Below are 72089 nucleotides of genomic sequence, written 5' to 3' on the forward strand. Positions count from 1 at the left end.
AAGTTGTCATGGTGAGGAAACGTTTAGTTTAATTTCGAACCTAAGATTAAGATATAATTTAACTATATACTTTTTATAAGGACACTGCTTTATAGTCAGTGCCATACTCATAAGATATTGGTATTAAAGGTTGGAAATATTGAGTAAGGTTTGAAAATAACTACTGAATTTTGAGACACTCTGCAAACAGATCAATATTTCCTTTTCTTGTATCAACCTTTAAGCCTAAGCATTATAATAACAAATCTGGTAGTACTTCTATTGTAACACTATTACCGGCAAGATTGCTTGACAATTACCAATTTCATATGATATAGGATCAAGCCAGAGATCGTTCGCTTGAGAATGTGTGTGAACCTGGCAGAACCCATTTTTGGAAATTGAAAATAAAACATGTAGATCGTTTGTTCATCGTTTGTTCACGATTGTTCACAAAAAATTTTCGTTTGTTCACGATTTATAAACAATTTATACGAAAAACAAAATGGGCGGTGCCAACTTCACGCAGCAGAACCCATTTTCAGAAATCGAAAATAAACCATGCAGATCGTTTGTTCATCGTTTGTTCACGATTGTTCACATAAAAGTTTCGTTTGTTCACGAATTATAAACAATTTATACGAAAAACAAAATGGGCGGTGCCAACTTCACGTACCTGAAAATTATTGGAAATCGAAAATAAACCATTCAGATCGTTTGTTCATCGTTTGTTCACGATTGTTCACATAAAATTTTCGTTTGTTCACGATTTATAAACAATTTATACGAAAAACAAAATGGGCGGTGCCAACTTCACGCAGCAGAACCCATTTTCACAAATCGAAAATAAACCATGCAGACCGTTTGTTCATCGTTTGTTCACGATTGTTCACATAAAATTCTCGTTTGTTCACGATTTATAAACAATTTATACGAAAAACAAAATGAGCGGTGCCAACTTCACGCAGCAGAACCCATTTTCACAAATCGAAAATAAACCATGCAGATCGTTTGTTCATCGTTTGTTCACGATTGTTCACAAGAAATTTTCGTTTGTTCACGATTTATAAACAATTTATACGAAAAACAAAATGGGCGGTGCCAACTTCACGTACCTGAAAATTATTGGAAATCGAAAATAAACCATTCAGATCTTTTGTTCATCGTTTGTTCACGATTGTTCACATAAAATTTTCGTTTGTTCACGATTTATAAACAATTTATACGAAAAACAAAATGGGCGGTGCCAACTTCACGTACCTGAAAATTATTGGAAATCGAAAATAAACCATGCAGATCTTTTGTTCATCGTTTGTTCACGATTGTTCACATAAAATTTTCGTTTGTTCACGATTTATAAACAATTTATACGAAAAACAAAATGGGCGGTGCCAACTTCACGCAGCAGAACCCATTTTCAGAAATCGAAAATAAACCATGCAGATCGTTTGTTCATCGTTTGTTCACGATTGTTCACATAAAATTCTCGTTTGTTCACGATTTATAAACAATTTATACGAAAAACAAAATGAGCGGTGCCAACTTCACGCAGCAGAACCCATTTTCAGAAATCGAAAATAAACCATGCAGATCGTTTGTTCATCGTTTGTTCACGATTGTTCACAAAAATTTTCGTTTGTTCACGATTTATAAACAATTTATACGAAAAACAAAATGGGCGGTGCCAACTTCACGCAGCAGAACCCATTTTCAGAAATCGAAAATAAACCATGCAGATCGTTTGTTCATCGTTTGTTCACGATTGTTCACAAGAAATTTTCGTTTGTTCACGATTTATAAACAATTTATACGAAAAGCAAAATGGGCGGTGCCAACTTCACGTACCTGAAAATTATTGGAAATCGAAAATAAACCATGCAGATCGTTTGTTCATCGTTTGTTCACGATTGTTCACAAGAAATTTTCGTTTGTTCACGATTTATAAACAATTTATACGAAAAACAAAGTGGGCGGTGCCAACTTCACGCAGCAGAACCCATTTTCAGAAATCAAAAATAAACCATGCAGATCGTTTGTTCATCGTTTGTTCACGATTGTTCACATAAAATTTTCGTTTGTTCACGATTTATAAACAATTTATACGAAAAACAAAATGGGCGGTGCCAACTTCACTTACCTGAAAATTATTAGAAATCGAAAATAAACCATGCAGATCTTTTGTTCATCGTTTGTTCACGATTGTTCACATAAAATTTTCGTTTGTTCACGATTTATAAACAATTTATACGAAAAACAAAATGGGCGGTGCCAACTTCACGCAGCAGAACCCATTTTCACAAATCGAAAATAAACCATGCAGATCGTTTGTTCATCGTTTGTTCACGATTGTTCACATAAAAGTTTCGTTTGTTCACGATTTATAAACAATTTATACGAAAAACAAAATGGGCGGTGCCAACTTCACGTACCTGAAAATTATTGGAAATCGAAAATAAACCATGCAGATCGTTTGTTCATCGTTTGTTCACGATTGTTCACAAGAAATTTTCGTTTGTTCACGATTTATAAACAATTTATACGAAAAACAAAATGGGCGGTGCCAACTTCACGCAGCAGAACCCATTTTCACAAATCGAAAATAAACCATGCAGATCGTTTGTTCCTAGTTTGTTCACGATTGTTCACATAAAATTTTCGTTTGTTCACGATTTATAAACAATTTATACGAAAAACAAAATGGGCGGTGCCAACTTCACGGAGCAGAACCCATTTTCAGAAATCGAAAATAAACCATGCAAATCGTTTGTTCATCGTTTGTTCACGATTGTTCACATAAAATTTTCGTTTGTTCACGATTTATAAACAATTTATACGAAAAACAAAATGGGCGGTGCCAACTTCACGCAGCAGAACCCATTTTCACAAATCGAAAATAAACCATGCAGATCGTTTGTTCATCGTTTGTTCACGATTGTTCACATAAAATTTTCGTTTGTTCACGATTTATAAACAATTTATACGAAAAACAAAATGGGCCGTGCCAACTTCACGCAGCAGAACCCATTTTCAGAAATCGAAAATAAACCATGCAGATCGTTTGTTCATCGTTTGTTCACGATTGTTCACAAAAAATTTTCGTTTGTTCACGATTTATAAACAATTTATACGAAAAACAAAATGGGCGGTGCCAACTTCACGCAGCAGAACCCATTTTCAGAAATCGAAAATAAACCATGCAGATCGTTTGTTCATCGTTTGTTCACGATTGTTCACATAAAATTTTCGTTTGTTCACGATTTATAAACAATTTATACGAAAAACAAAATGGGCGGTGCCAACTTCACGTACCTGAAAATTATTGGAAATCGAAAATAAACCATGCAGATCGTTTGTTCATCGTTTGTTCACGATTGTTCACAAGAAATTTTCGTTTGTTCACGATTTATAAACAATTTATACGAAAAACAAAATGGGCGGTGCCAACTTCACGCAGCAGAACCCATTTTCACAAATCGAAAATAAACCATGCAGATCGTTTGTTCATCGTTTGTTCACGATTGTTCACAAAAATTTTCGTTTGTTCATGATTTATAAACAATTTATACGAAAAACAAAATGGGCGGTGCCAACTTCACGCAGCAGAACCCATTTTCACAAATCGAAAATAAACCATGCAGATCGTTTGTTCATCGTTTGTTCACGATTGTTCACATAAAATTTTCGTTTGTTCACGATTTATAAACAATTTATACGAAAAGCAAAATGGGCGGTGCCAACTTCACGTACCTGAAAATTATTGGAAATCGAAAATAAACCATGCAGATCGTTTGTTCATCGTTTGTTCATCGTTTGTTCACGATTGTTCACATAAAATTTTCGTTTGTTCACGATTTATAAACAATTTATACGAAAAACAAAGTGGGCGGTGCCAACTTCACGCAGCAGAACCCATTTTCAGAAATCAAAAATAAACCATGCACATCGTTTGTTCATCGTTTGTTCACGATTGTTCACATAAAATTTTCGTTTGTTCACGATTTATAAACAATTTATACGAAAAACAAAATGGGCGGTGCCAACTTCACGTACCTGAAAATTATTGGAAATCGAAAATAAACCATGCAGATCGTTTGTTCATCGTTTGTTCACGATTGTTCACATAAAATTTTCGTTTGTTCACGATTTATAAACAATTTATACGAAAAACAAAATGGGCGGTGAAAACTTCACGCAGCAGAACCCAGTTTCAAAAATCGAAAATAAATCATGCAGATCGTTTGTTCATCGTTTGTTCACGATTGTTCACATAAAATTTTCGTTTGTTCACGATTTATAAACAATTTATACGAAAAACAAAATGGGCGGTGCCAACTTCACGTACCTGAAAATTATTGGAAATCGAAAATAAACCATGCAGATCGTTTGTTCATCGTTTGTTCACGATTGTTCACATAAAATTTTCGTTTCTTCTCGATTTATAAACAATTTATACGAAAAGCAAAATGGGCGGTGCCAACTTCACGCAGCAGAACCCATTTTCAGAAATCGAAAATAAACCATGCAAATCGTTTGTTCATCGTTTGTTCACGACTGTTCAGATAAAATTTTCGTTTGTTCAAGATTTATAAACATTTTATACCAAAAAGAGAATGGATAGTAGCATCTTCTCATACCTAGAAATATAGTGGATGTTGCAAATAAAGTCTCCAGGAGAATTTGACATTATTTTTATATATAAACCTTGACAAACGATGTTATATTTCGGTTTTGACGGGAAGTTTGGTGTAGCCACATATGTAGCAGAAGACATCAGGCTTAGTTACGCATCTGTATTTAGTTGAAGAAACCATAGTCCTATTGTAGACAGGAAAAAGTGTGTGTTAAGAACGTATACAGACGAATCATTTTTAAGAAGCAAAAATGAAACAACTTTCTTAGTTCTTGTGAATCCATATATTTTATTGCATCATTTAGTCCTGTTAAAATTTATTTGAGTGAATAAAAACAACAATCACCATGTGGCAAATATGAGATGCATTTGGTAAGCTAAAAGAACGTGCCTGAAGTTGGCCTCCCCACTTCTCTCAAACTACGCCAAATGTCGCACAACGTTAGTGTATCGTTAATGCACGTTAGTGCAAGAACTATCATTAGTGCTATCGCACTTTACGAGTTATTGCAGTTTTTTAATATTTAAGGTTGAATACCCATCATTATTATACTAAAACGCACTAAGCACTAACGTTATTGTTACCATATTTTGGGATATATTTAAGATTTGGAGTGAGGGATATGAAATATCACATTCCATACAAATTAACGTAGAAACATGGAGTTAACGGCAATCGTCAGTGTATCATTAGTGCATTTAAACGCACTAAGCGCTAACGTTTTTGTTACCATATTTTGGGATTTATTCAAGATTTGGAGGAGGGATATGAAATATCACATTCCATACAAATATACGTAGGAACTTGGGGTTAACAGCAACCGTTAGTTCATCGTTAGTACACGTACTAAGCACTAACGTTAGTGTTATCACATTTTGGGATTTATTCAAGATTTTTGATGGGGGTACAACTTCAGAAATATCAAATTCCATACAAACTGTTAGTGTTTTCTACAAGTACTAACGATGTAGGGGAAAGTGGGGAAATACCACGCACTTAAGGTACATTTTCCAATATCTCACTACAAATTAAACAAATTAACATAAGGAAAATGTATGTTGTAACTTAATCATTCTAAGTTTCATATTCGGTCGTTGGTAGTGCTCCTTGATTTTCATAGGTTTTGTAAAAATAAATTTTGTGGAAAACGAGAAACGCGTGGTATTCCCCACCACATCGGGTAATCACACGCATTTCATCGGGTATTGGCACGCACTAATTACTAGCGCAAATTCCTTAACGTGAATCATCAGAATCACTTTCCAAAAACTTCAGTCTTTTGTTGACTGTACGTTTAGGTCAACTTCTAGTTTGTTTCCTTAGGTTGTCTTCACATTTTCCACCAAGATCGAATTTTTGAGTTTTCTTTTCAACTTTGCTTTCTGGTGCTTTCTTCGCTTAGAGCTCTTTCTAAATTCAGCTTCTTCCAATATTCGTTTGTTTGGAGCAGAAGTTAAGATTTCTGAACGCTTTTTGTTATTTCGAGGAGTTGACTTGACAGACCTGGAGATAGGAGAAACCTGTGAGACTTTCACAGCCGCATTTTGTAAAGAAGACGGTTGGATAAGCAATGGTAACTGCTGGGATGATGTTCCGGGTAGTTAATGTTCTTGATTTAACCCTACTTTCGTCGAAGATGGTTGTTCATTTTGACGTAGACCTATAATAGTTTGAGCATCGGAAAGCGATTGGGAATTCATTTCTTCAGAAGTCTCTCTTTCACCTTCAAGTTCTACGGCCTGGAATTGCTGAGCAACTTCCGCCGTTTATTGCTCCTATGGCGTTTGGTAGCTGTTCTAATGTCCATTTGCACTTCTCTGTTTGCCTAATATAGTGTCATGGCATCTGCAACATACATAAAAAAGGAAAAGAAACGCAGCATAAACTTTTTTGATAACTGCTTCGTGAAGGGGCAATACCACGCACAATGGACGACATGCGTGCAATTACCCCATTCCAAGCCGAGAAAGAAAAAATGAACCTTCAGAAGTTTCACGTCGTTTCATATAAACAGATTTAGCATGAACTTACTACTAACACACTACGCTAAAACACTGTATACAAAATATAAAAATCAACTAAGTATTTCAATACATACCTCTAAATCTGCAAACGAAGTAAATTAGAAGAAATTACAGCAAAACAACATTTCGCCATGCCATGAACCACACCTAGCAGCAACTGGCGCCTCGATCATGCAATATGTCTTTCATAGTCTAAACTAGATAGTAGCACTAATCTGAATGAGTTTCGAAGCATTACAAGTGAGAAAATAGGGTGCGTGGTATTCCCTCGTTGAGTGGTATTCCCCCACTTTCCCCTATAATAGCACTAATTTTTTTATACTAATGAATAGCATTAATATTTTCGTGAATGCTTGAAGTGGGGATCGGGTTCACGCTGACCACCAAAGATATTTTCCTTGTAGCACCTACACTAATACATGCGCTACATACAATAATACGCATACAAAAAACGAAGTAGTTCGCTTAATTGTTAAGATACAGAAATAATATTGGTATCTTTAGAAAGGTGAGACTCCACTCTATAACGTTTATTTCGAGGTGTGTTTCCGTATATCTGATAGTTTCATAATAATGTACTTTAAAACAAATAAAATGAAACGGAGAAAATTAATTTTTAAGATAATAACAGGCATATTTAAAAATTGCAACACGTAAGAATGATATTAGCTCAAATCACTTATACAATGCCTTATCTTTAATTTTTCACCAGAACGAAGTTTGTATCTCAGTTCCATGATGAGATATTACCGCATAAGCATAACTAGTCGTAGTTGCGTGGCCACCATATTGATGACGTAATTTCAGGCGGTTGCCCACGGGGACTTTTTAGGACTTTCGTGTGGAGTATCAGGGGGGTCCATAGAATGTGTTGAAATGAAAATTTGCTTACTAATATTTTTTTCCGTCTCCAACCCTAATTTTCCTATACTATAAAGGATTTTGTACCTCAAGAATTTCTGTGGCCCACTGTACACAGAACCTATCTACATAAGACTGATTTTCTTTAAAATTTAACTCAATTTGTCTAAGATTTCCTGAGCAAAATATTTATTATTCATGACTGAAAATCACAATAATTATTTTATTAATAGCTATATCTCAGTTCATGTTCGGTAAGGATCGGTAAAAAATTTACTGTAAATTATTAATTAAATATATGTAAACTATGTTATTTTTAAATGACCGAAGTGAGATAATCTTACGATGATGTTTTAAAAGCTGACCATTTGGAGGCCTAGGAAATTATTTAGGGGGCCTGGGTCCGATGGGTCTCAAATGGCTATACCCCTGTACGTCCGTCATAATACAGTTCCATGTCAGCCAGGGCCTTATACAGAGTCGTTTTGACGTGTGATTAGCGTCATACTAAACTCTGACTACTGCATGAAACATATGTTCCTCGAACTCTTTAGTATGGGACTAACCATGTGTAAAAAGGACTCCGCATAAGGCTACCAATGTCTAACTCAGTTTTCCTTTATCTTTATAATTACTTAAAAAAATTGTTCTCTTATAACTCACTGTTAATATCAAATCATTAGCCTTCCGTTCAACCCGGCTAACTCTCTGAATTTTTCTCCACACTTACGCTGTAAAAGAAATTTTAATTTATAGTAGACTAACTCAGTTTATACATAAACACTGCTATATGAAAGGAAGTGGGGTATTTTAGTTTAGAACCATTCTGAAATACTAAAGCATCTCTTTCCTTAACATTCGTATCTTTACTTATCCTAATATCTTTAAAGTTTACAACAACATATAAATTTGAAAATAGGTTATTTAAAAAATAGTGTACTTACACTTCCTCCTCCATTTTTACTTCGGTTACCCTCTTTATTAAGCCGTTCCTAACTCAGATATTTTAATCTAAGCTGCGGATCGGTAAGTTGTATTCTTCAGTCCTTCTTTGTAGTTAGAGAGCCTACGAGACGAAATAAGCTTTCTTCGGCTAAGACAGAATTCTTCGAGGCAGGCCCGAAACCAGTTATAGAGGTTTGGAGGTGCCAGGAATATGTTGGGAGGGGGGGGGAAGTCATTAAAAATTCTCTTACAAATGTCTAAACTGTGTTTTTGTGTTAGTAATAGTATTTTGTGTTGAGGTCTGGAGGGGCCACGAAAAGTTTAGGTCCGGGCCAGGCTCCTCCTAGCCCTCCCTCTAGTTGCGGGCCTGCTTCGAGGACAAACAGCTATACCTATACCCCGTACGTAAAGTTTGCTGAGTGAATTTCGATCATAGAAAATTTCTCTACAAACAAAAGAACTTTATGTTAACAATCGTGAACAAACGATAAACAAGCGATCTACATGGTTTATTTTGAATTTCCGAAAATGCGTTCTTCCTGGCTCACGCTCATACCGTTTTTTTCTTTCTTTTTTTTATCCCTTTCAGCCTCGAGGCTATATGAGACTTGCATCTACAGCTTAATGTATCGAGGAGCATATACAGCTCCCGCCGGCAATCGAACCGGGGTCTCCCACGCCAAAGTCGCATATACTAACCGAATAGCCACGAGGAGCTCCAGAGAAAGGCGAATGTTTATTGTATTGAATTGTCAATAATACTCAAATGTAATCTTGTTCACTTTCTTTTACTGCGGAGATCCCTTGTGGCTAAGCGGTAAGCGTACGTGCCTTTTGCATGGGAGACCCGTTTTCGATTTCCGTCGGTAGCTCATGTAGTTCGGATCCCACGTAAAGCCACAGGTCCAAATCTCACGTAGCCTCGCTGCTGAAAAGGATGCTGAACTCAAATCAAATTAAAATAATTTTTAGGGGATACTCATATATTTTCATTATTGCTATTATTATTTCGAATATAACTTCCAGTAGACCCGCATAGCGTAGCCACTAATGCTCTCGTCTTCGATGCGTGCGGTCCCGGGTTCGATTCCTGGTGAGGCACTCGGTAGAAAAAGCTTTTCCAGGCCAGCAATCCACAATGAGGGTTTCCTGGGTTTTCCTCATTCACACCAGGCAAACGCCGGGGTAGTCCTAACTTTCAGATTCCTTTCTTCCTTCCCTTTCTCCGGATAGTGTGCTCGTCGAGGGACGTCATCCTTCTTACGTAATGAGCTAAATGGCCAATGAAGCCGAAAGCCCAGAAATCTAAATCCTACATCCCTAAATATAACTTCCCTTTTCCATTTCGAAATTCAATGAGAAGTTAGTTATCTTACAGTGCAATTAGAATTCTAACCGAATTCTTGCACAAAGAACGTAAGAATCTGCACTGGGTAATATTTTCCTTCTCTTTTTGTGTTACATTGTTTTTTATATGTATTGTCATCGGTGATTTCAAATTTGAAATCCGTTTTCCTGTAATGCTACAGTTTTCATGCAATTTCAAACTTGTAATCTTTCCGGAGAAACTTTGGCATGTTGCGTAAATGTTTTTATCTCTGTGTCAGTAATTTATCAATTTGTACTGTAATCTGAAGTAATCCTGTCATTGCTTTCAACAGCCAAAACCAACAACTACTACTAGTAGTACTATAATAATAATAATAATAATAATAATAATAATAATAATAATAATAATAATAATAATAATAATAATAATACCAACAATTGTTAAAGTAATTTATTGACGTTAACTAGGAAGAATAATCTTTTAAGACGTGCCTGAAGTTGGCCTCCTCACTTCTCCCAAATTACACCAAACGTCGCACATCGTTAGTGCACTAAGAACTAACGTTAGTGCTATCGATTTTACGAGTTATTGAAGATTTTGGTGCGAGGCCTAACTTCATATTAAATTCTTCTCCCACCCATCGTTATGAAGACAGATTTTCACCAAACTTATGACACCGTTAGTGCATCATTAGTGCACTAAAACGCACTAAGAACTAACGTTAATGTTACCATATTTTGGGATTTATTTGAGACTTTTGGTGGGGGTCAACTTCAGAAATATTAAATTCCATACAAATTGATGTAGAAACATGGGGTTAATGGCAACTGTTAGACCATCGTTAATACACTTAAACGCACTAAACACTGTTAGTGTTACCACATTTTGGATTTTTTGCAAGATTTTTGGTGAGGCACAACTTCAGAATTATCAATTCCATGCAAACTGTTAGTGTTTTCTAGAATGCACTAACGAATTGCACTAAATTTTTCGTTATCGCTTGAAGTGGGACAAGTTCAAGCTGACCACCAAAAATATTTTACTTGTAGCACCTACACTAATGAAGCACTAACGTTAGGGGTTGGTGCACAAAGAAGCACTAACGATTGCACCAGAAGAGATCATTATTGCCTTGAATTTTGCGAAAATTTGATGCAGTGAAAAATTCTCCATAAATTTCTTATGTGAGTTTCGTGACATGTAATTCGTCATAACTACACTAATAGTGAAGCCTTAACGAACTTTAGTGTTTTCTAGGAGCACTATTTCCTTTAGTACTTAAAGTTGGAGCTAAGTTCACACTGGCCCCCAAAGGTTTTCTAACTGTAGCACTTATACCAATCAAGTACTAGCGTTAGGTGTTGGCGCAACAAGAAGCACTAAGGATGCACTAACGAATGACACTATTTTTTTCGTTAGTGCTTGAAGTAGCTGGGGCAGCGTAAACTTGGCCTCCTAAAAGGTTTCTATTTGTAGCACGTACACTAATCAAGAACTAACTTTAGTCGTTGATGCACTAAGAAGCACTAACGATTCACTAACGATTGACATTAAATTTATCGTTAGTGCATCATGTGGGGGGCCAAGTTCGTGGACGTCATTAGTGCTTCATTAGTGTAGGTGCTACCAGTAAAAATCTTTTGTGGGAACAAGTTCACGCTGGCCCAGCCACTTAAAGAACTAACGAAAAAATTAGTGCCATTCGTTAATGCATCGTTAGTGCTCCTAGATATCACTAGCAGTTTTGATAGTGCTTCATTATTAATGCAGTTATGGCCAATTACATATCATGAAACTCACAAAAGAAATTTATGGGATATTTTTCATTGCGTCAAATTTCCGCCAAATTCAAAAGCACTAATGACCTCTTCTAGTGCAATCGTTAGTGCATCGTTAGTACTTCCTTGTGCACCAACTCCTAACGTTAGTGCTTCATTATTGTAGGTGCTACAAGGAAAATATCTTTGGTGGACAGCGTGAACCCGATCCCCACTTCAAGCATTCACGAAAATATTAATGCTATTCATTAGTATAAAAAATTAGTGCTGTTATACATCGTTAGTACTTGTAGAAAACACTAACAGTTTGTATGGAATTTGATATTTCTGAAGTTGTACCCCCATCAAAAATCTTGAATAAATCCCAAAATGTGATAACACTAACGTTAGTGCTTAGTGCGTGTACTAACGATGAACTAACGGTTGCTGCTAACCCCAAGTTCCTGCGTATATTTGTATTGAATGTGATATTTCATATCCCTCCTCCAAATCTTGAATAAATCCCAAAATATGGTAACAAAAACGTTAGTGCTTAGTGCGTTTAAGTGCACTAATGATACACTAACGATTGCCGTTAACTCCATGTTTCTACGTTAATTTGTATGGAATGTGATATTTCATATCCCTCACTCCAAATCTTAAATATATCCCAAAATATGGTAACAATAACGTTAGTGCTTAGTGCGTTTTAGTATAATAATGATGCACTAACGATGTGATAGGTTTGGTGCAGATCTGTCTGCATATTGATGGGTATTCAACCTTAAATATTAAAAAACTGCAATAACTCGTAAAGTGCGATAGCACTAATGATAGTTCTTGCACTAACGTGCATTAACGATACACTAACGTTGTGCGACATTTGGCGTAGTTTGAGAGAAGTGGGGAGGCCAACTTCAGGCACGTTCTTTTAGCTTACCAAATGCATCTCATATTTGCCACATGGTGATCGTTGTTTTTATTTACACAAATAAATTTTAACAGCACTAAATGATGCAATAAAATATATGGATTCACAAGAACTAAGAAAGTTGTTTCATTTTTGCTTCTTAAAGATGATTCGTCTGTATACGTTCTTAACACACTCTTTCTCCTGTCCTCCAATTGGACCATGGTTTCTTCAACTAAATACAGATGCGTAACTAAGCCTGATGTCTTCTGCTACATATGTGGCTACACCAAACTTCCCGTCAAAACCGAAATATAACATCGTTTCTCAAGGTTTATATATAAATATAATTATAAATTCTCCTGGAGACTTTATTTGCAACATCCACTATATTTCTAGGTACGTGAAGATGCTACTATCCATTCTCTTTTTGGTATAAATTGTTTATAAATCGTGAACAAACGAAAATTTTATGTGAACAATCGTGAACAAACGATGAACAAACGATTTGCATGGTTTATTTTCGATTTATGAAAATGGGTTCTGCTGCGTGAAGTTGGCACCGCCCATTTTGTTTTTCGTATAAATTGTTTATAAATCGTGAACAAACGAAAATTTTATGTGAACAATCGTGAACAAACTAGGAACAAACGATCTGCATGGTTTATTTTCGATTTGTGAAAATGGGTTCTGCTGCGTGAAGTTGGCACCGCCCATTTTGTTTTTCGTATAAATTGTTTATAAATCGTGAACAAACGAAAATTTCTTGTGAACAATCATGAACAAACGAAAATTTCTTGTGAACAATCGTGAAAAAACGATGAACAAACGATCTGCATGGTTTATTTTCGATTTCCAATAATTTTCAGGTACGTGAAGTTGGCACCGCCTATTTTGTTTTTCGTATAAATTGTTTATAAATCGTGAACAAACGAAAATTTTATGTGAACAATCGTGAACAAACGATGAACAAACGATCTGCATGGTTTATTTTCGATTTCTGAAAATGGGTTCTGCTGCGTGAAGTTGGCACCGCCCATTTTGTTTTTCGTATAAATTGTTTATAAATCGTGAACAAACGAAAATTTTATGTGAACAATCGTGAACAAACGATGAACAAATGATCTGCATGGTTTATTTTCGATTTGTGAAAATGGGTTCTGCTGCGTGAAGTTGGCACCGCCCATTTTGTTTTTCGTATAAATTGGTTATAAATCGTGAACAAACGAAAATTTTATGTGAACAATCGTGAACAAACGATGAACAAACGATTTGCATGGTTTATTTTCGATTTCTGAAAATGGGTTCTGCTCCGTGAAGTTGGCACCGCCCATTTTGTTTTTCGTATAAATTGTTTATAAATCGTGAACAAACGAAAATTTTATGTGAACAATCGTGAACAAACTAGGAACAAACGATCTGCATGGTTTATTTTCGATTTCCAATAATTTTCAGGTACGTGAAGTTGGCACCGCCCATTTTGTTTTTCGTATAAATTGTTTATAAATCGTGAATAAACGAAAATTTCTTGTGAACAATCGTGAACAAACGATGAACAAACGATCTGCATGGTTTATTTTCGATTTCCAATAATTTTCAGGTACGTGAAGTTGGCACCGCCCATTTTGTTTTTCGTATAAATTGTTTATAAATCGTGAACAAACGAAAATTTTATGTGAACAATCGTGAACAAACGATGAACAAACGATCTGCATGGTTTATTTTCGATTTCTGAAAATGGGTTCTGCTGCGTGAAGTTGGCACCGCCCATTTTGTTTTTCGTATAAATTGTTTATAAATCGTGAACAAACGAAAATTTTTTGTGAACAATCGTGAACAAACGATGAACAAACGATCTGCATGGTTTATTTTCGATTTGTGAAAATGGGTTCTGCTGCGTGAAGTTGGCACCGCCCATTTTGTTTTTCGTATAAATTGTTTATAAATCGTGAACAAACGAAAATTTTATGTGAACAATCGTGAACAAACGATGAACAAACGATCTGCATGGTTTATTTTCGATTTGTGAAAGTGGGTTCTGCTGCGTGAAGTTGGCACCGCCCATTTTGTTTTTCGTATAAATTGTTTATAAATCGTGAACAAACGAAAATTTTATGTGAACAATCGTGAACAAGCGATGAACAAACGATCTGCATGGTTTATTTTCGATTTGTGAAAATGGGTTCTGCTGCGTGAAGTTGGCACCGCCCATTTTGTTTTTCGTATAAATTGTTTATAAATCGTGAACAAACGAAAATTTTATGTGAACAATCGTGAACAAACGATGAACAAACGATTTGCATGGTTTATTTTCGATTTCTGAAAATGGGTTCTGCTCCGTGAAGTTGGCACCGCCCATTTCGTTTTTCGTATAAATTGTTTATAAATCGTGAACAAACGAAAATTTTATGTGAACAATCGTGAACAAACTAGGAACAAACGATCTGCATGGTTTATTTTCGATTTGTGAAAATGGGTTCTGCTGCGTGAAGTTGGCACCGCCCATTTTGTTTTTCGTATAAATTGTTTATAAATCGTGAACAAACGAAAATTTCTTGTGAACAATCGTGAACAAACGATGAACAAACGATCTGCATGGTTTATTTTCGATTTCCAATAATTTTCAGGTACGTGAAGTTGGCACCGCCCATTTTGTTTTTCGTATAAATTGTTTATAAATCGTGAACAAAGGAAAATTTTATGTGAACAATCGTGAACAAACGATGAACAAACGATCTGCATGGTTTATTTTCGATTTCTGAAAATGGGTTCTGCTGCGTGAAGTTGGCACCACCCATTTTGTTTTTCGTATAAATTGTTTATAAATCGTGAACAAACGAAAATTTTATGTGAACAATCGTGAACAAACGATGAACAAACGATCTGCATGGTTTATTTTCGATTTGTGAAAATGGGTTCTGCTGCGTGAAGTTGGCACCGCCCATTTTGTTTTTCGTATAAATTGTTTATAAATCGTGAACAAACGAATATTTTATGTGAACAATCGTGAACAAACGATGAACAAACGATCTGCATGGTTTATTTTCGATTTGTGAAACTGGGTTCTGCTGCGTGAAGTTGGCACCGCCCATTTTGTTTTTCGTATAAATTGTTTATAAATCGTGAACAAACGAAAATTTTATATGAACAATCGTGAACAAACGATGAACAAACGATCTGCATGATTTATTTTTGATTTGTGAAAATGGGTTCTGCTGCGTAAAGTTGGCACCGCCCATTTTGTTTTTCGTATAAATTGTTTATAAATCGTGAACAAACGAAAATTTCTTGTGAACAATCGTGAACAAACGATGAACAAACGATCTGCATGGTTTATTTTCGATTTCCAATAATTTTCAGGTACGTGAAGTTGGCACCGCCCATTTTGTTTTTCGTATAAATTGTTTATAAATCGTGAACAAACGAAAATTTCTTTTGATCAATCGTGAACAAACGATGAACAGACGATCTGCATGGTTTATTTTCGATTTCCAATAATTTTCAGGTACGTGAAGTTGGCACCGCCCATTTTGTTTTTCGTATAAATTGTTTATAAATCGTGAACAAACGAAAATTTTATGTGAACAATCGTGAACAAACTAGGAACAAACGATCTGCATGGTTTATTTTCGATTTGTGAAAATGGGTTCTGCTGCGTGAAGTTGGCACCGCCCATTTTGTTTTTCGTATAAATTGTTTATAAATCGTGAACAAACGAAAATTTCTTGTGAACAATCGTGAACAAACGATGAACAAACGATCTGCATGGTTTATTTTCGATTTCCAATAATTTTCAGGTACGTGAAGTTGGCACCGCCCATTTTGTTTTTCGTATAAATTGTTTATAAATCGTGAACAAACGATGAACAAACGATCTGCATGGTTTATTTTCGATTTCTGAAAATGAGTTCTGCTGCGTGAAGTTGGCACCGCCCATTTTGTTTTTCGTATAAATTGTTTATAAATCGTGAACAAACGAAAATTTCTTGTGAACAATCGTGAGCAAACGATGAACAAACGATCTGCATGGTTTATTTTCGATTTCCAATAATTTTCAGGTACGTGAAGTTGGCACCGCCCATTTTGTTTTTCGTATAAATTGTTTATAAATCGTGAACAAACGAAAATTTTATGTGAACAATCGTGAACAAACGATGAACAAACGATCTGCATGGTTTATTTTCGATTTCTGAAAATGGGTTCTGCTGCGTGAAGTTGGCACCGCCCATTTTGTTTTTCGTATAAATTGTTTATAAATCGTGAACAAACGAAAATTTTATGTGAACAATCGTGAACAAACGATGAACAAACGATCTGCATGGTTTATTTTCGATTTCTGAAAATGGGTTCTGCTGCGTGAAGTTGGCACCGCCTTTTTTGTTTTTCGTATAAATTGTTTATAAAACGTGAACAAACGAAAATTTTATGTGAACAATCGTGAACAAACGATGAACAAACGATCTCCATGTTTTATTTTCAATTTCCAAAAATGGTTTCTGCCAGGTTCACACACATCGCTTGAGAAGTGGGAACACTATCACTGAGCTGCCTTACTTCGTAACAGCATTTCTTGACACATAACATATATATCATATAAAAATAATTGTAACCAAAGAAATGCTAGCAACATTTCGTCGGTGAAGGGGCGAAGTGGCGTAACTTGAAAAATTACGTTTTTGAGTTATGACTACCACTGATATATGACTAACCACCTCTGTTATCTGTCAAAATTTCGTGGCTGAATTCCCACTGGTTCCGGAGATAAAGCATCTAGCTCTTGGCGTATCTTGAAATTTTCGATATAAAAAAAATCTGGGAAGAGGCGTAAGTAAGATAAGCCCGTTCGCCATTTTTTTGTTTCTTCAGTAGCTGCTAAAAAATAAAACCGCGTACGGGCGTAAGCTTATATTCATAAGTCTTTGTCGGCAATGCCGTTACAGAAAGAGAGAGAGAGAAAAAAAACATATTTTTCAAGCTTTGTTGACAATTCGCCAAGGTTTCTTTTGTTTAAATATGCAGAAACAATTCAATCAAAGTAACAATAGAATATTTACGTAGTGGTTTCCTTCAGTTTTCTGTACTGATGTATGATCGTATTCCAGTTTTCTTAACTTAGAATATAGAATAATAGCATTGTGCAGCTGGCTTTTGTTGGAGGAAGTTGTTACCAAGATGGATGTGCTAATAGAGTGGGATACTGGAGGACTGAATGTTGTAGCAGATAAGGAATTGGTGTGTGTTTCAGGGAAGGAAATTACTGTTGGTTGTCGTGTGAAAATGTATTGGTTACCGGATAGAAAGTGGTATTGTGGAATAGTGAAAGACACAGAGTGTTTCGACGTGTCAATGAGGAAAAATGTAACTGCAACAAGTGGTGACACTGAAAGTGAGAATTCTGAAGATGATGTTCCCCTTATACAATTAATACAAGGAAAGAAAGTAAACGAAAATTTAAGTTTAAATCCCACTGATATTCTATATTGTGATGGGGACAACTCTGACCTTGATCCAACATATAAAGCGGAGTGTGAAGTACGAGGTTGTGAAAAGGAAGTGTTCAGTGCATGTCCGTTGTGCAGTATGTTGTTGTGCTGCAGACATTTCGACAAACCATTGAATTGTGAAAATCAGCATGAACTCTTTGAACATTCGTGTAATGTGAAGACACAAGTGAGAGAGAAATGCGGAGGTGATATAAATGTGGATCCACAGCCAGAAAGTTACGAAATTGAAGGATCTCCGAGAGAAGAGGAGCATTTATTGAGTGAAGAAAAAGGTTGTCGGAAGAGAAAGAGAAGTATTGCCAAGGATTTACGAAGCAAGGGTGAATCGTATGTTAGCCCATACACAAAGAAGTTAGTTCCGGGAAGAAATGTGAAAGCAAGATGTGATGGAAAATGTGAAAAGTTTGGTAAAGAATGCTTTAAAATCACAGATGCGGAAAGACAAAAAAATTTTCAGGATTTTTATGCGAGTGGTGACCTTCAACTTCAGCGAGAATTTATCAACAGATATGTAAAGAATTCTGACGTTAAACACAAAACTACGCAAAATGAAGAATCTCGAAGATCAAAAACAAATTATTACTTTTTACCAAAGATGGAAGAAGAAGTGTCCGTGTGTAAAACCATGTTTTTAAACACAATTTCAGTATCAGAGAAAACTGTGCGAACTGCTCTAGCTAAAAGAAGAGACTCAGGTATCATTGAGAAAGAAAAGAGAGGAGGAAGATGTCAGAGCCAACTAGAAAGGGATAAACTAATAGAGAAAATGATAACAGAGCACATAAAGAGATTTCCAAAAGTCGAATCTCACTACTGCAGGAAAGATACGAAAAGACAGTATCTGCATTCAGATTTGACAAAAAGTAAAATGTATAGAATGTTCATTCAGGATCATAAAGATGAAATCACTCCTTTGCCAACTTACCAGACATACAGAAAAATCTTCAAAAGCATGAACCTTTCTTTTCATTGACCGAAAAAGGATACATGTGGTCTGTGTAGCAACTTTCTGGAAGGAGATGAACAGAAGAAAAGTGAATAGCTGACAAATATCAAAAACATATCGCCGAGAAGGATGCAGTAAGAAGGAAGAAAATGGAAGCTAAATATTCACCGGACTTCCAATGCAAGACTGTTGCTGCAGTGTTTGATTTGCAACAAGTCATTTATCTTCCAATTGCAAATGAAAGCAAACTATTTTATAAAAGACGACTATCAACATACAATTTGACTGTGTATGATCTGAAGACAAGGGAATGTCAATGTTTTGTTTGGCACGAAGGAGGAAGCCATAGAGGTGCATGCGAAATCTCCACTTGCCTACACAATTTTCTTCGTGAATTTGATGAAAAACAAGTTGAAGAAATTTACTTGTTTGCTGATGGTTGTACAGGGCAGAACAAAAACTCAATAGTTGCAGCCATGATGCTCTACACTGTTACTACGACGCAGCATATCAGAGTAATAACTCTAAATTTCTTTGAATCGTACCACGGACAGAATGAAGGAGACTGTTCATTCAACCATTTCGACGGCACTAAAAACAGCTGGAAATGTCTTCATTCCAGCACAGCTACTACCAGTTTTTAGACTTGCACGATCTGCTAAACTATATACTGTGCATTCTCTTGGATACAATGATTTCTTGGATTTCCGAGATGTCGCTTCTAATCTGAGGATCCTATCTATAAGGAAGAATGATAATGGTGAAGGAATTGACTGGACAGACATACGAGAACTAATGGTGAACAAGGATCAACCAGACAAGATTTATTTCAAAGACAGCCATTTAAATATGGTTTATCGAAGCATCTCGCTACCAAGGAACGTTATATTCACCATATATTCACCATCCGAAGTGTCTTCACTCATATCCCCCCAAGATTCCACCACAGAAGTATGCGGATTTAATGTCTTTGTGTGAAGGAGATACGCCTCTAGTGAGAGACCCCGAGTTTGCGTCTTTCTACAAAAATCTTCCACATTGAAAGTTTTTTTTTTTAAAAAAAAAAAACACTTTAAAATTTGCTATTGTAACAGACTTTACAGTAATATAGTTTTTATCAGTTTTCATGTTACAATTGTACTAGTGTTACTATATCTTGAATTTCGTTATCCATTATTCATTTCTGTAGTTTATTCATTTATTTCAAATACTATGTTTAGCAGCCCTGGTAATAGATATGATTGTATGAATCGCCAATAAATAAATGTGTGAATATAATACAATTATTATAATAGTTATTACAATAACAATTATAATAAAAAGTTATAATAATAGTAAAAATATATTATTATATTATAATAATTATTAAATGCTTCTTATTAACGGAGAAATTTTAGAAAAAGTATCTCTACATACCAGACCAATCTTATTTTTCACATTTATTTGTGGGGCGTAACTTTAATTTTGATCTTTAAAATGAAAAGGCGAAAGGGCGTAAGTGATTCCAGTACATTCCAGCAGAGTTTTCCAGTAGAAATTAAAACATTTTTAGCACTAACTTTTTCCTTAGATGTAACAATAATCATACTCTTATTGTATAAAATTTGAAATTTATATAATAAAAATCAAATGAACACGAAGGTATTATGTTTAACAAAAAACTTTAAATCGTTCTCCTGAAAAATCGTAAAAATCAAAATACGCTACTTCGCCCCTTCACCGACGATTTAAGCAATTATAAACAAGAATTAAGAAATATAACACGTATTTTATGTAAAAGATATATGAATGTGGTATTTACTAACTTACAAAGAACGTACAGTGTTACTGTTGAGAAGAAATCATTTGACGGCATAGAAAATAAATGAATGATTTTTTGTCGGTTAATGAAATTAAGATAAGATTTGCTCTTCTTCTGGGAAAAAAGCAACTCACACTTTTTCTCAGTATTTTTGAAAGCGCACACAAAATAAGAAGATTAAAGATGAGACAAAGACAAGAGAAGATTAAAGATGACATAGAAAATGCTTTGTGTTCAAAGTTCGTAAATTATTAACTTCCTGTTGTTTATGGAGTTCATTGAACGTCAAGAGTTTTGTTGTTTATGTATTTTGATATAAAGAACATCGGAAGATTTCGCTGCGTCATCTAACATCTGTTTTCTATTACTTTAAAAATATGATAGTAAATAGCTATATGTTTATTCTAAAAATCTGGGATAATTTATGTTTATTAAGATCGATAACCTGCTCAACTACATTTTTGCACAAAAACACAACAACAGATTTTAATAAAACTTCTCACCCCAAACTCAAATGTATTATCAGATTTTGTCCATCATCCAGGTCTTGTCGTGACATCCACGTGATCCTATAAACATAATTTATTTAAATATACGTATTTATGTTCAACTGTATGTATTTGTAATCCCCAGATGATTGGACAATGGAGATGATGTATACCTCATCATATTTGAAATTTATTAAGTGATGTAAATATCTTGCCATTTTATTATATCAGGTAAATTGCAAAGAAATTTATAGTAAATTTCCTAAAAGAACCTTTTGCGGTAATTTTCAATTCCTTGTGTTGGCACTTCTACAGTTATACCCAGAAAAGTGGTTCATCAAAATATATCTCTTAATTCTATTCAATAAAGTTTTCCAGTTTCACTTCAATCGTGTTTTAACACCCAGAAAAAAAATACAATTTGTATTTCATTTGCATACATTCAGAGAAGATAGAGATCAAATTTTGAAACAGGCAAATAGAACATTTATAGTTTTCGCTGACATGCACTACTCTGCCATAAGCAAATAAGCACTCACAGGGCCACACAATTTCATAGAAGCATTGGACGGATGCTAAGGGTCAACAAAGTGACATAAGTGGTGGTCTGAGCATGCAGTATAACAAGTAGCATCATAGCGCGCAGACATGGCTATGAGACGTCGAAGTAATTTACCTGACGTCGCATAGATGGTAATTGAGAGCAGAAGAGAAGAAAGTACACCACCCAGTACTGTGTTAAGTGCAACATTTGTAACAATGAACAGAGTTGCAAACAGTTTAAAAAGAGACATGAAAATGTGAATAGACTCAAGATCGGATTGACGGGAACTAACACTACGTCTAAAAATTTTTCTTCACTCTCAATTGTTTTCGATTTTTTAAATGCTCTCCACATTCCCTGCCATTGCTTTTTTTCTAGCTAGTTTCGTCAATCGCTACTACTCCTGTCGCTACAGTTAATATATCTTCTTCCCTTGTCTTTTTCTCTCAGACATTTTCTTTCTCAGAAGTTGAGGTGGGGTTAAGAAATTTACTCTGGTTCCCCATAATTAATACCAGACCGTAATTTGCTCTACCTGGTCCTAATTATTTTATACGTTTTTAATATTATAGTTATGAAATACATACACATGTATATTCTAAGTATACTCGTGTATGTATACATACACAATTGCATAAATATAACATAATAATAGAATAACCTTTTCTTATTCCACGTATATATATATATATATATATATATATATATATATATATATATATAGTAGTAACTCTTGCCGGGCTATCAGCCAGGTGAAAGTATTGACATCCGACGATTCGAATGCTGACGTCGCATTCATTTTCAGGGATTTTCGTTTAACATGTAGATTTGAGATATGTAATCATTTGACACAGTGTCACTGGTAGAAGTATAACTTCATTTGGGTTGCCAACAATGTTCATCTGTTGGTACCTGTTGATATGTTAAACGATTTTACCTTACTGGTGCTTGCTTCGGAGAAACATTCAACGTTTTTTATCTATTGGTTCAGAGGTTACACAGTTGTCTTCAAGTTAAAAAAACAAATTCATCCTGGACGTAAAGTATGTCAATAGAAACAACAGTACATTAACACGTAAATTATAACTGAAACATAGACACCACTATTTCTTGATCCTATATAGAAATTTTTCTGTGTAAATGACATATTCTGCATGTGCGAGTTAATTGTAAGTTATTTTTATGACGTTATTGTATATGCCTGGCTTTGCTGAGTAAAATTAACGAAAATATTTTAGTGAAATACGACGAGCACCAGCAGAGAGAATCGAAAATACCAGAAAAGAGACTTTTGTTAAAACGAGGAATTAATCACACTCCGTTTTTTATATGAGAGGGGACGACAAAAGGTCTATTTGCTTGAAAACTGTATTCAATTCCAAATTGAATTAAGTATATTCTTGGCATAATTGAATGATCGTAGGAAACACAAATTCTTAGTATAAAGTAAACATTTCAATTTTAGAAGAAACGTGATCTTTTAAGGATCTAGTGCGCAAACAATCATAGGTAATAGACACAAATTGATGATATATTTGAATTGTATGTGAGAAGGTATATTAGAATCATTTATTTTGTCTCGTGTGAGAAACGGACTTTTTCACTAGTATAATTAGAAAGTTGTTTTAAGTTCTTGCAAAGCTTATTTGATCTGCTTTACATTCCTTCTTGGGCTGCTGAAGAACACACTTTCATATGATTTCTACGCAACTGTTACAAACTTACATTTCCGCCAAAGTTAAACTCTCTTACATTCTTTCATTCACGTCTCAGATAGCCTCGGTGATGAAAATGAATGTTAGAGCGATCGAACACCCATAGAGGAACATGACTTTGAGGGAAAGTATTTTCTAGGTAGTGTGTACCAGCTCAAGAGAAGAAAAACACCAAATATTTTAGTATTAATAATGTTCATATAGTATAGTGATTGTAACATGGCCATAGATGCATGTACATATTACCAAGAAACCACTGATAGAAGTGACAATATGTATGTAAGTAAGTAAATATTGATCTCAGTTACGTATATCTTTGCAATTATAATAAGTTAGTGTAGTGATACATGGTAACTAATAACAATAAACTATTCTAAACAGAGAACTTGGCAAACATCTATTTGGTTAGCGAGCCTTAAAATTAATGATATAAGGTTATAATATAATGTCTTGTTGAAAACCGTAGTAGTTTCACAATGTCAATATTGATTGATTGGCGTGGGGCCTCATCACAATTATATTTGATGCCTTCATCAGTGATGCTAGATCTCTGGTAAATCATAAGTCTTGTAATATTTACACAACTCAAACCAGGCAGGCGCGTGTATACACCATGATTGGACATTAAGTACAAGATCAAACTGACCCAAGAGGTAATGTGGGAAGCGGACTATTGAAACAAGCAGGCCGCTACTCTGTCAGTATCTTCACTCAGCTTTTAGTGGTTGTGACGATGAGTGCTCAATAACAACTGATATGTATACTATTACTGTATCAGTTCGAAGTCGAACATAACGCTGTGGCAGTAACCCAAAACATTTGTCATGCGAAAGGAGAAAATGCAATAAACCACATCGCAAAAACTCATTGGTTCCAGAAATTTCGTGCAGATTGTAAAACTGTTGGAGATTAGCGAAGATGCACCCACCTCAGGGTGACGGATTCTGAGGTCATACGGTATGCCATTGAGGAAAATCCATCTATCAGTTCATGATAATTCTCAAATTAACTCGACATGTCCCAGTCCATTGTAGTGCGTCACCTTCACGAACTTGGGAAAACCATAATACCGCATTTTGCCACATAAGTTGATCCCAGCTAAGATCGAGAGAAGCGTGAATGTGTGCAACACATTTCACATGCGGTTTTTTCCCGAAATCTGGATGTATAAAAACAATGGTTAAATAAGGGCAACTTCCAGAACCGCCCGTTAAACAGGTCCATTTCAAGCTTTAAGTCGTACTTCATGTGCGGTGGAACTACGAAGTAGTAACTCGCTTCGAGTTCTTTGCTAACAATTGTGGCATCAGTGCCAATATTATTCCAAACAGTTGGGGGAAGATGTACACTGTACTATGCTAAAAATTCTGTAATATTGAATCGAATGCGCATCCTGCTGCAACATAATACCTTAACACTAGGCTCGAAAAGCATAATACAAAATTCAGGAGCTTCATGGCGTCCAACTGGTGCTACACCCGACATAAAGTGTTGACCTTTTCACTTTGGATTACTATCTGTTTCGGTCCTTGTTGCCCTCATTGAAATCATAATGCTTCATCGACCAGCAGGAAGTGGAAACAACAGTGACTAACTTTCTTACCTCCAAGGACAAGACATGGTACCGACGTAGAATTGTAGACCTTTCTAGAAGGTGGCTGCAGACAGTCCAGCACGAGGGATTATACTTTGAACGTTAACCTGGTTTCATTGTACTCTGATAAATACAGGTATGTTGTGTAATAGAACATTGCAAGAATTATGACTCAACCTTGTAGATACAAAAATTAGATCCTGGGAAAGTAGTTTCTAGGTGCTTTTAGTTTCAAATTTACTATTATGGACCATAATTCACTCAACACATAATAGCCCTAATCGACGACTTACTTGTAGCATTAACATTGTTCGGTAGACTGGGTACCTAGATTTCAAGATTTAAATGCAGTCTAACATGCACTGACGTATGCTTACCTTAGTCTTACTGATAACTAGAATGCCAGAGATGTATGGGAACTAAAATGCTCCTACCGAGGAATGGAGATAGATATCTACGGACTTCACTATAATCATATATTAATTATTAATGACCAGTGTTGGGTGAACCTATTGTAATTCGGTGTTATCAGATCCCTTATGAAGTGCAGCTTTCATATTTAACAGTCTGGCACCACAAATTTACATTTTGTGATATAGGTATGCTTATTCCTGTAGTTAAGTATGCATGCTTTGGTGACGTGAATGTGTTTCGTGTATTTTGTTGTGTTTACTGCGTGTATGATACAATATTTAGAACAAAATACCCTACTTTTGATTTATCTTTCTCCAGATCAATTTACGGAAAGAAAATCATTCTAAGTTTGCGTAATACGATAGGAACATTTTCGAAAATTTTCTTGCATTGAATTACTATGAACTCCTGAAATTCTGTTGTTTTACAACTCATTTCCTCAGGTTATTGCTCATAAAGGTCTTGAAAACACAGCGAATATTTGTAAATTTAAGCTAATGAAGAAAATAACTTCCTTAATACCAGCAAAATATTTTTGAAAATACTCCTTGAGGAAAAAGAAGAAAAAATTAATAATCAGCCAGTAGAAAACATTAACTTAAACTAGCTTTAAGTTTACAAGGACTTTTTCCTTTATTTGTTTATTTTAGTACTGGACAACGCAATTTTAAAAGATATTGTAATAAGAAACTCGAAAAAAAGTACGTTCAACAGAAAATACTTTCCTTAAAAGTTTCATCTCATCTCTTCTCCTTAATAAATCTCTATGTTAGGAGGAAGTAACGAATGAAGAACAAAGTATGATATTCAGACCCATTTTGATAACATATTTGTGTTCTCTTTATTTCATTTTTAAAACGAAAACTGAAGTTTATATTTTCTTTTGATGATTTAAGCGAAACTCTGCCTTAATTACGCGTTAATGAGAATGAAAAATCCTTACCAGGTATGCTATTTTCAAAAGCCAAGAAATAAAGGAAAAAATGAAAACTAGGATACATGGTTAATTAAAAGATATATAGCTGCCGTCTGTAACCACAGTTTCTTGCCACCGCTTAGCCAAGAATTACATTCCTTTTCGAAATAATTCTGGAGAAGACGATGGAGAAACGTCCTCAACTGCATGTTCCACGACCCTCCCAAGAAATTATCAAGATACCCGACGAGATGGTAGTCCAGTTGAAGATATATCGAAAGAATACAGAGGGTTAGGAACGACCTTTGTGTAACATATCGGATAAAATGTCGTGCAACAGGATACCGTATTTGTTGATTATTACTGGATACTTGCGGACAAATTTGCGGTGCATGTCATGGAGTTCAGCGCTGTAACAACTTGCATTAATGGCTTCACCTTGTCTGAGAAGACATCATGTATCGTATTCCCAGCAGAGCACCATACCAATAACAATATCTTATGTGGTTGGAGAATTGATTTAGGAAACCATCCTGGACATTGATCATGATTTCATTTGAAGTGACAATCCGATGAAGGAAACTTTCCCTGTTATTTCTGACTGTGATTCTGGTTTGTCAGTATGAACCCATGTGGCACCAATGACTCCAACGATTCGGCGGTGATATCCAACAATAACGGTACATGTATGCCTAACTTGAGTGCAATGTGAAGAAACACTTTCCGAGGGGCTGCTTCCCGGTGCTCTTGAGATACTCCTCCGAACATAATGTTTGTTGGTGTCCAAAGAGCTCATTTGCAATGCCGTGTTACCGGAATGACATTTGACAAACCAATACTGAATTGTGCAATCACTCGTAATTCCTGATCCAAATGTACTCTTAATATTTTTCAGGACTTGCTGTAAAAAATGTCCCAGTTTAAATTCATAAAGAAAGAAAAAATAGTCGCAATTGTGCGTTTTCCACAATTTACTTTCATACGACTTTGTTCAACAACGCACTACCTTTTGATTATTATCTGGGTATCTCAACCTGTTTGCTGGACATGTACTAAGTTTGTGCTGTAGATGTGTGACCTCAGCCCATCCCCATATTGCGCTTCTCGGATTAGTTTCCTATTAAGCTTGAACTAGGCATTTTATTCGAAACTATCTCTTACAATACCCTAAACCACTACACACATTTACATTATTAATAACTTCCTTTGTGAGTCCCTCTACTATGCCAAATATGTTAAGAGTCGAACTATATCTCACTATGCTATGAAGGAATGCAAATTCTTCATTTTGGCATTCATACGTAGGAAGAACGTGCTTTAGTTTCTTTCTTTGATGACGGGACCTTAATTTTAATTTCATAAAAGAACTTTATAGTTTGTTGTATAACAATGTATGAATAAATAAAATGTCATTAACTGTTCTGCGTACAGTATTTTTAATAAGGGCATTTTGCAGTTAGATAGAAACTTGGAATATGATTCAAATTTTGAATTCGTGTGCGTGGGTTTTCTCGGAGTTCTCCCGTTTCCTCCCACTTTCTTCATTCCACCATTTCATTCATTTCTCATAATCACCGTCTCCTTTAGCCTAATCGGCATAATCGTAGGACGTAAAACTCAAAGATTTCATTTCATTTTCAAATTTTGAATAAAAATGTATTTGTCTGTCAGAAATTTATTTTTAATTTGTTGAGGTAACTGGCATTGTTTGTAAGAGTGGAGATTCCACATCATTGTTGTATATTATAATTTTGTCCTGCCAGTGGTGAATCTTGAGGGAAGTTACAGAGGCAAAAATTCAAATTTTGTAGCTATAAACCTAAAGGAATAAAGCTTTAAACAGCTTCATAAAGCTATCCCAATACGTAATCTTCCTTTTCTTACCTTGTAGAGAAGACATTTAAATTTTTACTAATGTGATTACTTTCAAGAGCCGCCATTGGTCCCTGACATACACAGAATGTATAATTTTCAACCTTCGAACTGGTTCAAAATATTTTCTCATCCTATTAATGAATCCTACTGACTTATTGATTTATTTGATCGGTGTGGTGATTGAATTTCAGATACCAGTCATAAATAAAACCGAGATTTTAAACTGTTTAAGATCTAAAGTCCTTTCCTTCCATTTCAACACATATTTCTTTAAAAAAATCAGTCAATATTTAAAAGAGTTTAATTCATTCTGATTTCTGGAGTGTGTACGGATTCGGCTATTATTTAGAGTTGAAACAACATTCAGAAACATACACATTATTCGGCGTAAGCTCTAAACTGCGATAAACAAAGCCACGTGAAACTAAATCTCGCTGATTTGCTGTTGTCCTACCGACGCATATACTCCTCCGCAAAATAGTTCATGTGATTGCATTATTACTTTTACTATGAAGCTTCATATAAAACTGATTTATATTATTATAAATGACAAAAATATAATACGGATTATCTAATAATACTGCAATCGAGTGTGGCTAATGAAACAATAGAAATAAACACTAAGCATGCGCAGTAATTCTGGCGCCAACTCAACTGTGGACGCGTGTTCTGCTTTTAAAGTCTGAAAGATGACTGGCATGAATCTCGGTTCCGCGAGTGTGTGAAACACCAACAAGGCAAACCTTTACTCACTAAGCAACAATTATTTACGAGCAAAATTCATTTTTTTTTTAATCTTTCGAGTTTCTTTTCTTTCTTTTCTGCTGCTGCTGTAAGTATCTGGACAACACGAGACAGTATTGTCAAAATGCACATGTATAGTTTGCTCCTCCCCGTGGGGAGTGGGAGTGATACATCACTAGCCAATCGTATTTGTGACAAGCGGAAGGATACAAATATTTTGTTTATCGGAGTTTAGAGCTTACGCCGAATAATGTTTAGTTTACGTATAACAGGTTGTTTTATTAATAAATGATAATCTTACCCACATAAACTCAACAAACAGTAAAAATCATTGTTGTTGAAATAGTGACTGACGTTGTTTTAACGAATACAGATTTATTTATAAAGTAAATGTAATTCATGTTCAAATTAGGTTTAATGAAGGCAATCGATTTGCAACTTTTGATGTTAATGTAAAGTTCGTTTATTTGGCATTGCTTTTGTAAATTATTTAAATGCTCCTGCAGTAGAATGCAGCCTGTTAGTAAAGTTATCTTCTTCTATAACTTGAGATCATCTACATGAATTTGCTTGTGAGAAATAATTACATCTGGAAGATGATTAATGAACATATTAAATACACGTATTAAATAAATAACATTAAATAAAATTGAACCACAGGAAAAGAAAAGAGCAAGCATTGCCAAATTTGGTATACTGATATTTATGGTGAATTTACACTGTGCAACAAATTTAAACTTTTTTCTGTTCTTGAAATGAAATTATGTGATTATAACTAAATGACAGGTGCTGAATTCATTGGCGGAAACCAAAATGTTCCATCACGTCACATTTTTGTTGGGCAGACCGCAACATATACGAAATTTATATATTTACGTATATTTACTATCTAATGTAGGCTGGGAAGGGGTATTATACTAACATTAAATTTTGTTGACTTACTCTTCAAAATACTTTCTTTGGTCGCTTACGCTTGTAGACATCTTCTGGAATCTCTCTGACGATTGATCAGCAATATTCAGCAAGATACTTACAGTCCACTTTCCACTGTAACGCTTTTCAAATATGACAATATCCTGATGAAACCGTTCTCCGAATTCATCACTTATTACGCCGAAGTTTTGAGGGGAAAAGTCAACATGTGAGTGCAAAAAGTGTAATTTTAATGATATGTTGCAGCCCATAAGTAGAAAACTCCGCATCGTGTCACTAATAATAGCTTCATAATTTTTAGCTTTTACATTCCCAAGAAATCCTGAACATATCGGTTTAAATGACATTCAAACCAATTTAAGAGAGTTTAGTTTCAAAGTCTTCATCCTACATGACTGTTTTAATATGTGGACCAACAAATACTCATCCTTAAGTTCGGAGATTTCTGCTTAAGGTGCGTAAAAGCAATACTCTCTCTGTCTAGTGCTTTAACAAGAATTGTCATCAAATCAAGTTTGAGATGTAATGGTGACAAAAATACATCTTGAAGGTTCACAATTGGTTTACGAGATATGTTCCTGGTGCCAGGAATGAAATCTTGTTTTTGACACCAGTATTTAAGGACGTAGTGATTTATTTTGTCACAGCTGTCCCACTCACATAAAAAGACAATAACTTTCAAGTCCCTCCACACACGCCATTTGAATTTTTTATATTCAATGAAGTCCAATATTGCACATATAACTTCATAGTCATTTGTATGAGCCGCGTATACTACAGAAACAAATGGATTTGCATTTCTAATGTGGAGAAATACTACCTTCAGACTTAATTTTGAGCTGTCAATAAGTGCCACTCGGTAGGATTATGTTCATGTCCCAAAGACTGAAATAAGTCAACATCTTTGCAATAAACAATGTCTCCGTTTTCAACAAACTAGTCCTCAAAATGACTTTGTCTTTTTATAAACAAACTGATTTTAATATCTTGAGTTAAGAGATTCCAACCTTGAAGCCCGGGAGCCCAACACTTCCGCTTTTCCTTTAGGAAGATTTAAGTCTCGTATAAGATGGTTAAGCTCTTCTTGTGTGATCAAATAAGGTGACGTTGACTGGGATGCGGATGCGTGAAAGTCTACACTTTCCCCGTTGCTTGGAATGTCTGAGGTATCATCTTCTGAATCAATAGTATAATGTTCTGGACCTTTAGGTACTGGAAGTTCTTCAGTATGGGGAACTGGTCGAATAGCAGACTTTAAATTAGGGAACGAATCTGATGTTTAGAGGAAAAGTCCTTTATACAATGTATCTGTCAAGCAAAAGTAAGTCAGTACATGATCTACGTGTTCGCACCAAATCATAGGAACACCAAATTTTATAGAACTACGTTTTTCTTGTAGCCAGTTTCTCAAATTCCTGGAACACGTAGTGCAACATATGTGCGGGGCCCAAGACTTACCTTAGTTTCCAACCCTATAGCTAAAGTACAGTCAGGGCCGGATTTAGCATTTTGGCGCCCCTAGGCCCAATAATTTTTTTCCGCCCCCTAGTCTGGTTAAAGTTACTTTCCTAAAAACCTTTATTAATTATATTATATCAGGCCTATATGTTAATTGCTTAAACACCACTCCACGATGCAATTTTATCATTGCAAGTTTTTTGAGGAATTTACTTGGTTCTGGGCTTAACAAAATACCGTTAATGTATTAACAAAAGATTGGTGAATAACTTTGGTTTGGTTCAATTTAGCCATTTGGGCAAATAAATAAAAAAAAAACTCTGTAATACATTATAAAATAGTTTTAATCTTAGAAACACAGCTTACATGAAGTATTTTGATAACGTGACACAAAAACTGTTTTTTAAAGTAAAACTAGATATTTTGTATGTACAAATATTAATAGTATTTGTTGCAATGAACTTCAAAATCAGAATGCTTTATTAGCCTGATTTTTTAAAATCAATTCAAAAAATATGTTAAGTTATGACTATTTATTTTTATTGCTAGATATTTAATTTTTTTCTCTCGGCCGTGCGCCCCCTGGAAGCTTGCGCCCATAGGCCCGGGCCTACCGGGCCTATTGGGAAATCCGGTCCTGAGTACAGTTCATAAGCCTTTTTAACTAAAGGTGTACAATTATTCAACATTTTCTTGAAACCCAGATGCACAGCACACACTGCCACAAAAATACACAATTCGGTAAATCCGATCACTCCATAAGACACACTACTCAACAAATAATACAATTGAACAAAAAAAAAAAAAAAAAAAAAAAATGTTACTCAAATACTAGAACATAATGGCAGCAGATGTATTCAACACAAATCTAAACTCGTTTATTATTAGCTATTAATGGGTTACTACCTCAAATGAAGATAAAAAGTGAGGAGAAATATGAGAAACTAGTGCTTCCTAATATAACACAGCAAAAAACTCGTATGCCGTAGGAAAAAATTGGGGCATGAGAGGAACCCCTCTTTAAACAGCGTATTTTTTCTGTAAAGAAGAAAAATTGTAGCTTGGATGATTTTTAAATGAGAGTATATTTTAAGATATACTTCATATGCAACAATTTTTACCTTAAGCACAGTTTTGCCCTCCCTGCTGGTCAGTAGAAGTATCTGCATCCGTATTCCATTTTCAATTAGTGTTTCTACCTTTTTCAATTAGTTTTAGTACATACACTAAGTACTCTAAGTACTTACACTTTTGGTACATACTGTCGTTGAAGTAATGAATATTGTAATTACTCTAAGTACTCTCATTGAAGTAATAAATTGAAGTACAAAGGTTCAATTGTAATTGAACTTGAATTATTACGACTTTTGTTTACCGGTACTTTAGGTACAATTACTGACATGTAATTATGCTGTACCGGACTGTAGTCTCATTACTCCATTGTTGCCTTTTTGCGTATGTAACATTGAAACGACTTAGTTTTTGTTTTTATACTCATTACCTGTAACTAGCATTACTATGTGTACTTACTGTATTGCCCTTTGAACATATGTAACCTCCAAAGTACTTACACTTTGATTACTTGTATTTAACTTACCTTTTTACGTATGTAGTTTCATTGCCGAACTGTAATTGAAGATCAGAAGTACCCGTAATGTACCTTTTATTTAAACTAAACTTGTGGTAGTATGCTAATTACTAACCTTTTGCCATTAATATTAACATACGGATGAAGGACACTTACTCACCCTCCATACTCACCCTTCCAGGACAGCAGGAAGCATTCTTTTTTCTTTGAAGACCATTAACTTTCAAGGTCAAACCTGGTCGGTTTAACTGCTTCGTACTCTCTTATATTCATATACGGAGTTGATTTGCATGTAAGAAATATAATTAGTGATCTTTTGTAATTGTTTGGTAGGGATTATCATATTTCTACTTTTACATAAGTTCAGAATAATTTTGTTGCGTGTAATGACATCATTTAAGTACATAGAGTATGTATAAAGAATTAGTAATAAATTAATTTAATATTTAATTGTATTACATGGATGTGATACAGCATAGTAATTCTTTTTACTTGGTTGGAAGAGAGGGAAAAAAACGTGAATGAATTCTTTAGCGATTAGCACGCGGAAAGACGGAACGGAAAAAAAGGATGAAAAAATCATTTTTTTTTCTTTGGCCCAACTGAATAAGGTCGCCGAGGGTTTATGTTAATTTATTTTTTGTTTCGTATTGTCTGAGAGGAAACTTACATCTTTGAATTGTCTGCAAAATGTAATTTATATGAATTCATGTCATTGTACCACCATAGTCGCTTAGTTATATCTATTAAGAAAACGATTATACAGGTACAATAGCAGGGACAGCTGATTGGGTTTTTGTAACAGGTAGCAAGGGTTTTATTCACTTTTTGTTTTTCACTCTTTCTTTTTTTTTTTTCTCTTCCTCTCTGTATGTGTATGTGTGTGTGTGTTTGACCTTCAGAACTCTCACACAAAGAATTTTTATATTTTTTTTACCCGTTAGGAAATATATGTTGTATATTAGCTGGAGTAGTTGGGGTATTCTGATTAAAATCTATTTCATTATTTAACTGTACATAAACGCACAAATAGTTAATAAGACATATTATGAAGAATGAAAACACACTTATTTCTTACTGATTCTGTATTATTGTTTGACGTAAAGATATGTACGTGTTTGTATTTCGAAAGTGGAATGAAATATTTGAAGTTTTACGTTTAACGAATATACCGGCTAAACTAAAGGAGATGGCGATGATGAGAAATGAATAAAATAGTGGAATGGAGAAAGTGAGAGGAAACAGGAGAACCCCGAGAAAACCCACGAGCACGGTGTTTGTCCACCACAAAGTCCACACGACGCGAGCTGAGATTGAACCAAGTACCCCTGCACCAGAGACGAACTTTACCACTGAGTATTGCAGATCTTGTTTGTATTTGAGTTTACTTTTTTACGATTATATTTTCGGATAAATTAGAGGAGTTAATAAAGTACACATTTATAATTTGGTGGAACGAGAATGAAGGAGGACATGGGAGAACTATTGGCACAATATTTTGTACTAGAAATACACTCGAAATAAACGAAAGCATTTCGTTTCAGAAGTGACTTAGTTTATGGACAGTACTATTTACTGCTTACGAAGTTTTGGTACCAAACATTTTATAAGGAAAGAATCGTATTGTAGGTAAATAATGTTGCAAGCGTAACATGGCACAGTTAGCGGATAAAATTCTGAATATGGAATTAGATTTTTATGTATCTGTATACATAATACAGTAAGTTCAAGGAAATGGATCGAAAATAATAAATTGTGTTATATTATTGAAGTTGAATTGAATTTTAGTTTAGCGTCCGTTTTAACAGCGAGGCTATATGAGACGTAGATCTACTGATTAACGTGGAATTTGAACCACATGAGCCCACCGGGAATCGAATCCGGGTTTTTGTATGCTTACCGCTTAGCCACGGAATAGCTTATTATTGAAGTTGATTGCTTGACTGAAGGATTTTGCTTTTAACACTGAAAACCCACAATTATTTTCCACTGAGAGTTCAATAGCGACTATATGTATATATAAAAAAAATAGTTTAGTAAAGCAGATATATGTAATGCACGTTAGGACAACTTTGGTATCATCTAATCAGTGTAGGTAGCGACATTAATAGTGTGTTTGTTTCTATTAGGATTAGCTTTGTATACAAATTGAAATATTCAATTTACAATAAGGGATACCACTTGGAACACTATAGTTTAGTGAAATTGTTTTACAGCGTCAGGTAGAAGGCAAACAACAGCACAAGTGGCGACAACTATTAGCATGACTAAATTATAGGATATAGTGTGAATGAGAGACCGGGATGCCTTGTGTATGTAATAATAAAAATAATACTTATGGTTAATTTTTACACCTAGAAAATTATGCAATTAACATTTCATAACTGTTTTGAGGGTTGCATATGATATTCACAGACAGCCTGATACGTTTTTAGTTGACAAGTGTGCTTAAGTATTGAATGTGTTAAACTATTTTTTTTCGTGCTTTTGAATTAAGAATAGAATATGTTAGATAAACTAGAAATATTTTCACCCATTGCTATGCTGTTGGATTGAAATACTGAATTTAATTATTTCAGGAAATTGTTGAGTTACTGTTTTTACTGGTTCTTTGAATGACTAAAATTTAAGATTAAGGCTACATGAGAAGGGTACTGTTGTTTAAAGTGGAATTTGAGCTATTACTGTGATTTATAACCGAGGAACGTAGTCCATTTAGAAATAGGAAGAGGTGGACTTAATTCCAAGCAAATGAGAAGTAGCTTGTTTTAAGATAGTACTGGATAAAGCATACCCTTTAACTGGCCTACACACTGTCTACATGATGTAACTAGCTCTATTAAGAGTTAGGATGGGTTGCATTTTAAATATAACGAAAGCTTTACGCAGTATACTTAACATTTATGCTACGTAAAAATAACGTATTTTTAAATAATGTTTCATAAGTTTTTTTTTTGTAAGTTTGTGATTTTTGTTAAAAATATGCATCAGGAACTGTGCTGCAATTTATTTTGTATTTATATAATTATTACTATAATTATATTTGCTATACTTCAAACAAAATCGAGACTTAGGACTAATAAATGACTGCTTAATATTTTTAACAAAACATATTGCATTTAAATTGTTTTGTTTGAAATATAATTGTGTTTTTATATTTGATATTGAGGAATTTCCGGCTGTACTATGATCATAAGACTTCTAAGAAGGAAGTGAAGAATAGCAAGCGAAACGAAAATGGCCCCAAATGTGTGTAAATCAGCAATTCGCTACTTTTAATGCAAGTTGGCTACTAGTCTGTAACTGACAGATTGTTAGAATCTAGCAGATGCTCGCTTGCTGCTAACTTAGAGATCAGAAAACTTTTAAAAGTTCCGCAAGTCTAGTACAAGTGAAGCGCAAATTTATGCTATGTAGGTTGTGACATACTCTGCAATGAAGCAGAAACGGAACTGGTGGGTCACATACCTAGAACAGATAGAAGATGGACGAGAAATAACATACATTGGATTTTCTAGAAATAAGGAGCGATGTACATAGAAGACAATCGAATACAAAATGTATAGATGTTTCTGTCGTTTAGCAGAAACTGTACAAATGGAAAAGATCAGCTGATGGAAACATGTAGAAGAAAATGATGGAGACCTTTGTTCACCAGATGATTGATATCATTTGAATACATATGAAAGTTACACTTTTATATTTAAGCTAAACGTTACAATTTTTCTACAGCGATAGGAAAATGATCTATCAGTTGGCAACACTGGAAAAAACGTTAGAAGCACAAACGGTGGATGATTTAAATTATTTATTTTTACGTCCTAATAGTTTTTAGTATCTCATACATTAATTGTATTTTCGTTTCTTTATTATAAACATGAACATGCAAAGCATTTTGTTTATACGGTTAGTTTTAATTATTTGGTATTTGATACTGTACTGATTGGTATATTATTTCAATTACTAGGAGATAGTTGAAAAGTTTTGTGTAGCTAGACGACTATGGAAACCTTAGAGTATTGTGATATGAACATGTTTTAAGTTACAGAAGAAGGGTGAAACAGAATTATGCTGAAAATTTGTAGAAGGAGAATGTGTAAGAAAATAAGAGATTCGTGAATTTAGAGAGACAATTGAAATCATATTTAGTTATTAAACTAAAATATTTGATAAAGATTTTTAAAATTTTCTATAATTTTATCTGACATATCCAGTTAAAAATGCGCATGTTATTCACAAGTAATATAGTTAGATACGTATTTGAAGACATTTAGTGGTACTTTGATACATTTTTATCCACGAAACTTGTGAAACTTGGCGAGTAGCAACTCGAGAAATTTCACTTCGTGGATACGATACACTAAAAGTGTATTACTAACATTATGTTGATAACTTTTTGTTAAACGAAATTCCAGAAAACTTTTCTTGCAGAACATTCCAGTGCATATTGTTTCTAACATTTCTGATAAACTAAAATGCAGAATGTTTATTGTTACAACACTATACAAATAAATTTTGCACTATTTTTTTTACTAACATATTTTGTCACTAACTGTTTTGTTAAACGAAGTTCCAGAAACTTTTCTTGCAGACAATTACACCATATATTGTTTCTAACGTTACTGATAAACTAGAATGCAGAATGTTTATTGTTACAACGTTAACATTAATTTTTTTTTGCACTAAAAATTTTTATTAACATATTTTGTTACTAACTCTTTTGTTAAACTGTATTTCAGAAACTTTTCTTGCAGACAATTACACCACATATTGTTTCTAGCGTTTCTGATAAACTAGAATGCATAATGTTTATTGTTACAACGTTAACATTATCTTTTTGCACTAAAAATTTTTTATTATCATATTTTGTAACAAACTTTTTCTGATAAACTGTATTTCAGAAAACTTTTCTTGCAGACAATTACACCACATATTGTTTCTTCGGATAAACTAAAATGAAGAATGTTTATTGTTACAACGTTAACATTCACTTTTTGCACTAAAAAATTTTTATTAACATATTTTGTTACCAACTGTTTTGTTAAACTGTATTTCAGAAAACTTTTCTTGCAGACAATTACACCACATATTGTTTCTTCGGATAAACTAAAATGAAGAATGTTTATTGTTACAACGTTAACATTCACTTTTTGCACTAAAAATTTTTATTAACATATTTTGTTACCAACTGTTTTGTTAAACTGTATTTCAGAAAACTTTTCTTGCAGATAATTACACCACATATTCTTTTTAACTTTTCTGAAAAACTAAAAGTAGATAAACTTTTCGGTAACTTTTTTGTTATAACACTATACAAATAAATTTTGCACTAAAAATGTTTTACTAACATTTCGTTACAAACCTTTATTTTTTGTTGTTAAACTGTATTTCAGAAACTTTTCTTGCAGAAAATTGACACTACATTTTTTTTCTAACTTCTGAGAAACTAAAATGTAGAAACGTTTTGGTTACAAGATACATTAACTTTTGCACTAATTTTTTTTTATTAACATATTTTGTTACCTACTTTTTCTGTTAAACTGAATTTCAGAAACATTTCTCTTGCAGGGGAATACACTACATATTGTTTCTTCGGATAAACTAAAATGCAATAAATTTTCCTTTCATTGAAAATGTATTATAGGAACTTCTAAATAGTATGAATACAAACATTTACTTATATAGATAATAAACAAACCAACTTTATACTTAAATATGAAACTAAAATATCAAAAGTAATCATAACAAGTGCACTTACAATTGGAATCCAATTTTAAATAATTGAGATAATTAACATCTGAACCTCCACTACTAAAGACTTAGAAGTAATTGATTTGGTCAATTATAATTTATTATGATGTAACGTATTCTTCACACTAATAACTAGTTGATTCATAAGTTAAAAAAATTACTGATTTAAATGTGCAACTGATGGATGTAATTTAGTAGTGGATGAACGAAATAAGTTCATAAAATGCTGAATAGCTTATATTACGTATTAGGGCCTTGGTAAACAAAACATATAACCAAAAATACATATCAGTATGATTGTTTTTCATCTATGTAGTCAAACAATTATATAACGTTAAAAATAATACTCAGGCATATCTTTAAAAATGTATCAAAGTACCACTAAATGTCTTCAAATACGTATCTAACTATATTACTTGTGAATAACATGCGCATTTTTAACTGGATATGTCAGATAAAATTATAGAAAATTTTAAAAATCTTTATCAAATATTTTAGTTTAATAACTAAATATGATTTCAATTGTCTCTCTAAATTCACGAATCTCTTATTTTCTTACACATTCTCCTTCTACAAATTTTCAGCATAATTCTGTTTCACCCTTCTTCTGTAACTTAAAACATGTTCATATCACAATACTCTAAGGTTTCCATAGTCGTCTAGCTACACAAAACTTTTCAACTATCTCCTAGTAATTGAAATAATATACCAATCAGTACAGTATCAAATACCAAATAATTAAAACTAACCGTATAAACAAAATGCTTTGCATGTTCATGTTTATAATAAAGAAACGAAAATACAATTAATGTATGTGAGACTAAAAACTATTAGGACGTAAAAATAAATAATTTAAATCATCCACCGTTTGTGCTTCTAACGTTTTTTTCAGTGTTGCCAACTGATAGATCATTTTCCTATCGCTGTAGAAAAATTGTAACGTTTAGCTTAAATATAAAAGTGTAACTTTCATATGTATTCAAATGATATCAATCATCTGGTGAACAAAGGTCTCCATCATTTTCTTCTACATGTTTCCATCAGCTGATCTTTTCCATTTGTACAGTTTCTGCTAAACGACAGAAACATCTATACATTTTGTATTCGATTGTCTTCTATGTACATCGCTCCTTATTTCTAGAAAATCCAATGTATGTTATTTCTCGTCCATCTTCTATCTGTTCTAGGTATGTGACCCACCAGTTCCGTTTCTGCTTCATTGCAGAGTATGTCACAACCTACATAGCATAAATTTGCGCTTCACTTGTACTAGACTTGCGGAACTTTTAAAAGTTTTCTGATCTCTAAGTTAGCAGCAAGCGAGCATCTGCTAGATTCTAACAATCTGTCAGTTACAGACTAGTAGCCAACTTGCATTAAAAGTAGCGAATTGCTGATTTACACACATTTGGGGCCATTTTCGTTTCGCTTGCTATTCTTCACTTCCTTCTTAGAAGTCTTATGATCATAGTACAGCCGGAAATTCCTCAATATCAAATATAAAAACACAATTATATTTCAAACAAAACAATTTAAATGCAATATGTTTTGTTAAAAATATTAAGCAGTCATTTATTAGTCCTAAGTCTCGATTTTGTTTGAAGTATAGCAAATATAATTATAGTAATAATTATATAAATACAAAATAAATTGCAGCACAGTTCCTGATGCATATTTTTAACAAAAATCACAAACTTACAAAAAAAAACTTATGAAACATTATTTAAAAATACGTTATTTTTACGTAGCATAAATGTTAAGTATACTGCGTAAAGCTTTCGTTATATCTAAAATGCAACCCATCCTAACTCTTAATAGAGCTAGTTACATCATGTAGACAGTGTGTAGGCCAGTTAAAGGGTATGCTTTATCCAGTACTATCTTAAAACAAGCTACTTCTCATTTGCTTGGAATTAAGTCCACCTCTTCCTATTTCTAAATGGACTACGTTCCTCGGTTATAAATCACAGTAATAGCTCAAATTCCACTTTAAACAACAGTACCCTTCTCATGTAGCCTTAATCTTAAATTTTAGTCATTCAAAGAACCAGTAAAAACAGTAACTCAACAATTTCCTGAAATAATTAAATTCAGTATTCCAATCCAACAGCATAGCAATGGGTGAAAATATTTCTAGTTTATCTAACATATTCTATTCTTAATTCAAAAGCACGAAAAAAAATAGTTTAACACATTCAATACTTAAGCACACTTGTCAACTAAAAACGTATCAGGCTGTCTGCGAATATCATATGCAACCCTCAAAACAGTTATGAAATGTTAATTGCATAATTTTCTAGGTGTAAAAATTAACCATAAGTATTATTTTTATTATTACATACACAAGGCATCCCGGTCTCTCATTCACACTATATCCTATAATTTAGTCATGCTAATAGTTGTCGCCACTTGTGCTGTTGTTTGCCTTCTACCTGACGCTGTAAAACAATTTCACTAAACTATAGTGTTCCAAGTGGTATCCCTTATTGTAAATTGAATATTTCAATTTGTATACAAAGCTAATCCTAATAGAAACAAACACACTATTAATGTCGCTACCTACACTGATTAGATGATACCAAAGTTGTCCTAACGTGCATTACATATATCTGCTTTACTAAACTATTTTTTTTTATATATATACATATAGTCGCTATTGAACTCTCAGTGGAAAATAATTGTGGGTTTTCAGTGTTAAAAGCAAAATCCTTCAGTCAAGCAATCAACTTCAATAATAAGCTATTCCGTGGCTAAGCGGTAAGCATACAAAAACCCGGATTCGATTCCCGGTGGGCTCATGTGGTTCAAATTCCACGTTAATCAGTAGATCTACGTCTCATATAGCCTCGCTGTTAAAACGGACGCTAAACTAAAATTCAATTCAACTTCAATAATATAACACAATTTATTATTTTCGATCCATTTCCTTGAACTTACTGTATTATGTATACAGATACATAAAAATCTAATTCCATATTCAGAATTTTATCCGCTAACTGTGCCATGTTACGCTTGCAACATTATTTACCTACAATACGATTCTTTCCTTATAAAATGTTTGGTACCAAAACTTCGTAAGCAGTAAATAGTACTGTCCATAAACTAAGTCACTTCTGAAACGAAATGCTTTCGTTTATTTCGAGTGTATTTCTAGTACAAAATATTGTGCCAATAGTTCTCCCATGTCCTCCTTCATTCTCGTTCCACCAAATTATAAATGTGTACTTTATTAACTCCTCTAATTTATCCGAAAATATAATCGTAAAAAAGTAAACTCAAATACAAACAAGATCTGCAATACTCAGTGGTAAAGTTCGTCTCTGGTGCAGGGGTACTTGGTTCAATCTCAGCTCGCGTCGTGTGGACTTTGTGGTGGACAAACACCGTGCTCGTGGGTTTTCTCGGGGTTCTCCTGTTTCCTCTCACTTTCTCCATTCCACTATTTCATTCATTTCTCATCATCGCCATCTCCTTTAGTTTAGCCGGTATATTCGTTAAACGTAAAACTTCAAATATTTCATTCCACTTTCGAAATACAAACACGTACATATCTTTACGTCAAACAATAATACAGAATCAGTAAGAAATAAGTGTGTTTTCATTCTTCATAATATGTCTTATTAACTATTTGTGCGTTTATGTACAGTTAAATAATGAAATAGATTTTAATCAGAATACCCCAACTACTCCAGCTAATATACAACATATATTTCCTAACGGGTAAAAAAAATATAAAAATTCTTTGTGTGAGAGTTCTGAAGGTCAAACACACACACACATACACATACAGAGAGGAAGAGAAAAAAAAAAGAAAGAGTGAAAAACAAAAAGTGAATAAAACCCTTGCTACCTGTTACAAAAACCCAATCAGCTGTCCCTGCTATTGTACCTGTATAATCGTTTTCTTAATAGATATAACTAAGCGACTATGGTGGTACAATGACATGAATTCATATAAATTACATTTTGCAGACAATTCAAAGATGTAAGTTTCCTCTCAGACAATACGAAACAAAAAATAAATTAACATAAACCCTCGGCGACCTTATTCAGTTGGGCCAAAGAAAAAAAAAATGATTTTTTCATCCTTTTTTTCCGTTCCGTCTTTCCGCGTGCTAATCGCTAAAGAATTCATTCACGTTTTTTTCCCTCTCTTCCAACCAAGTAAAAAGAATTACTATGCTGTATCACATCCATGTAATACAATTAAATATTAAATTAATTTATTACTAATTCTTTATACATACTCTATGTACTTAAATGATGTCATTACACGCAACAAAATTATTCTGAACTTATGTAAAAGTAGAAATATGATAATCCCTACCAAACAATTACAAAAGATCACTAATTATATTTCTTACATGCAAATCAACTCCGTATATGAATATAAGAGAGTACGAAGCAGTTAAACCGACCAGGTTTGACCTTGAAAGTTAATGGTCTTCAAAGAAAAAAGAATGCTTCCTGCTGTCCTGGAAGGGTGAGTATGGAGGGTGAGTAAGTGTCCTTCAGCCGTATGTTAATATTAATGGCAAAAGGTTAGTAATTAGCATACTACCACAAGTTTAGTTTAAATAAAAGGTACATTACGGGTACTTCTGATCTTCAATTACAGTTCGGCAATGAAACTACATACGTAAAAAGGTAAGTTAAATACAAGTAATCAAAGTGTAAGTACTTTGGAGGTTACATATGTTCAAAGGGCAATACAGTAAGTACACATAGTAATACTAGTTACAGGTAATGAGTATAAAAACAAAAACTAAGTCGTTTCAATGTTACATACGCAAAAAGGCAACAATGGAGTAATGAGACTACAGTCCGGTACAGCATAATTACATGTCAGTAATTGTACCTAAAGTACCGGTAAACAAAAGTCGTAATAATTCAAGTTCAATTACAATTGAACCTTTGTACTTCAATTTATTACTTCAATGAGAGTACTTAGAGTAATTACAATATTCATTACTTCAACGACAGTATGTACCAAAAGTGTAAGTACTTAGAGTACTTAGTGTATGTACTAAAACTAATTGAAAAAGGTAGAAACACTAATTGAAAATGGAATACGGATGCAGATACTTCTACTCTGGTCTAGTGGGTAGCACGCGCGCCTTCGTTGCATGGGATCTCGGGTTCTATTCCTGGTAGGAGAACGACATGATGACTGGGATCCACCTTAAACTGTAAGATCACGTCTCATATAGACTCACTGCTGAAAAATGCGCTAAATTTCAATTACCAAACCAATCATTAATCACATTTCATCAATACCCGTAAAAATACGGTATTTCACAGTACAAAATTTCAAACTCTTCAACTTTTCACAAAATTGGTATGTGATACACAAAAGTAATTACAGATTTGATTTTCTCATGCAAAAATACATAAGAAAAAACGTATTTTCATGTAAAGTACAGATTTCGTGTTGGACTGTGTTCTTGCACTTGACGGTCCATACGACTGTACCTGCTAAGTTCAGAAGAACATACCCAGTTGAGATTTAGGCCTACATGGAACCACCAGTAATGTCAAGAACTGTTGTTACACGGCGAGATTATCATGTCGAGAAATGTTCCCATTCAAGAACTGTATTCCAATTCAAGAAGTGTATTTGTTCAAGTTTCAATATATCAGTGATATAAAGATTTAATTAATGAGTATTAGCAACGACAGAGAATGGAACCCTATCTCATAACGCCTGACGACAACCCGTATGCCCATGCACAATGCATGACCCATCCATCAGACGACACAATACTATTAGACATGGATGAGACCATGGAGTGATGCAGTAAGGAACGTGATGTGTCGAAGATAAGTATATCATAGCTCCTCATTGCTATTAAAGCCACCAGAATATTGAGCGAGCACGGTGGCTCAGTGGTAGAGCGCTTATCTCTGCTGCGTGGTGTCCTTGGTTCGATCCCCGGCCAATTTGTGGTGATGCTCATCGTTCTCGTGTGTTTTCTCGGGGTACTCCCGTTTTCTCCCACTTTCTCGTTCCACCAATTCTTTCATAATCATTCACTTGCTTTAATCATCGTTTCCCTGAGCCTAATAGGCATAAACGTGGGACGTTAAACTCAAAGATTTTATTTTCAAAGATTTCAAAATATTGAATTGACAGGATTACTCCCGGTGTTACAATTTCAATGGCCAGTATTGTATAGATTATATTAACGGTTCTTGATTTCTAGGAGTTCAAACAGTGCCATAGAGTAGGCTAATATTTGCTTCTTTGCCAATTGAAAAATAAACAGATGTGTTCCTTGTTGGACTTTATCCAACATCGTAGGGGACAATGGTGAATAATATAGACGGAAGTAAGAAATAATCTCTGGAGAAGAAATCCAGCAACAAAAGTGATTGGATCGTGTGCTTGTACCTAAATTCATCATTTGGTTGGTTTACAAGCCCTTTGAACATTTGTATTAGGATGTTTGGTTTATACAGTATAGGGATCTATATATAAATAAATATTAAAATAATAACTCAATAGCAGCTTGAAGATTTTTCTACTTTGCTTTTATGACTGTCAAATACCAAAATGATGAAAATAATAATAGATACTAAAATATTAACAAAACATTAATTAGTAAATGCTATATGACAAGAAAGAGAATACTTTCCTTCTAAGGGGCATAAACTTGAAAGAAGGGGAATAGAATTAAGGGGAATAAACTTAAAGAAGCTCACTTAATTCTTAATTAAATTTTAAATATTTCTTCTTAGGAAAATTAATTAGTACGCTAAGAATACTGAAGGCTGCGGTTGATCTCCCTTGTAATAATAATCATCTCGGTAATAATGAAACTTCTTGTTGGATTAAAGGATACCAATAAATATAAAATGAGCTTCCACTGGGGATATTGATCTTATGCTTTTAACGAAAGAAAATTAGGACAGCCTCAAGTGTTTCTTTTTAACACAGTCTTTGTACGCGCTTCTTTTATGACAAAACATATAGGCCCTATATTACATTACACAATTGTTTGAAAGGTAACTGCCTTGATATGTACCTTATGACAATCTGGAAATTTTGAACTTCCGCTTTAAACTATCTCACCTATTTTTAAAATAGCTTGAAATTTTGAAATTTTATACACACATTTAGTACACCCCTTAGATTTTTCAGTTTATTTTGAAATCTTGCATTAACACGAGGAGGTCTATAGGGGCTCAATTTAAAAAAAATCAGAAAGAAAACCTATTTCTCTCAAACTCTTCCGCCTCAGGAACAAAATAGAGAAACGTGAATGGTACTGTTTGAAAGGCCGTTCTACTTGAAAGAGAATGAGTTACAAACCATGATCCTAGAATAAATAGGGATGATGCAGTAGACGCTTGACTGAAAGTCTATAATTTACCTTAAATATCTATAATTTAAAAGAGTTTTAAAATAAGAAAGAATAGTATATAGTCTACTGTTTTATTGATATGTGCTTTTCAGTTATGCCTATGTCTTCATTAATGTCTAAATTTGTATATGTGGTTATACGATGATTTTAAAACTAGTGATCCTATGCATTGTGGAAGTGAGTTATTTATTTACTTTTTCATTTAAATGTTTCCATCACTTCTCCCTCATGAGGATGAATCCAAGCTAACACAAGGAATTATTAATCTTAAATATCAGATTTAATTTAATAAATAACGTAAATTGCATCAAGGAATATAACGGCAACTTTTAGTAGACCTATACGATTTCTTAAAGTACAAGGCGTTGATTAAGTAAAAAAGGAATTGTAAATGCAATTAATTTTACAGTGGGACCCCTATTGTAAATCTGGACAGCGTCTTAGTTAGCCTCAAATATTCGACACATTGACTAGTAATATAAACGAGCATTAGCGAATTATTCGACTTGATAGACGTTTGTGCGTCTGTCCCTTCATCTATTCCACGATAGCTCTAAAGCGCTAACTCTCGTAAAACTTCTTTGAGTTTAATTATTCTCCAGTTGCAGAAATAAGAAATAACCCTCATGTTTCCGGTAGAAACTCATCAATTATAGATTGGTAAAAGGAGTAAAATTCACTACATATTGTAAGTTCAGACGCAAGACAATTTTTCAATAATACATTTATAATTACAATTTATGAATCTTAATTCCCAATTTTAAATTATATCCTTCAAGTACAGTATATAGTATATTATAGAACTTCTTATTTGAATAATATTAAACAAAGCACACATTCTTGTAATAGGCAATATACCATACAAATTTGTAGTGTTTCAAATTCCAAGTGCATTTCCTGTTCACGACATGGTCAATGGTAGAGAGTGTACCTCTGGTGCGTAGTGTGTCTAGTTCCATCCCCGACGAAGTATGTTTGTGGTGGACATCCTGTACTTTATTTCCTCGGAGTACTCTCGTTTCCTCCAGATTAGCATTCAACCAGTTCTTCCACCCTTATTCACTTGCCTTAATCATCTGTCTCCCTTAGCCTAAAGAGCATAACCGCGTAACTTTCAACTGAAAGATGTCATTTCATTTCAGGACTTGATATAAGATGTTTGATAGTAATGTTGGTGAATCTGTTTCATTATGTATAAATTAATTTTAAAAACACTAGAAAATTATTTCTTTTTGCTCTAGGAAAATGCAATAAATATCTTCTGTAATTTGGGAGAATTGAAAGATATTTTAATATCGATGATATATTCATGTATCCTTGTAAATTGAATACCACAGAGATTTGAATTTTACAGACTCTAGATGATGTACATATTTTGTGCACTAGACTTTCAGATTATAGACACATATTCCAGTATGGGACCACATCGTAAATTTTTGGGGACGAATCTCGATTATACGTCAGTTTATGCCATGGTTGAAAAAGTGGTTTAACGTGCGGGTATGGAATTGTGTTTTATAATAGAGAAAATGACACGACAGGAAAAAAAAAAAAAAAAAAAACAGCTGTAACGTTTGAGACAGCTTAAAAAGAGATGCTATAGGAAAAACTCAAGTTTAAAGTAGGTATTCGTTTCCTTGTTTTACAAACGGTGAGTGTTTATTTTCGTACTAACCTATTATAACATTCTAAACGAATATAAACATCGCGAGAATTGATGAACTGATCTTGGAAAGTTATCGTAGGTCAATTGACAAACTGGTCCGGTGCATTCTGGAGTTTCTGAAACTGATTTTGAGCACAGAATTTTTAGTGGAAAGACTTATAGCAAAATCCATACTTCATGAATTTTGCGTAAGCAGGATGGTCTAACTGGTCTACATGCAATGCTCACTCTAGTTCACTCCGTGTGACTTACTTTAATTCCTCCGAATGAATAAACAAAACGAAAGTAATATTTTTAGATACGTGAAAGAGGAAAACGACTGAGACATTAAAAGATATAAATTTACCAGAGTTTCAGGATTACTTCGAGAAATGGAAAGCATTTCCGGACTACTCCATTGCAGCAAATGGACAATAATTTGAAAAAGATTTAACTTATAATACCTAAAAAAATACACATTTTTAATTACAAAATTCCAATTTATTTTGCAGAACACACAAGTTTACGACTATATTAATTACTAAATGAGCCATATAAATAACTAGAATATACACCTATCATATTAGCTTCTCCATTTGGCATATTAGCCACCGAGATTCCTCCACCATGTGTTTTACTAACGCTTCGGAGTTAAAGTATTTAAGTATTTTAATCAGCTCAATATTGAGAATGATAATTATAATGTTACCTTGAATAAATGAATAACTGTGATGTTACTATGTCAGTATGTGCTTTATTATATATATATATATATATATATATATATATATATATATATATATATATATATCTTCACTTCTACAGCAATTTCTTTACACATCGTAAAGTAGAGGAAAATTATAGTGGCATTGGAAATACTCAAGAATTAAATATCATAAGTATATAAATACCCTGAATATATTGACAATTCTCAGGAAAGATTTGACAAGTGTTAAACACAATGCGTGACTAACCGCAAGGAATGAAGATTAAAATTCAGAAAAAAATAGTGCAACAATAATGTAACATGACCATTAAAGATAAGATAACATAACCATCAAAAATAGTATTTCGGATACAAATTGCAGTTTATTGCTTTGATAATCCAAATAAACGTATCGCAATAGTTTCACTTTTCTAGCTTATAATCATTTACTAAACCTAACATGCTTTCACTTGTTGCTAATGAACGTTTCACAACTTTCACTTTTTTGTTTACCCAGCCACTATACAAACAGAACATTTTTCTTTAAAGACCGATGGCTGTATTTCTAGCGTAAATGAAATTACCCTTCTCATAATGTTAATGTTGAAACTAATCCGCCTTTAATTATATCGATGATGTAAACTAATTTCCCGCTGACATTTAGCGGAACTAGGGGCCAAATGTTACATGACATATAGCGGGTACGAAGAGGATCAATAATGCATGGAAAGAGTGTTTGCTATGAGACACACTAATACATACAACATCTCTAGTGTACTATGGATTGAAACTGATGAACGCTTATGTAAATATGAGTCTTTTAAATCTGGGATTAATCCTAAATATTAGTGATGCAATGTTAAATATACGAATACATGGTTATGTTATATGGTTACATTAAGTACTTTTGTACACATTAAAACATATGAGTTACGAATGATTCACTTGCTCTTTTAACTCTTGTTGTATGTTATGCTCTGAAACATGTTTAAATAGTTAAAAGATTAGCGTGAATAGCAAATAGGAAGTAGATGTGCACCAGTATTGAAAGGTGCTACATTTTTGGTTATCTTTCCCAGATATAGTTATTCACTGGTTGATGAAACATTTCTTTTTAAAGGCTATGAGAGATGCTGAACAATATATAGATCCGTTGGTATTTGGGTTCTTCGTCACTTTCCTTTTGTATGAATTTAGTGCTCTTCAGAAAAGGTTCAACCTCGACTTCATTATCTCTATTGAAACTGATAGTAATAAAAATCTATTACACTCCTAGTTTCAATATTGATTTTTGCGTATGAAGAGAGAGAGATAGAGAAAACAGTAATAGATACGAAAAGTAGTTTGTTTAATATGAATTGAGCGCCATAAGAAGTGATGCAATCTCGGTTTCAGTCCCCTTATCGAATTCTAAATTTATAGAAACATGTCACTTCATATTTTGATATTGTATATTCACAAGACAAAAACTTGCTAGAGAGAACGAGGTTTTCTTCCCCTTCTCATGCGAAGATGTACAGGAAAAGACCTACAGTTTAAAGTGGGATCTGGACCAGTGCAAAGCATTCAATGCTCTTCCTCCGAAAATCTAACTCAGACCTTGTGCACTAAATGCACACGTGGTAGTCACTAAATCAGCTAAAATGACTACGTGGAAACTACATATTAGGCGTTCTGAGTAGTAAGAGAGAGAGAACTCAACAAAACATTCCTCTATCAATTATTATTATTATGGGAAAGCAGGACGAATCCAGCACAATTTACTACATGCAAGAATGGTTGTTGTTACGATACATATCACTTTGGGTAAATTATAATAATAGTTATAATAATAATATAATGACCCAATGGTGAGTTCAACCTTACTAGCTAGATCACCTTATATGTTCATACCGGAAATCGTACCCAAGTCTCTCTCATGAAGAAACAGAAAGAAAATTTTTAGAAATGGAAGAGTGCCTATCCAGATCTTATGGTAGTCCTTTAAGTAAGCGAATATTTGAACACCTAGTACTACCATCTTCAGTAAATGCACACGAAGCATTTTTACATCTTAACAAATTTTTAAGTTATCTACAAAAATAATAATACACAATACGTAAATATTTTCAACTAGGATTCTGGTGGTTGTTTATTCTAGTACAGTGGTTCTCAAAATTTCCGATAAAAGGGAGCTCTTGTTCATTCGGGAAGTTATCTGCGGACCCCTGTTCATTCGGGAAGCGATCTGCGGACCCCTTGCTATGCTATTTGAAATTTCACGTTGTATTAAAAATATAGTTATGCAGTAAATATTTTATTTTAAAAATATATGATTGTTTCCTGGTGAACGAAATTTCTAACTGCTAAGAGCAGAAAAGGTCTGCTTACATAAGTAAGTGGTAGGGAAAGGCGTCATAAATGTTGCAATACCTTTTTAAACAACTCTTTAAACTCACAGCGCACACTTGAACCAATTTGAGTCAAGAGTTACTCGAAGTGGCGGATCAAGGAACATGTTTTTGGAGTTTCTCATTGTTTTTTTTAATCCCATAATTGGGGGGAGGTTGATGCTTATAAGCACAGGAATGACTAACATTTACTTTAAAAAACAACCTGGAATTGGTGGTAGTGGTGGAAGCTTTTAGCCACTTAAAGATGTAATGCATGAAATTCCGAGGCGTAGTACAGTTAATATACATCTATTTTCCATAAAGTGCCCTAACAAAGAAGAAATTTCTCTCAGTTGAAGTAGTCCTATACAACAGTTGACAAACCTCAGGGCAGAAATTTAGTAAAGTAAAAAAAAAAAACATTTAAATTTACAAACGTAGGTATAATTTCTAATTGCTTTCTTTTTAGCAACTGAAAAAATACTTCTTGCCTAATAGCTGTGACTTCCATTTTACTACAACACATCTCAATTTTTAGGTCCCATAGACCCCCAGGAGTCCGCGGATCCCACTTTGAGAGCTACTCTTCTAGTCGCTAAAAATTCAAGTAAAGAGTAAAAATGGAGTAAAAGTACTATTAAAAATATTCAGGATAACAGAACGTGGAAAATCCGGCTCACTCTACAATAGGAGTTCCAGGATTGCTTCCAAACCTAGTTACGTTATATTCAGTATGTAGATGCAGCTGGGAAAGTAATTTGAAGGAGACAATCACGAAGAGGCGATGAGTCGTCCTTATAATGTTTTGTAATGTCTGTCTAGAAATACAATATATAACTCTCTTGTATATTCGTCACACACACACACACACACTATATATATATATATAGGGTGTTAATTTATTTATTTATTTATTTATTTGCCCCCAACAGAGTACAAGCTCCAGTTACAGGAGGCTTACACAAGGTACATTTGTATACATATTATGCAGAAACACAAAAATACCAAAAAAAAAAAAAAAAAAAAATACACAAAAAACAAATACAAAATGAAATGAAAAAGACATATAAATTTAAACAAACAATATCCATATTATTTGTAAGAATGTAACATCTAAAAAGCTTCACTTTTCACTTCTACAAAAACAAAGAAAAATAAATTTAAAAATTCGCTTGATGTTAATAAAATTATTATGTACTCATTTACAAATAAAACATTTTATCAAATCAGTTATAAATACACGGGTTTTTTTTCTTCTACGTGCTTCATTGTCAATCCCTCGCCTAAACTACTTTCTACGGTGCTTTCCATCTTGGAATGAGACTCCACTGCTGAAGAAATATGATCATATCCTCAAAATGGGTCTGGAGTCAATTTTGAACTGCTCCTTGAGTGACGAATCTTGGATGCAGTCATCCTTACCTGTTGGATTAGGAGGCCTTGGTATTCGACGAACCGTTGATATGGCGATTCCTACCTTTTTAGCGTCCTACCACGGATCCCTTCGTTTAATCGAGGCTCTCCTTCCTCAAGGTTACCACCTGGACCCAGATGGGATAGTTGAAGAAGGCTCTACCAAATGGATAAATATAACAGATACGGACCTTCCAGAAATCAGCAAAAGAGGTTCTCAGGCATGTTGGTACACACCAATAGCAGTACATTTCCATAAACTTCTTTTACAATCCGTTGCTGCTCCGGAGGATAAAGCTAGACTTCTTGCTGCGTCATCTCCCCATGCTGGTGCATGGTTAAATGCGTTACCTTCTCCCCAATTAGGTCTTCACATGTCTAATGAAACCTTTCGAATCGCAGTAGCCCTAAGACTAGGTTCAGCTGTTTGTGAGCCACATCGCTGTCCAGCTTGCGGGGATCAAGTTACCCAACGCGGCCTGCATGGCCTCTCATGCATGAAGAGCATAGGCAGAAACACCAGACATTCATCTGTTAATGACATCATTTTTCGAGCCCTCACGACGGCAGGAATTCCTTCGATTCGTGAACCGTCAGGCTGTTGTCGTTCCGATGGTAAACGACCTGATGGCATGACATTAATACCTTGGATGAGAGGCAAATCTCTAGTATGGGATTTTACATGTTCGGACACATTCGCCCATTCAAGCCTGCCGTTGACCGTTGTGAATGCTGGAGAAGTTGCTAGACGTAGAGAGGCAGAAAAGGAAAGAAAATACAATAATCTCCTCGATAAATTTATATTTGCTCCAATAGCTATCGAGACCAGTGGAGCATGGGGTTCTAGAAGCCTTGATTTTATCAGAGAGGTAGGCAGACGCATATCTATCGTTTCTGGAGATGTTCGTTCAGCATCCTTCTTATTCCAACGTATATCCATTGCGGTCCAACGTGGTAACGTTTGGTCAGTTCTTGGTACGTTGCCACCTGGAAAGGAACTGGAGGAGTTGTTTCTGCTCTAGTGCGACAGAAACAAGCGAACAATAGAATAATAAAAATAATGTATCAACTGTTCAGAAAAATTTTACATGTGTATTATATTGTTATCCATTGTTTCTAAAAACAATGCAAAGATTAAAATTATTGCACAATAATTGTATAACAGCTACTGATATTAGTAGAACGTTGAAGTTATAAAATATTTTACATTTTATAAAACTTGTCTAATTTCTTCTTAAAATTCCTGATATTTTCGCTAAAATCCAATTCTATCTCTTTCTTTGTCGATATTATTAAATTATACTTCGAACACATTCTTATAAGTGGCGAATTTCTATACATTTCTGTTCTGGCTACCTCACAATAAAATAGATCTCTACTTCTAAATGATTTTGTTTTACATTAAAACTAATTTTATGTAAAAAGGAACTATTTTGTATTACTCCACTTATGATTTTATAAAGAAATAGTTGTTCAAAATATTCTCTCCTGTTAGTTAACGATATAAAGTCAAACTCTTTCAATAGTGCAACATACGGTATTTTATTTTCATAGGCAGACATATTGTATTTTTTAAAATATAACCATCTTAAAAATTTCTTTTGAATTTGTTCGAGCTGTCCCTGGAGAAATTTCTGATATGGATTCCATATAAGAGAGCAATATTCTAATTTTGATCTAACCATAGCATTGTAAATTACAATAATGGTATACAAGTTATGAAAATATTTTGAATTTCTAATTACAAACCCTAATCGTTTATACGCATCTTTTATAATGTTTCGTATATGGTCATGAAATGACAAATTAAAATTCATTGTAACTCCCAGGTCTTTTATTGAATATACTCTTGATATAGCATTACCATTAATTGTATATGTACGTCTTTCATTGTCTATTTTACTTACATACCTCAAGTAGTAACACTTTCTGAAATTCAATGGGAGGTCATTATCTACACTCCAATTGTATATAGTAGTTACATCATCTTGTAGTAGCAACGTATATTCGTAACTATTAATTTCTTTATATAGTTTGATATCATCAGCATATAGGAGACATTTTAAACTTTTATTTTGGTCGGAAGGTCGTCTATAAACAACAAGAAAAATAATGGTCCCAAATTGGATCCTTGTGGAACTCCTGAGTTTACATCATATTTAAAAGATTCTACATACTTATATATTAAGTACTGTTTCCTATTACTAAGATACGAAGCCACAAGATTTAACATTTCACTAGACATACCAAAGTTAGAAAGTTTTCCTAATAATATATCATGGTTAATTTTATCAAAAGCTTTAGCAAAATCTATATATATAGTATCTACCTGTATTTTTCTATGAAATGCATCATAAACATCCTGGGTAAAATTTATTAAGTTAGTTAATGTTGAACTACCCGGGTAGAAACCATGTTGGTTTTCAGAAACAAAACATTTGATATGATTAAAAATACGCATATATATTATTTGCTCTAATATTTTTGCAGGTGCACATATTATGCTTACAGGTCTATAATTTTCTATCTTATTTTCTTCTCCCGACTTATAAATTGGACAGACTCTTGTAACTTTCCAGAGACTGGGAAACGATTGTGTCTTCAGAATTAGATTGTAGATTGTACATAAAGGATACATCAGTATTTCAGAGCAAGCCTTAAGTACATATGGTGGTATATTGTCAGGTCCACTTGCCCTTTTGGGTTTTAATTTTTTTATTGCTGCTTTATATTCATCTATCTTTATGGCGTGTAACACTAACGAATTATTTACGTTCATTTTGCTAGATTCACATATGCTGTAATATGCTTTGTTCTTAGAATACACTGACCTAAAATATGTTGCAAAACCATGAGCTCTATTTTTATCATCACATAAATTCTTATTATTTAATGTCATTGGTTGATTTATAGAAGATGACCTTTCTTTTTTATTTTTAATAAACTTCCAGAATGCATTTGCATCCCCTATAATATTATCTTCCATTTCCCTTACGTACTCTTTATATGCTTTATTCAGCATTATTTTTAATCGTTTCCGGTATTCTTTATACAACATTGTGTTATATTCAGATTGTTTTTTGTGTTTTCTATAATATTCCTTTAGCCTAATAGTATCCAGTATATCCTTATTGAACCAACAAGGAAATGTTTTACTTGAGTTCGTTTTCCTTTTGGGTACGGTTATGCTAAAATTTTCATTTATTGCTTCATTAAACTGCTCTACAGCTATATCTACATCATCAATTCTCTCCAGAAATGACCAATCCCTTTCCCGAAATATTTCATACATTTTTAAAAAATCCGCTTTTTGAAAGTTATACCTGTACGCTGAAATATTTTTCGTGTACCGGTATTCGTTATTTTTATGAAAGTTTACTTCGATTATTAATGGAGGATGATGTTCGTCTGGTCGAACTATTGGTGAGTCGTCTTTAGTTACTAAAATATTTTGTCTTAAATTTGTTAAAACTAAATCCAAAGTTCTTCCATTTTTGTTCCTAACATTGTTAATCGATCTTAAATTATAAAAATTCATAAAATTATCAAGTGCTCTATAACTTGGTCCTTGAAGGTTGAAGCTGTAGATCGCATTCGACACCCGTAATTAAAGGAAGATTAAAATCACCTGTTATAATAAAACTACTATTATGAAATGGTACATTATTTTCGAATGAATTGAAAAAACTAATATAATTCTCTACTTTAGATCCTGGAGTAAAATACACAATGACAATATAATAGTATTTTCCTTGAAAATTCACCCGTACACAAAGATTTTCTAATTTGTCATTTAGTGTACATCTACAGGTACTATATTTGTTTTTTATTGCAATTAGAACTCTTCCTCCTCTATCTTTAACACCTCTATCCCGTCTATATACTGTATAGTTATTACTAAATAGCTCGCCATCATAAATACTATCATTTAACCATGTTTCTGTTACGAATATAATATCATACTCATTCAAGGACGTATTAGCTAAAAAATCATTTGTTTTCGTCCTTAATCCCCTTACATTCTGATAATAAATTCTGACTTCATTTGTCTCATACATTTAGTACAACTTTTCAATATCTTCAATCGTTTTTATTACAATTACATTATTATCATTTAATAATAATAATAATTTAATAATATTAATGAATTATACCGACAAACTGCAAGAGCTGATTCCACATATCAAAATAAGAGAAAAAGTTTATATGGACCTATTGCGAAAAGTGCATAGTTTCAGAGCAAGGGCTCCTTATTAGCGTAAAGTAAGTCACGCATACACAATCTAAAACTGAATATTTCATCAATTTTCAATGGGTGTGCAGGGTATTCTGTAAAGGGTATAATTCTCGAATATTCTCTAAATAGAATTTTCAGATATACCCTGATTTCAAGAAGGGTCCAAAATAGACAGAAGGTAAGCTTTGACAACAATTTGCACCCAATGCTTCGAAGGGAAGTCGGAAGTGTTAGGAACCGGCAGCTCCATGCTTTTTTGTGTTCGGAATAACGTGTGATGCGATGTATTTCGTATTTTCGCGTTTCAGTATATTTCGCGTTTTCTTCACTTATAAGTGTGAAAGTAAACGTCGCAGCATGCGTTTACCGGATAAGTGAAGATCCTTAACACTTCCGACATCGCGCCAAAGGATTCCGTGTTCACTTCTGTCAAGGCCTATCGTTTGCCTACTTTGGACCAACCATAAAGTGAGAGCATTTCTCAAAATTCGGTTGATGGCATTTCTGGGAATTTCACCCTCCAGGGATGCACCCATTGAACATTAATGAAATATGCATTTTTGGATTGTATATGCGTGACTTCCTTTATGCTTATAACGACTAGCATTTCACGATTTCTCGAATTCGAAATAAAGCCTCTTGAAATTTAGCTTTTTTTTTTTGCGATTTTGGACAGCCCTAGCTCTGAAACTATGCACTTTTGCCCACAGGTCCATAGGAACTTTTTCTCTTATTTTGATGTGAGGAATTACCTCGTACAGTTTATCGGTAGAGTTCATTAACACCCTGTATGTACATTATATATATATATATATATATATATATATATATATATATATATATATATATATATATATATATATATATATATTAAAGATATAAGAAACTTGAGAAATACATTGGAAATACTTTAAATGGAAAAAAGACAACGTAATGCTCGCATTTTAGTAGTCAAGTTGCTAGAAATCCCTCTTTAGGTTAAATCTATGCGTAATGATGAAGCTAACATTCCAACTTAAAAAATAATAAAATACAAAGAGAAACAATTAGGTTCAAGTAAAAACTTAAAAACAGTTAATTCAATAATTTTGATTACGCGAATTCCATTTTGGGCTAAAATTTTATCACAATTTTTGTATCGTTTCAAGTAAATTATTAAAACAAAGCGTTTTGTGCATTACTTACTATTTTTGGTACGAGTACATACTGCTGTATAGTACAGTGTATGGAACAGTGGTGTAATGCATAGTACTTCAGTTTAATGTTACAATATATTTGATATGATGTTTGTTCTATACGTACTTCTGGACATTTCTACCTGCTAAGTTACGAGTAAATACAACACAGTATTTTCGAATATCCTACACGTACTATTTTGAATTTGAATTTCGTTTCCTCTGAACGTTTTGTGCTTTGTTTTCTGCAATGAACGTAATTGGAAAGTTTTGTCTTCTATTTTTATTTATGCATTAATATCTCGTATTTGTTTGAAAATTGACGCGATATAGAATAAGGGTAGACACAGCTAAAACAGTATATAATAATTAACTAGACTAGATTTGGTATTGAAATGGATGAAAGTAATGCTAATTTAGTATACCTCAGTGGGCAATATTTAGGTAAGGGATAGAATGATTCGGTGTCTGTGGTTGGCAGGTAATATGGCTCCTGTTGCAGAATCTCAAAGAAAATCAATAAAATATTAGTAAACTTGAGGAAGGGCTGTCAAGAATATCGGATGAAAATAAATAAATAAATAAATAGAATAATAAGAATCATTTACGAAGAAGAAAAGTATGCATCAAAGTTATGAAAGATTCTAGAAATTTTCGAAATGTGAATGTGGAGAGCAATGGAGAGAATGAGCTAGACCGAACAGAAAACAGATGAGGTGTTAGAAATAGTGGAGGAGATACGACAATTTTAGATGTAATTGAAAACAGCAAGAGAAACTGGTTAGGACATTGGCTGAGAAGGAGCTGTATCATGAGGGACGTACTAGAAGATATGGTAACAGGAGAGTTAGGGAGGAGGAGAAGGCTACAGTTGATGGACGTTATCAAAACAGAAAAATCGTAGTTGAAGACAAAAAAGTTAGCTAAAGATCTTGGCTCATGGAAGCTTGTTAGTTGCGGCAAGTTTGAGTTGCCTATATTGGCACAATACTTATGATGATGATGAGTAGGTAATATGGATTAGTAGTATTCCATACTGCTCTTTATCTTACAAGGGCCATTCCGATTTTGTGAATTTAATTGCTGAAAATGCCCCTAAAATACCCCTTTCTTTATGTTCTTCTTGCGCTAATTCCAACATGGTGGCTTTTCAGATGTCCTCTATGATTCAGATTACGCCTATTCAGTAAAGCTTTACATGCATTCCTCACATGGAACATTTGATTTCAATCCCTCTACTCGTTTCAAAATTAACATGGCATTTCTAGACATTTTCTACGTATCTTCGTACTTTACACTCATTTATCTTCCACCCTGTATACAGTCTGCCCTCTTTTTCTCTGTTTCATTTCGTGCTGAATCCAGTGTTAGCAATCATTTTCAGCAATTGAATTCTCAAAATCTGAATGATCCTTTGTTAGTAAAAAGTAAGAATTAGAGCACCATGCAGTATGCTGTTTGCGAATGATGTTGCCAGTGGCATATTTACGATTTTGCTTCGGTGTGTGTGGGGGTTGCTAACTTTATTCCTGGAAATGTGAAAATTCGGCAAGACATTTAATTTACTTTAAAATTTCGGGGGGGATTAAGCCCGGAAGCCCCCTTAAATACTCCACTGGTTGTTGCTATATGCGAAACATCGAAAGAAAGGAAAGGGTGAAATGGAGAGGGATGTTGGAAGAGAGAGGCATGTAGACAAATACAAGAAAGGCAGAATATACGGTACTCAACAAAGAAGATGGAGCTTCTTATGGCTACAATGAGATAGACTACTCATCTACCGTGAAAGTAAGTATATTGGATCGTACCTCTACTAGGATGTAGGATTACATCCAGAAACCCAACGCAGAATTCAATCTGGTTGGCTAAACTGAAGAAGAATGAGTGGGACGCTGTGTGCCAAGAAAGTAAGTTCTACAGTTAAAATGCTGTATGAGTAAAACGGTGATAGGATCAAATATAATATACAGTAGTCAAACGTGGGCAATCATAAGGGCTCAGGAAAAGAAAGTGGAAATGGCGAAGGTGAGAATGTTAAGATGGATATGTGGTCTGAAGAAGAAAGATTGAAAAGAAAGATAAGATTCGACTGTATAAGATACATTGTAATGATAGGACCTTTGAGTAAAAAGTTTCAAGAATAGAGGCATGGTATTTATAACCAAGAAACGACGATCATGTTGGAAAGAATATTGGAAAGATGGAAGTGACGGGAAGAAGCAAGAGGAGAAAACACGAGATAAGATGGAAGAACAAGACACGAAATGTTCTGAGGGGAAAATAGAGGACATACATTATAGAAGAGAATGGTGAAAAAGAATTAAAGATTGAGACACCGAACTCACATAAAATGATTACACAAAATTGCGCAAATTTTCTAAAGATTAGATTGTTGATAACCTGTAATTTATGACTTATGCGTTTTATCGATGAGTACGAAGTGCTGAAATTGCGCAAATTTCCACTGCGACGTTGCCAACAACAGGATTCAGAAAATTATGTAGAACTATGCACCGGAATAAAACGTGAAAATACCATTCTTTCTTGTGATATATTTCATTCTAATATTTAGAGAGTAAAATATATTTACTAAGCATTTTCATTTACACCTTTAACCCTTAGAATTTAAATTCTACAGCGTTTTAAAACTTCCCATGTGCTTGCTCATGGTTTATCTATGAATTGCTAAACTCAGCGTATTTCTGCACGATAAACTCGTTCCTTTTGATTTCTGCTGATCTTTGAGGTTTGGGAATTCTTTTTCTTATCGGCGTTATTTGCATGGCTATTTCCGTTTGGATCTCTAGCAAAGCAGAAATCAAACACGAGAAATGCAACCTTCCGTTTCAAATAACTACATTCTATTCTACCATTTGATGCTTTATTTGAATTTTATTTCAAAATGAATGAGTATAAATGAAATTATACTTATTTGAAATTTTTCTTACATATGAAAAGCACTCACTATATGATCTCCATGTCACAAATACAAATTTTTCTCCTTTAACGGTTATCTCACTCTGCTTCTCAACTATTTCTCAACCTCTGCTCTCAAATATCACTTAACAAAGTATAACTCCAACTGACGGGCATAAATACTAATATAGGCTTATTAAACAAAGTATAGGCCAAATTGAGTGACATAAATATAAAAAAAAATACATATTTTAGCAAAGTGTAGGATCAACTGACTAACTTAAAATACAGGCTTAAGTCACTTAATAAAGTAGAATCCCAACTGACTAATATAAATTATAATACTGACTAATATAAATGGTAACATATGCTTACTCACTTAACAAAGTATATTCCAAACTGACTAACAAAAACACTAAAGACATCACTTAACCAAGTGTAGGTTCAATTGATTGGAGTAGATAGGGTTTAATATAGGTTTACATATTTTAACAAAGTATATATCCTATTGATTATCATAAATACCAACATAGGCTTACATTATTTAACAAACTATAAGTCGATTTGACTGTTAAAAGTTCTAATGTAGACTTTCCGTCAGTTAACAACGTGTAGGCCTGCATATACACAAAAAGAAATATTGAGGTCACCAACTTACCTCGAAATTGAACCATTGTTTCTTGACGAAAGAAGCGATACTTAAATCCGGTATTAATATACACTAAGTAATTTTCGTATCTGTTTTCGTAAATTTAAACTCCAGCTTGAAAGATTTACTAAAGTTAAAGTGAAATTGTCCTTGCATTACTTTTTCTCTAAAGGGAACTTTCCCCAGCAGTAGTAATATTTATTTCCTCTTATTGAGTACATAGCATTCGAGAAGTCATTCTTCAAGCGACCACGAAGTTCCTAAATTTTGTTATTTATGGTAGTTTTTTGGTTTGTCTTGCAACACAGACTACATTGGAAGGCAAGGAGCATTTTCTGATATTTTGTAATGCAGCCGCCTTTTGCGTTGCATTACTTATAATTTACTTACAGTCTAAAATCATCTGCTTATTTACTATAATTCCGTTGTTATTCTTTTTAATTTATTTTTGTTTATTGTATAATTACCTATATTTTTATCCGTTGTTAATAAGTTAGTTGATCTAGTTTTGTAAATGTGAAAGTTAAGCTAACCTAATTGTCAATTGTACAGTTAGCTACAATGTCATAATGTTTTACACCATCTACTGAGATTGTAAAAGATAAAAAAGAAAATGAAACAATTTATAATCAACTAGAGTTGTGTGAATGTAAGAAAGTAATTAGGTAAAATGTAAAACAAATTGATAATTTAATTTAATCAGTTGAAGAGGCCGAACAGAGTCTTGTAGATTTGTGTATTTCTCTGTGTTAGGAAATAAGTCTTGCAAAAGATTAACGTAAATCTAGTTTATTCTGCTTAGATATCTATATAAGAAAGCACTGTAATAAAATAAAAATAATTTAAAATGACCGATATTTGTGTTCAATCAATGCTTCGAGGTCGTTGAGATGAATAGTGACATACGTGATGAAGTTTATGTACAAATTTATTCCCCATCGGCACAGGAGTGAGAGATGAAGTGAGAACGGAGTGACGTTTAATAATAATTCAAGATAACCCATATTGGTGTCCAATCCGTAGATTTTTGGAATCGTTGAGATGAATATTAACACTCTCAATTAAATCCAATTTCAGTTCCCATTGATTTGGTTGAGGATGAGGTGGGAATAGGTGACATATGAAACTGATCAAAAACGACCGATATTGCTGTCCACTAATAGTTTTCAAGATCGCTGATGTGAAAAGTGACACTTCCGATGCCGTTTAAGCAAACATTCACCTCATACGTATCATAAGAGGGGGAGGGGTTCAAACATTTTATATAAGAATATTATTCCCATGGAGAGGGCGGGGATTTTGTCTAATAATCTACATTTGTCACTTATTACTTGAATTTTATCACGGGGAAAACTATGACACATGAACATTTCATAATACCGATATTCAGTTTATGGCACACTTAGCTACTTTAAATTGCAATTGTATCCTTTAAGTATTGGCGATGGTGAGGGAATCGTGAATGAATGAAAGAAATGACGCTACAGAATGCTGAAAATATATAAGTTTATTAACGGATCAAAATAAGTTATGTATATAGTACATAAGATAGTATGACATTGACTGAAAGAAACAAATAATATTTCATTTGACTTAGTTCAATTATCATGGATATTTTAATGTACAGCAAAATCTGTACATGTTGACCACTTTCGAATGAGAAAAAAAGAAAGGAAACCTTTTCCAACATACGGAGCATTGTCTCCACATAACTAACTAACTAACTCTATGGCCTATGGAACCCGAGGTTCACTGCCGCGTTCACAAAAGCTCTCCACTGAATTCTATCCTTAGCTAACTGCATCCAGTTTCTACTTTGTATTCCAATCTCTGCGAGATCCATCTTAATATTGTCCTTCCATCTGCGCCTAGATCTTCCTAATGGTCGTTTTCCTATGGGTCTACCAGTCAAGACTTTGAAAGCGTTTTTACTTTCTTCCGTTCTAGCTACATGACCTGCCCACCTAAGCCTCCTAGACTTGACGACCCTAACAATGTTGGGTAAACCATATTAATTATGTAGTTCCTCGTTATGAAGTTTCCGCCGTCCCCCATTCCCGTTCCTCTTGGATCCGAATATTCGTCTCAGAATCTTGTTCTCAAATACTTTCAGTCTATGTTCTTCCCTCAGAGTAAGTGACCATGTTTCGCAGCCATACAGAACAACAGGCATGATTATCGTTTTGTATATTTTAAGCTTCAAATTAATCGACAGAATTCGCGACGACAAGAGATTTTGAACCGAATAGAAACACGAATTCCCTGCTTTTAGTCGACACTTAATTTCTCCGTGAATATGATTTTTCTCTGTTAATATTGATCCTAGATATTTGAAACTATCCACTTTATCAAAAGTATTATTTAATATTTTAACACATCTATAATTTGCTGTATTCCATTCCCGACGCACTTCCATGTATTTAGTTTTCTCTACATTTACTTCTAAACTTATGTCCCTGCAAGCGTTTAATAAGATCTTTGCATTTCTTTCTATTGTTTTCCTATCATCCCCTATTAAATTTACATCATCAGTATGCCATAACCTGGTGAATACCGTTCAACTCTAGGCCCTGGTTGCTATCTTTGATTTTCCTTATAGGGTATTCCAGAACGAAGTTAAATAATAATGGTGACAACGCATCTCCTTGTATCAGGACATTTTCGACGTGAAAGCTCGTGGACAAAAGTTTTCCTACCCGGACTTTACTTTGGGATTCATTTAAACATATCTTAATTAATCTAATTAGCTTTCTTGGTATTCCAAGTTCTGTAAGAACGTTGTATAATGTTTTTCTCCTAACCGAGTCGTACGCCTTTCTAAAATCAATAAATAGTTGATCTACCGGGGCATTGTATTCCCACTTTTTTTCGAGTATTTGGCGAATGGTAAATATTTGATCGATAGTTGATCTATTTCGTCTAAATCCGCACTGATAGTCTCCAATAATTTGATCTGCGTATGGGGCCAATCTTGTAAATAGAATATTTGAAAGGATTTTATAGGATGTTGACAGAAGAGAAATGCCTCGATAATTATTACAGTCAGTTTTGTCGCCTTTCTTGTGAATTGGAACAATGATTCATTCTTTCCACTCTTGTGGCAATTCTTCCTTGTTCCAGATAAGGAGAATGAGTTTGTGTATCTTGTACCTCAATTTTTCGCCTCCAGCTAAAATTAACTCAGCCGGAATTTCATCTACACCCGTAGATTTGTATTTCTTTAATTTCTTTATAGCGGTTTCTACCTCTATTCGGTTGGGTTCTGGAATATACGGTTCTGCGGTGTGTATCTCCTTTTCTCCATGCACACTAGTTTTTGGTTGCGTGTTAAGCAAATCGTCAAAGAAATCTTGTCTCCACATAAGTATGATTAACTCAAGGTAAGTGACCAAGTATTAGAAACGATCAATTTGTGTTGTGAAACGTTTCGAAACTGTATTAACTGATGTATTGTAGATTAATGATCACAGAAAGAAAGAAGAAAAGAAAAGAAAGAGAAACTTTGAGTTAGTTTGTACTTAAGGATGAGATCACAATTATAATCAATCAAAGTATTATTATTAGAAGAGAATTATACAATGCTTGATCTAATCTGTGAAAGATAACAGCCAATTTCGAACATGGTAAGTAAACAAATTTCTGAAGATGTAGAATGCTTTTCAAATAAGTATTCATTAAATTTGTTTGGTATTCACTCTCTGGATTTGTTTTTACGAGAAGACAACATTCAATCAAGGTGAAAATACAAGGCATGTGACACAAAAGAGACACCTCTGAGACGATCTTAGAATTGTGAGTGTATAATTAACCTTAATGTGAATAGATGATTTGCTTCGCTACGAGTGTCTACCGACAGAAGTGTGCTAATGTAATCATTATGGAGAATGTTTATAAATAAGAGAGGACAGAATTAAACCCTTACACATACACTTATATACACACACACATACCCTATATATATATATGTGTGTTCTAAAAATGGCGCCTACGGACCACAGGACGCTATTCTACAAGCCATAATAAGGCAAAAAAATATATATATATATTTGTATATCTTTCGGGTCCTTGTCTGGAGACAAGAATTGTACTATTTGGCAATGTCGCAAATAAAGAACCATAGGGTAGGCCTTTTAATCTACCAAACAGTTGCACCTATTCTTTCCATATGGCAGCGAAAGTAGATATAGATTTATCCTAGCATCGATTATTAGTGTAACAATCGATTTAAGTGATTGATATATTTGCTGAGTGATGCTAATGGTTCCAAGTTAATCTGCGACGTTGCCACATTTTGAAATTTTGATTCCCCATAGCGGCTGAAGGAGGCCCCGGAGGGCAAACAATCGCATTTGATTTTTGCTTTATTTTCGCCTGTAGAGTAGTGCTCTGTGGTCCGTGGGCGCCATTTTTAGAACATCCGATATATATATATATATATATATATATATATATATATATATATATTCTTACAGCTACTGAACATTTACAATTAAATTGCATTCGAATTTGGTACACTGTTCTATTCAATTTAGTAAGACAGTGACAAGTGCGTAAGTTTAGGAAACCATATTTTCACATTTTCCCTGCTTTTCCTAGAGAATTATTCAATTTTCCTTACGCACATTTACTCTGAGCATTGTAGCTTACATTTCTTCCTTCCTCGCCTTTATCTTGCATTCATTTTCACATTCCTGCCACGTTCTTAAAAGAAGGAACTGAAAAGCTGAATATGAAAGACGAGGAAACAAAACATACAAATGCAAAGTGAAATTCCTTGCCACGTCTAATAGTGTTTAGTATTTTTCAATAGTAAGTGTGTGACATGACTAGTAATATGTGAGCTTAAGAAGAATTGGAGAAACTTGGATCATGACAACTTTGGTACTAAATTAGTATCAGGACAAGTGCACCATCAATTATTCTGTAAATAAGCTGTAGATAATGATATTAATTAATAATAGTAGGTGATTATGAGCAAACATTTAAATTACATTGAAATCGGTTTTAAAAAGTTATCATCTGAAAAAATAAAAAGAAAATTCGTAAGTTTTATAGTGTATGAAGTAAGAAGTAGCTCTAGAATATTGTTTAATAATCGTAAATGCTGAAGTTATATTATTGTGAAATTGTTTTCAATCTGGTGGACGTGAAGAACGATCAAGGGGGCACAAGCTATGGATTGAAATAAACCACGTTCGTAATTACAACTATTACGAATGTTGTAACAAGAAGGTATTAAATTAAATACCGTACAAACCATAAATTATTATTGAGTAAGAACTTAGGTTTCATTAGGAACAAAGCTAGTAAATAATATTGTATTACAATGATACTTTGTCGGAAATAACTATAAATTGATGTCCATTATAATTATGATTATTATTTAAGATTTAACAATTGAGAGCCACATCTGAAATCGGAAAAGAGTCAGATCAACAGGTGGCAAGGATAAGGGCACGTGAAAACTGCAGGGGTCCTGAAGGCGGTGCCAAATAAACTAGGGTTGGGAACCACTGTTGTAAGTGTAGAGCAGGACAATATTCTTGCCGTGAACAAATAATAGATAAGTCTCAACATTGTTTTATGACCTATGATACTATTAAGTTTGTATTGCCTTTTGTAAGTTGAATTAAGACTAGTTATTGATTATGGTAATTGAGTTTCAGGAGCATCGGCGTTTCAATGTAAAGAACCTACCTTTTATGTTCTGCCTCCCTGGCTTGATAGCTGCTCTGTCAAATATGCTATGTAATGAACAAACATTACGTGCATGGGGATTTTTGGTGTTCTCTTGTTTCCTCGCACTTTCGTCATTCCACCATTGTCATCCATGTCATCATCACAATCTCCCTTACTTTCCATAATCGAGTGTAAGGAACAGCATCTCGATATCTCTAACCGTTTTACTCTATCAAAATCAATATTGAAACAGATCGTAATAGTATATTTCCACCACTTTCAGTTTCGGTAAAGTGTTGTGGGTTTCATGATTGTCGCTTTTTATTACAATTTCTGTTCTATAGTAGTAAAACAGGAAATGATTAATTTTAACCACTTCCGTTTTGAACAAACTGCTATTGAAGAAATTGGAACATATTCTCAGTAAGCCGAATCGATTGCAAAAACCACATTTTGGTATCACTCACCGTGTTTGCTCTATATAAAAATATATTGAAACCGGAAGTAATACGTAGTAAATTTGAATCACTTCTGTTTTGGCAGTCTGTTGTCGATAGTCATTCTGTATTCTCTTGAGACTCCGAATAGTTTGCAAAAAAGAACCTCTTCTTGCCATCTGTTCCGTTTTCGTTCTATGACCATAAATGTTGAAAAAGGAGATGAATTTTTTTAATCACTTCTATTTTGAATAGAGCTTCAACGGAGAAAATGAAACCTATTCTTTGAACATTGAACCGATTGCAGAAAGCCGTTTCTTGATATATTGTACCGTTTTCACCCTATACCAATCAGTATTGAAACCAGAAATAATAGTAAATATGAACCACTCCCAGTTTTGGCAAAGTATTGTAAATAGTCATGATATGTTCCGAATTTTTCAGATTTCATCAATTTTTCAGATTTTACTTTCCGAATTTTGGAAAATAAAAATTGGCCATCCCTAATTGCAACCTCCATCCCTCTTTCTACCCACGTCCTTTAATACCTTTTAGCACAAATATAAAAAGACGCTGAAACACATATTTAAATAAAAAGTCTAATATCAAATTAAAGTCTAATATCTTTGCCGTTAAGGGATCCCAGGATATGACTATCTTACTATTAAAGAGTGGAAGTTATGGCAAAATGCCATAAATGCCATATTTTGCAATTTTTAAGAAAAATCTTTGATAAATGCCATTTCTTAAATTAATCGCCATATTTGCCATTTCCTGACTGCTTCTTCTTTTTATCTTTTTCTTGCAACGGGAAATGCATGTCATGTTGCTAAATGGTAGAGCAGAACACATTGTGACTCAGTGAGATAAGGAATTTAAGGTTTCTAGCTGGTTCGCCCCAGGGGCTGAATCACAATATTATTGAACAACAGAGTCTCACAAATTCCAGGAAAGAACAAAAGGTAGCAGATGCTGCAATGATAAATGATTTCTTCAGTTAAAGTAATTCAGTTTTGTTTGTTTCTTGCTGCTGTTTTGTGAGTTACTGTTCTCTCTCATTATACCAAAGTTTTGGATGGTGAGAGCAAGGTTGATGTGGGTTTAGATCCCATTGTTGTCGCGTTCTATAAATATGTTCCTCTCACATCGGTAATGTTAAAAGGTTGTTTTTAAGTCTCATATGAATCTTAACAGACAGGCGACATAATCTTAGGATGGATTTTTTTAAAAAAAAACTTGTTATTTCATACAACAAAAAGTGAACTATGTGCTGTGTAGCAGGACTGCTTTCCCAAGAGCCATGGTAGGCTTATCTCGGCTCATGCACACATAAGCCTATTTTTGTTAAGTTTTTTTTTGTGCTACAAAAACTGCTAATATTTATGTCCTATGTACCTTTTTTAAAATTTGATATGTCCTGGTTTGTCATAATTCCAAGATCATGAATGAAATTAGAATACTTGCCATGATTATTTTATTCATCATTATTTTGCTATTAATTTTAATAATCTGTAGTTATGGGAGATCAACGGATTGTTTCTTTATTAAGATGAAGTCTTAAAATTAAAGCGAATATGCTAATTTCTGCCACATAAAGTGTCATTTTAGGAATTTATTTTGTCTTATTTAGAGCAATTTTGGGAATTTATTTTGCCGTTTTGCCTGCTATCTTTGGTGTTTTATTTTGCCATAACTTCCGGTCTTTATTTATTATTATATGGGCATCTTCATCCAGTGTAATAATTTAAATCCCACCGTTTTGTTCCTATTCAAACGATTTTCTCCCTTTCTAGGTCAAATATAAAAAAGCTAAAAAGTGTGCTTTCCTATTATAATAAGAAACCCTTATAAATACCAAATTTCATGTCTGTAACCTTCAGAGATTTCGAGGAGTGGAAATTTTAATATAATAATTGCCCCCCCTATTTTCACCCTTTTCCGTAGAATTTCCATTCGTTGAATAAGACGTTCTTAGTTGTATCTTAGGTTGTTAATTCTATCTACTGTCTACTTTTCTATATTTTACGTTTCTAACTTAAGCGGTTTGATCTGGGCGCTGATCAGTCAGTCAGTCACTCACTAACTCAGAACTTCTTTTTATACACATATATGAGCATCTCTGGGAAAGATATTTAACTTTCGAGTAAACTGGAGAAGAAAGTTCAACATTTCTATGCAATGCAATGCAATGCAATGACACATACCAAACAAATTTCTCTTGCTATCTTCAGGCACATTCTGAACTTAAGCTACCGTGATACTGTTCTGTGAACATATCCAATCATTCCACCTATTAACTCATTTTCGTCGGAATTTGTGGCTAAATTGAGTTATTCCAATCATTCCACCATTATCTTCTCAAAAGCCGCTCATATAAAGAGATTACTATCCATCGATTGTTTGACGTAATTAACCTCTATTTTCTCTTCAAATCTTTTACTGGAAATTCGATTATAGATTTCTGATTGCTTCATAGAATCCGACGATGGTCCCTTGATACATTATATTTCCCCAATTGATATTTTCCCACAGAATCAACTCTGCTAGTCTCTTAATTCATCATACCTTACAAGTTAGATATCCTATAGTCTATATTAGATTTATTCATGAAAGCAATCAAACGTTTGTTGTGTTTCTTTGTCTAAAAGCTGACATAAAAACAGTGTCAATATACGTTCTTCCATAAAAACAGAGTGCTACATAAATAGTTCAAGCAAATATCAAACACTGATGATCTATTGTAAAGTTACACGCTATTTCTAAACATATAGTTGGATTACTTGATAACTACATTAAAGGAATTGTAGTTTATTGCGTCGGAAAAGAAAAAAGAAAAAAAGAAAACTTTATTTTCGAAAACAGAAAAGAGAATACATAGTAAGAGCAATAGTAACACATGGTAAAAATTAGGCAATTTTACTGCTAATAACATTCATGTCTTTTCGTGTATACATATATTAGGGATGCGCACGAGACAAGATTTGAGGCTGTCTCCTCTGGAAAATGTGCTGTAAAAGTGATGTCTCGACTCGAAAAACATATATTTTTCTATTGGAAGAGCTGTGTCCCGACTCGAATTTTCTCAGGATAATTCTGTCTCGACTCGACTCGTGCGCATCCCTAATATATATATATATATATATATATATATATATATATATATATATACATATACTAACTAACTCTATGACCTATGGAACCCGGAGGTTTAATACCGCGTTTACAAAAGCTCTCCACTGACGTCTATCCCTAGCTAATTGGATTCAGTTTCTACTTTGTATTCCTATTTCTGTATATTTTATTTTGTATATTTTATATATTTTGTATATTTTAAGTTTCAAATTCCTCGACAGAATTCGCGACGGCAAGAGTTTGAACTGAATAATAACAGGGATTCCCTGCTTTTAGTCGACATTTCATTTCTTCGTGAATATGATTTTCTTTTGTTAATATGGATCCTAGATATTTGAAAATATCCACTTTATCAAAAGTATTATTTAATATTTTAACGCATCCATAATTTGCCGTATTGCGGTCCCGACGCACTTACATGTATCTAGTTCTCTCTGATATATATATATATATATATATATATATATATATATATATATATATATATATATATATATATATATATATATATATATATATATATAATTACATTCCAGAAATAGATACAAAAGTAATCATCTATGGGTAGAAATATCGTGATAAAGTAAAAAGAATTGAGATTATGATCTGTTCTACAATTCTATTTGCTTAGTTTTTGTTGAAGGGTTAGTGTCCATTTTCAACACCAGGACTATACGAGACGTTGACCTGCAGTTTAAGGTGGAATTCTCACCAACGTAATTCGTTCAATATTTTTTCGCCCACTAGGAATCTAATCCAGAACCACATGTATCGAAAGCGTATGCACTAGTAACTAAACCAACCAAAAAGTTTCCAGGATTCTAGTCTGAACTTGCATATATAGTAATTAATACTGTACAGTATACAGTATGACGCTATGCAAAAATGCGCGTTTCAGAATCCTGAGGTGCTTCCACAAAAATTTTTATATAGGGAGTTTGACTACGGGCCTGTGATATAAAGTACTCTCCAACTACCTCCATAAAAATTGTTGCGTGAGTACCTTAGGATTCTAAAACATGTATTTTTGATAGGACACATACTAGTTCCTAAGTGAAGTCTTGACCCGACTACAGTAGATCCCATCGTTTTGGAGCTATGGACTTTTAGAATTCAATTTTTCATGTTTTCTGCAGCCTATAACACGTAAACGGTGGGGTTTTCGCCCTATGTTTATTGGAACCTTTTTTGTTTGTTTTACTCTCAGGAATGGCTCCTCTGCTTTTGTTCAACGAATTTAGCGCCATACTGTATAATTACCTACAGAAGGTTCAAGGTATGGGTCATGATCAGTCAACTTTTGAAAATAGCGATTAAAAAGGGGTATAATATCAGATGGTCTATATGAGTCACAGAGGGAATTAACTTCATTTGTCAACTGATAGTTGAAGTTAGTAAGTGAAAAAAAAAGTTGGGATTATTATAATTAGACGTACAATATTATGCGTTGAATGGATGAATGATATTTCCGCAAAGTTGTGCTACAATTTACAAATTTTATTTCGCGTCAATACTCAGTAGTCCCTTGAAGAAATTTGTGCTGTTAACAGAAAAGATAAGTTATCAAGAATAACAGACATAAGTTTGTTCCGTCGCTTTCGGTCTCGAAATTTCGATGTCCAAGATGTTCCTTGTAGTGGGGGACCAATCATAGCA

This window comes from Thermobia domestica, chromosome 1, assembly GCF_964235325.1.
Source record: "Thermobia domestica chromosome 1, izTheDome1.hap1.1, whole genome shotgun sequence".
In the NCBI taxonomy this organism is placed as follows: domain Eukaryota; kingdom Metazoa; phylum Arthropoda; class Insecta; order Zygentoma; family Lepismatidae; genus Thermobia; species Thermobia domestica.